General features: G+C 37.1%; 3 protein-coding genes, 1 long non-coding RNA gene and 1 pseudogene across 5 annotated transcripts; 2 read left to right on the forward strand and 3 right to left on the reverse strand.

The window, feature by feature from the left end:
- Positions 1 to 12,568: 12,568 nt before the first annotated feature.
- LOC113306604 lies at positions 12,569 to 13,279 on the reverse strand. Its single transcript, XM_026555531.1, has 2 exons — positions 12,928 to 13,279; positions 12,569 to 12,791 (listed from the first exon to the last, which is right to left on the reverse strand). The coding sequence occupies exons 1-2, from the start codon at positions 13,149 to 13,151 to the stop codon at positions 12,671 to 12,673; spliced, it is 345 nt and encodes a 114-aa protein (XP_026411316.1). The 5' UTR covers positions 13,152 to 13,279; the 3' UTR covers positions 12,569 to 12,670.
- A 7,245-nt stretch (positions 13,280 to 20,524) lies between these two features.
- LOC113305465 (LRR repeats and ubiquitin-like domain-containing protein At2g30105) lies at positions 20,525 to 21,459 on the forward strand. The gene is made up of 5 exons (XM_026554500.1): positions 20,525 to 20,607; positions 20,761 to 20,863; positions 20,976 to 21,059; positions 21,139 to 21,258; positions 21,349 to 21,459. The coding sequence occupies exons 1-5, from the start codon at positions 20,525 to 20,527 to the stop codon at positions 21,457 to 21,459; spliced, it is 501 nt and encodes a 166-aa protein (XP_026410285.1).
- A 9,210-nt stretch (positions 21,460 to 30,669) lies between these two features.
- Positions 30,670 to 34,742, forward strand: LOC113306732. Of its 2 annotated transcripts, XR_003338805.1 has the most exons (6): positions 30,670 to 32,512; positions 32,725 to 32,947; positions 33,766 to 33,867; positions 34,010 to 34,113; positions 34,262 to 34,399; positions 34,513 to 34,742. It is a non-coding gene; the product is annotated as an uncharacterized LOC113306732 (long non-coding RNA). The 2 variants fall into 2 exon arrangements; XR_003338804.1 differs by having other exon boundaries at positions 30,671 to 32,512; positions 34,262 to 34,742.
- A 402-nt stretch (positions 34,743 to 35,144) lies between these two features.
- On the reverse strand, positions 35,145 to 38,124 carry LOC113306731 (glutathione reductase, chloroplastic-like). The gene is made up of 10 exons (XM_026555643.1): positions 37,723 to 38,124; positions 37,396 to 37,621; positions 37,011 to 37,289; positions 36,745 to 36,921; positions 36,597 to 36,650; positions 36,342 to 36,490; positions 36,087 to 36,150; positions 35,834 to 36,004; positions 35,591 to 35,728; positions 35,145 to 35,424 (listed from the first exon to the last, which is right to left on the reverse strand). Exons 1-10 carry the CDS (start codon positions 38,073 to 38,075, stop codon positions 35,383 to 35,385), a joined length of 1,653 nt encoding a protein of 550 aa, XP_026411428.1. The 5' UTR covers positions 38,076 to 38,124; the 3' UTR covers positions 35,145 to 35,382.
- A 376-nt stretch (positions 38,125 to 38,500) lies between these two features.
- On the reverse strand, positions 38,501 to 45,758 carry LOC113306733 (annotated as a pseudogene).
- Positions 45,759 to 72,089: the final 26,331 nt, after the last annotated feature.

A 72,089-nucleotide genomic window follows, 5' to 3' on the forward strand; every position in this document is an offset into this window, starting at 1 on the left:
AACCCCCTCTTTCTTTTCTTTCGGAGTCACATATTCATCTCCTTGATTTCTTACTGAAGCGAGTAATAATTATGATACTAAAGAGATATTAGGAATCTTTTTTGATGGCTAGATTTAGGGTTTTTAAATCCATCTTCAACATCCTGATCAGTGTTAGAAATTTCTCCCTATTATGATCCATTTCATTTTCCATTTTTTCATCTGAACCATGAATCTTTTTCGATGATCCCATTTTATCTTCCATTTCTTCATCTGAACCATTAATATTTTTTGATAATCTCTATAAGACTCCATTGATTTATTGGATGATGTTCTATTTGTGTTGAATGCTTGATAAATTCCAACGGTTTTACATTCACTTATCTAGCGTAATTAGGATTTCGATTTTCAACATCGGTTTCTGATTCATTATTCTCCCAGGAAAAAATTTGTTTACATTTTCGATCTGCAGAACCCAACCTATATACTTTTCTATAGGGATAGTATTTCTTGCCGAAGAATAGCTAAAGTTGTTGGTGATTTCATGTACACCTTTATAGATTGAGGAAATAAAATTTTGTTTATTTTGCCGAACTTCGATACCGGAGCAACTAGGGTTTAAATATTTTTTCAAATTTTGATTTGCACCCCCAAAAGTTGGGTCCCACACTATGTTAATGTTCTCTCCATCCAAATGAGTAGACTGGAGATAACTTTTTTCACTAAAAAAATTTCACTTGTAATATATAAAACAAACAATAAATGATATGTATATATATGTCACATTTTTCAATCGATTTTTTTTTTAACACATCACATTTTATAACTAATAATAAAGCATATGATAAATTCATTAAATAAAATAATATAAATATCTTGTCAATTTTTCCATATCTTATCTGATTAACAGTCAACCTCTTGCAAATATAATTTGATTAAAATTTTTCACAGTAAATTTTATTACAAGGGATTATTACAATTATAATCGTTAGTAATTATTTTAGAACAAATGTAGATGTTAGCAAATTATATTGAACGAAGTTGTGAGTATATTTATTATACAAGTATCCTAATATGCCCTACCTAATCAAAACTTATGTTTGCGTACTACTGGTTTGTTATTTAGAAAAAATAAAAATTGATAGTCTTGATTATAATGTGAAATTAAGTTATTGAACTTTAATTAAAATTAAAAGAGATTGTTATATCTATAAATCATAAAAACAAAAATAAAAGATATTATTTATCAACATATTAACAAGTGAGACGGTAATATAAGAATGAAAAAGACAAATACTCAAAGTTGTATAATGGGATAGTAGTAGGGTTTTAAGGATTTTCTTCATTTCAGAGAAGAGGAAAACCTTCCCTGTCGCACCATCCAACTGCAATGGATAGGGATGAAGTGATTCAAGGGTTAGTTGATTGTGCTGCATACAAAAACACTCTGCATGAGAGGGAAAGGACTAGAAAGTCGGATGGTGCATAGTAGTTCTTAGTAAGTTTTTAGGAAGAAAACGTAAAATGCTTTATGTATTTGACTTCTTTTTTTATGATAGTAATGTATTATCTATTATTCAAAAAAAGATAAAATAATGGGATGGTGGTTTAGTCACATGTAGCTGTTAAAATATTACAAACTATTTGTATAATCCGGTAAATTTTTTGGAAATGAGATGGACAATGTTTGTTTTACGAAATATTTCTAATTTTTGTTTCATAGTATTCTTATGTGACCATTTGTGAGGATCCAAATTGCATGCATGACATCAATACTTGGAATTATCAGTTAAATTTACGACATTTGCTCGTTGTTTCTTTTGTGCATGTTATGAATATATATGCCACAATCTTGAAAGATGAAAGATTTTTAGCTGATAAATTTTTTCTTGCTCTTCTAAGAAAGACTTATAAGAAATGACCGGTTGGATTTGTTTGTATCCAAATCCCTGATGAGGATGGTATTGTCATCCCAACATTCTTCCAATTTCAACCCCCATAACCAATGTAGAATTACATCTTGAAATTTTTGCTTTGGCAGTACAAGCCCATACAACACGTCTACTTGGTGAAGAAATTTTATTGTATCCCATCTAACATGATAATTTCTAGGATCTATAAGTATCTCCTTCGGTCCTGGATCAAGTTTAAAATTAGTTACAAAATCATACTGGATCAAAAAAATAAAGTGCCACGTGTCTCATTAAATCTGAAGTAAATTAAACACTTCGTCAACACTCATTTTGAAGTCCGTTAAAAAGTTATTTTTAAACTAGTTAGGATCTTGATTGGTACTTGAACCTAGAATATATGAATTTTTTCTTTTTCCTGGACCTAAAGTTGCTCTTATCTTTTCATTAGAATCAATCGTAGTATTATATTTGAACCGATAAATGGTCGAGAGTATTTAATCTCAATGGTTTACATCAAATGCCGAAAAAAATAAATCTCGTCAGATTAGGGTATACTAAAACCTGTGTTTACAACAAAACGAGGGCAAAATTATTTCAGCCATGTCAATAAATTTTGACATGTATACGCGTATTAATACTGTAGATATGGCTGTATACTTAGGCACCTTAATTTTAGGAATAAAATGTTAGCTTTCAATATCTAGAAAATTTGACTAGAGTATTTGTTGTGAAAGTTGTCTATGTAAATATATACATTGATTAATTTAATGAACACATTGTTAGTTTTTTGTATTAGGAAACATAGGGAACTTAATTTTTAGGAACAAAATATGAGTTTCAAATCTTTCTACCAATCTTCCCCACATACATATATACATATGTATATGTATGCATGTATTTTATTAAGTTTAACACGTTATATATTTATGGTAAACTACTTACCACAGTTGTTCATACCGTGTCCCTGTATTGGACACAAGATACCAACACCGTGTTTGTGTCGTTATAACACAGACTAAAACCAATTGCGCGCTATAGAAATTTAAGTCACTGGCGGACTTATGAGGGGGATAAACTGGGCTTTAACCCTCCCCCTCATAGGTCCAATGTTTTTTTAGTATATAATAATTGTAATTTTATTTGTATCCAAAAAGAAGTTCACTTTCCATCCACAATCGACTCTTTTTTGCTCTTAATTCGATTGGAAACAATTACAGTGGTATTCATAATATATGAAATGCTCATCAATAAGGTAAGGTCTCGAAGGTTGATAGAAATTCATAAGTTTTATGAGTTCTTAAACGATATCTGACTGCGAAGAAGAAGTTATTATCGATTAATGAGTGAGGTATCTTTTAATTTTAAGGGCTTAATTTATTCAACGTACTGCAAAGAGAATTGGTTCTCTTTATTTTGCTATGTTAATCTCAAGTCAAGTTTTTCATCTAATGATGACTATTGATTGCTTGATTCCAAAGCTACCTTAGCTTGAATCCAAAGAAACCTTGATCTTGAAAATCTATATAAGGAGAAACTCAAACAACTGGGATCTTTGAATCCCTCACACTATTCGTGTGTATGCTAGTTGTAAACTAGAGTCGTCCCCTCCTTCAAACCCTTATAGGATTTAGCGACTAAAAAAAATTCACATAGGGATTCGTGAAGCTAGGTCCAATTATGTTTATCTTGATAATTCGTGTATCATGATATTGTTTTGATTGTCGATCTTGCTCCAACAAACAATATAGAATATAAATATCAAATGTTTTCGTCTCAGATTTTGTGATTCCACAAATTTATGCTTGTGAGGTGAATGATAATCTAGGCGGGAGTCATAAGACCATATTTTGAGGTTTTCTAGACTTTATCTATTGCAATCGATTTCCTGCCTCACCTTGATATTTAATTAGAACGGAAATCATATACAATATAAATTTTTTAAAGTGATACTCGATAATACAATATTCTCTTTAAAATAATAAAATTTCCTAGTCCCAACTCGGGCCCTTAGTGCTAAAATAATAAATTCGATAAAATTATAAAATAATATATTTCAAAAGTTTCTCTTAAGCATTAATAGGTCCCAAATAATATCTAAAACAATAATGCTACTATAAAAATAAAAAATAAATTTCATACATGCATGTTAAATTTTCTCCAAATATGATTAAATATTGATTATATTTTCTTAAAAATTCAAATCAAGTTGTATTTCATCCCTAATAGTTCGTTATGCACTCAAAAGATCCGGAGTCACGTTGTTGTATTGCAAGAAGAAGTGCTGAAGTGTGATTCATACTTGGAGTGGTTGTATTCTTATTGCAATTAGCCAATAATATAATATCTCAACAAAATTAATTGATATTATATTTACGATCTACAATTATTACTCAACCTCCAAACTAGTAATTATTCTATATAATAATAATATATTATTTAACTACAAAATAATAATTTATTATCATATCGATAATATAATATTTCTTTAAAATAATAAATTTTCTTGGTCCCAAGCCTATTATTTTATAGAAGTTACACTTTATAGGCTTACCGAGGGACGAAAATTGGTTTAAAGTCTTCAATTAAGTTGAAGCAACTCTTAGGGTGTAAAGGACGTCAGCTAAGGGAATCAATTGCACGAAGTCCTACTAGGATTCGAGAGGTGTAAGGAGCGCGACTGTAACTTAATTGTTGTGACAGTTTAATTCGGTCTCAAATATATTCAAGTCCGAAGTTTTTATGGTAGGCTAGTGTCTGTAGCGGCTTAATACAGTTTGGTGTTCAAGTCTGGACTTGGTCTCAGATATTCTCTGCATTTGCGATTTCCTCGTTAACAAAATTTTTGGTGTTTGTGTTATTTGTTTTCCGCATTATATTGTTTATATTTATAATTGAAATATCACAGATTGTACGCTAAAATCAATTCAAGTAGATAAGTCCATCGAAATTGTTGGATACGACTTGATCAACTCTTTGATATTGATATTTGGAATCGTCCAAGTAGTCTCACGGTATAATCGGTTTCACCAACTAGTCTCTGTAATAGTCTGATTATGAGAGAAAGAGATATAAACTCTTCATATCTTTACTGATTGAGATTCATTAAGTTGAACTCTCGGAATTATATTTGAGTTTAGTCCGTACAGGTTGCCTAAAAAAACGTTAGTGGTGTATTTTGGTACCCACACGTTTTCATACTTCATATATGTTGGCATAGATTTTGATATTTGAGCACTTCCCGTCCTTGGTGAAAGCCAATTCCAAAATCGAAATCAAGGATGATATTATAAATGACCAACCTAAAGGACGCAAGTACAAATTTACAAGTTCTCGACATACGAGTTGCCTTGGACAATATGACTACAACTGAGGTAATCTTCGTTCCTATCGAGTAGAGAGAAAATAGCACATATTTGTAAGGTTGGATGAAGTGGAATTCTACAAAGGTCCCTTAAAAAAGAGCACACACTTGTAAGGTTGGATGAAATGGAAATTTACTACGGTCATTTGTTTTACCCAAATGGATATTCAATGTAGGATCCTTCTAGAATAATGTGACAACTTGGGTATCTTCAAGAGGAACTCAATCCCGATGATGAAATATTTTATAAAATGGACAAGGCCGAGTCCTGTAGTCCCAAAAAAGTATTAAGGTATTTTACACTCCACACCCAGAAAATTCTCATTGGGACGAGAGGCATGGTCGTAGAGTTGATATATGTCTTTTGGAACTTGTGACCGACGGCTATGAAGTTCATGATAATTACATGACGTGGTACTCTTATTTTGCTAATCCTTACGACTCGTTGTTTTAAGATTTATGTAGATTATATGAATTTATTGATCATTTGGTTTTTAACTAGAAACAGAAGGAAAACTTAAAGACCCTTGTGAAGATGATGTATTGTGCAAAATATAAAGGAGATCCTTTGCGATTGAAGTACAAACTAAGTACATTAAGATCGCTAGAAATGTTGATATTAAATATTTTACTAATTTTCCATCGATCAAGTACTGAACTTAAGAGGCCTCATAGTCGTGGAAGTGGGTCTCAGGGAAGTCAACGAGGCGATGGTGCTAAACAAGGTCTCGGTCGGTCGTGATGGTGGTCGTAAATGAGAAGATGCTGTATTTTTCTTTTTAGACAATTATATTAAGGTTCTTTCTATTTAGGTAAATATTTATGTACTCTTTCTTGTAATAGAAACACTTACTTTGTTAAATTTATAGTTGTTGAATGAACATTTTACTTAGTTAAATTATGTGAACTCTTTTGTTGTTTCAATCGAAAAGTCGCCAAACTTTTAAGACTTGTAGAATAACGACATAACCATCGTTGACATCTTTATTAGGTGCAAAATGATGATCCTACAACACAAATTGTATATTTACCATGGTTGTCATAGTACTAAAAATACGACCATGACGACCCTGGATTAGTTGTTATTTTATCAAAATTTCGATCATGAAGACAAAAATTGCTTGAACTTGTCCCTTTTCCTGGATAAAAGCATCCTATAAGTCGTCATGTTAATAACATTACGATCATGACGACCATGATGTAGTCGTGATTTTATCAAAACGACTAGCATGACAGTGGTCCTAACATAAAGACCATGGCAACTTTGTCGAAGTCGGCATTTTATGAAACTTTAACCATAATGACTAAAGGTGCCTAAATTTGAGCTTATGCTGGATGAAAACATTATATTAGTCGAAACGATATGTCGACTAATTAACTATAGTCGTCACTGTAAGGAAAACTAAACCATGATGATGAGTTCAAAATTCAGAATTTTGTGCAAGTACAACTGCACAGATTTACTCTCCCAACGGATTTTTTTTGGCACTATCCTATAAATATACTTTTTTTCTCCACCAAACTATATGCACCTAGTTTCAAATACTCTATAAAGCTCGTTTCATCATCTATTTCTTCAGCATTTACTTCATTCCCCCTACATACAAGCATGGCACCATTTGATTCAGCTGAAATTTGGCCATTATCAAAACATCGTACAATGAAACAAGATATGAAGGTGTCTAAGACGAAAGGGTTGAACCAGAATTTTTTTGGGGGAGGATATATATATAAATACAGTATGTGCGAGATGGAAATGCAAAGAGAAGATCTCTGCAAAAAATTCAGCATAGGTACCAACTTATCAAAGGGATAGTTGATATTGTACAGGTATCCAATAACGTACGTTTAATCGCACTCATTTAAGATTGACGGTCCAACAATTTGTAAGTATAAAAAATGTTTATTTTACATAAGCTAAGTTGTTCGATCTTCCATTAAAACGACACTAACAAAGTAAGTTTATGTTTATGTTTTTGTAGGAGGAAGTCGTAAAAAGGAACTTGGAGGAAAATGGAGAATAATTCATATTTGATGAAAGTTATCAACTCATTAATTCCGAAATTTCGGAGTTTTCCTTGGACTATATGCATGGTTTCGTTAAGGCGGATGAAGATCGTGACTTTTAGTAATTTTTGAGTATATTTTGTTAGTATATTTCTATGTAAACCCTTACGAGATTGTAACTCGCCCTCTAGAGTCTCCTAGGGGTTAAAACGTTGGGTGCACATGCTAAGTGCATCGGTGATTCCTACGAAGGTCAGTTAGACCTTAGAATTTGAATAAATATTGTTAGAGCATAACTCGGTTGAACTTACCAAGCGCTGGTATGTCAAGTTTGGTTTTCATATTTTAATATCAAAATTCATCTAAAGTTGCTTGATTAAATACTAGAGTCAACTTCGTTTAGGTTAGACTACAAAGTCTAGGAATGTTGAGACATACAAGTATTACTTCGAAGACCTGAAGAATGTGAAGAAGTAACGAACTACAACGACAACATCATCCTTCCACTTGAGGTTAGTAATATTTACTTGAACTGTTTCATTCCTAACGTATCTTTCAAGTCGTGCTATATTGAAAACATAACTACGAAGCTGTATATATTATATATAATACTCTAGTATTAAGGAATTAGACTACGAAGTATAACACTTATCTTTTGAACTTCGTAGATATGACATCGACATAATATTGTATATAGTGTTATGATTATGTGAATGGGTTATGGTAAAGATTTCATCCTAGGAAACAATTTTTTACATTTCCTTAAAGGAAGTATATTCATGAACTTGTTTCTTGAATCGGAAGGGAAATCAATATGCTTATTGGTCCGTCTATTCACTGTATATCTTTGGATGACCAATATGTGTAAGATGGTAGAACCGATCTTAACTCAGGTTATGTATCTTGGTATAACTAATCACAATACCTAGACTTATGATTTGGTATGATCGATCCTGGTAATTGGTGTAATCGATCCTAAGTAATCCCCCTGAGATGGTATGATCGATCCTTGTAATTGGTGTGAACGATCATAAGTGTTGCGTGACCGATCCTTATAATTGGTATAACCGGTCCTGGTAAATGGTATGACCGATCACAAGTAAATATCATGTGTATATGGAACTGGCCCTTGTAACTGGTGTAAACGATCCTAGTGACTGGTGTGACCAATCACAAGTAGGTACCATATTTAGGTATAACCGATCCCAATGATTTGTATACCCGATCTGAACCCATGTATGTGATTTGGTATGACCAATCACATAGTAGTCTTGGTATACAGGCAAACCAATTATAAACTTGTTTGGAAATGTGGTATAACCAATTCCAAGAAAGCAAATCCATGTAAATATGAAATAAGGATTTACAGTAAAAAGATGTCAACATACTTTGAACACGATCAATTATTGTTCAAACATATTCCTTGGTACTCAAGGTGGTCCCGTGCCGAAATAAATTAAGAATCTTTTAATTAAGGTTTTTGGTTTTATGTGCTTTAATTACCAGCAATTAATGCATATCTCTAGAAAATAATATTAGTAATGTGTATTTACCAATTATAGATTTTCTATTAAGAGATTTCAGAAATATTGGAAAAGCATTTTTTGGAATTATGACAACCGAATTTTGACATTCATTGCATATCTTGAGAACATTTTTGGTTTTGGGAATTCCTTGGTGCCGAAACATCCTTAGTATATAAATACATAAGTTTGCATTTCTAGCAAACTATCCTAAGAGCCAGGCAAGCTTCATTTCTTGTTGTTTTTGGTGGAGCCGTCTATTCGGAGAGGAAAGTATCCTAATTAGGTGAAATCTCTTACGACCGCTCGTTTAAAGACTTTTGTGGGATCAAGAAGCTCTACGAGTACCGTTAGTGGGAAATTAGATAATTGCATTGTTATTAGTTTTTTATTTGATTTGATTGACTAACGGTTGTTGAAACTTTGATTGGACCTATTTTTTTTATGCTTGATAATATTCTCTTTTGATATAAGATTCACTCAGAATAAATCAAAGTATCGACGGGATTTTTAGAACTGTTATTAGATCTAAAGACATCTTGTGATAATCCATTGTTAACAGACTTCGTTCTGTGTGTGATTGATCACAAAATATTCAAGTAGTGTTGTGCAGGTATTTGAAGATAAAAGAAGATTTGAAGACGAATAAGATTTCTTATTAGTTTTCCTATCTTGTGAATTTTGTGCACAAACCTTGATCGGATGGGATACAACTAGAATCAGTTTATCTGCATTCTCTATATTTCTATTTGAGATCTATATTGATTGAGTGTGAATCTCTACTTGACTATTTCGGTAGTTAAAGTGAGATTGATCTTACCAGACAAATGATTTTTTATTAGATTAAACGGAAGATCCTTTTTCAACGACTCATCTATATCTTGTAGCAAGATTGATTAGAGTGGTTACCAAACAGATTCTTTTTTGTTGTTTGGAATATGATCTAAAGGACTTGATATTCACGTGTGTGACTCTAGATATTGAAGGCGCAGGAATACTTAGGGAATTAAGTATCTAGGGGTAGTATTCTTGGTATCAACTATATGAAGGTGGTATTAGATATAGCGGCTTAATTCTGATAATATTCAAATCTGGACTAGGTCCCGTGGTTTTCTACATTTGGAATGTTCTCGCTAACAAAATCTTGTTGTGCCATTTACTTTACTTTTCCACACTATAATTGTTTATGATAATTAAAGTAAATTGCACTTTGCGTTAACTCCGAAATACTTGATAGTGGTCCTATAGAGTTTGGTTATTACCGAATCTATTATCAAGTAACACACTTTGTTGTAGTATTGTTTCGATCTTGTATGCATAGGCAATCACACAAGTTATCTTGTTGTTGTATTGTCTCGATCTCGTGTCCATAGACAATCACATGAACTGTGAACCGAATTATTGTATTGTCTTGACTCTGTCCATAGACGATCATGTTTGGTAGAGGAGTTATAGGTTAATAAATAAAAGATTGTGGTGTATTTGGGTACCCTCATCTTTTCAAATATACTAACCATTACTACATAAAAAAAAGTAGATTACATATTTTGAGTTTCACTTTTGTTGAGTACATAAATGGTCGTTATGTTTCAACACTACAAAACCTACCGACTACTCCATAATTGTCAGGGTTTACAGTTTGCATAATAACGATTCTAACAAAACAAATAATACATATACCAAGATCTCCATTATGAAAAATCCAAACCTTGGCGACCCTGGATTAATCAGCATGTTACCAATATATTAACATGACGACTTGTGAGGCATTTATCACACCATTCTCTGTACGAAGAATCTTAAATAGTCGTCATGGTATAAATTTCCACAGCATGACAACGGTTGAAAACAGTTAGTCGGTACGGTTTGAATAAATACAACATGACGATATTTGATGTCACTATTAAAAGTCGTTATTTTTTTATTATACGATCACAACCGAGTAAGCCCGATCGATATGTTTTGTTCAGCCGATCATGAAGACTTTGCATGGACTAGACTCTAAATCTCTGAATTTCTTACGTCATTTGAAGAATTAAACCAACAAAACTGTATTCAATTCCCTTTTGGAGAAGTGTCTGACTAAAGTAATTCATTTTTGTTGAAAAAACAAGTTTAATCTAACAAAAACGATGATCAAAATGTTTACTTCATTAGTTTAATCGAATAATGTTTACTTAACTAATTCAATCGATTAGTGCTAGTTAATTAGGGGTTGTTTTGTCATTAAGAAGGATATATGGCTAAGGGGTTTGGGGTTCTACTTCCTAATGACCATATTTTGTTTTATGACCTACCCTCAATAAGATTTAGCATACCCCAATCCGTAAAGTACAAAAAATGGTAAAGTACAAAAAATGGTCGCCTTGAGGACGTGCCCCATTTTTCCAGATTTTAGGAAAATGTCCCATTGTGTCAAATTTCCTTTGTCCAAGGTTGTTAAGAGCTTCTCCAATGGAATGTATGTAAAGTTGAATGTCTAAATCTACTTAGTGGGAGTGTTCACAACTGTCTTGCAACAAGTGTTGAAGGCTGGCTCGAGTTAACAAATAAACTTGCAAATATGCATAGTCATTGACGGTTGCCATAATGACAGACGGTTATCCAATGCGTATGCAGCTATTGTTCACGGCTTTTGGCCATTGTAACTACTGTTAAATAGTGTAAAGGCATTGAAAATTCAGTATGCTTACGTAAGAGTTTTTTTATTAAGGTAAAGTCTTGATTCAATATAAATAAGCATGTGTAAGTCTCTAAGTGGACAAGTTTTGTTTAGCTTCTCCTTTGACGGGTTAATTGTGTCGTGCTCTATATGTTCTTGGTAGGTTGATTTGTGCTGGTATTGTATAGCAATGTTTGGATGTTGGGTTTTCTTACTTGAGAAGAAAAGAAAAGAGAAAAAAATGTTAAAAACTTCGGTTGCAAAGCGTGAGTAGAGTTGTTGGGTTTTCTTACTTGAATTGCTAAGTAAGAGGCTGGGGTAATCGTGGGCGAAACTTAATTCAGTAACCATGTATTTGAGAAGAAAACAAAAGAGAAAAAAAGGTTAAAGACTTCGGTTGCAAAGCTTGAGTAGACTTGTTGGTTTTTCTTACTTGAATTGCTAAGTGTATGAGGCTGGAGTAATCGTGGGTGAAGCTTAATTCACTAACCAGGTTACTGCCATGTTATACTCGCGCGAAAAATTTGCAAGGTGCGTCTACGAGTGCGACAATAAGCTCAACGAAGGAATTAGGACAAGAGTCGGACCTGTTTACCCAGTTAGAAGATGTAGCCGTGCTGAACCATTCCAGAACTTTTTGAGAGAAAACTGGGTTGTCGGCAATGATGAAGAATCTTCATCGATTTTGGAAGCGAATAGTAATGAGGTAATTCATTATTTCTAGAAGAATTTATTTAACTGTTATAGTCTTCATTGCAGACAACAATTGAGATTGTATATAAAGATACTGCACAACTAATCAACTTCATGCACCGGTTGTGGCTTTCAGTCTCAGTCTTTCCCTACACAAATTTTTTTAAGGATAAAAAAAGGATGCTGATTATACAATTCAAAGCATCATAAAGCTTTATAAACTAGAAGCACCAAAATTAGAACCAAAACGAGAAGCACGAACACCACCACTATCAGCACCAATTGTAAATAGGCCATAATCGTAATTAACATCGCCACTACTATTTTCTGATGGAATCTCAGCTCTTCCTCTAAAACGACTGAGTCTGGGAAGAACAAACAGTGGCTCGAGAAATCAAAGGTGTTTTTCAAAGAGAAGAAGAACAAAACATACATAGGAGAACGAAATTTTATTAATGTGACAATCTAAAGTAAGATCATTACATATAACGAAACCACCATTCAGATCAAATTAGAGAAACATAAGCAACAATTAATCAGAATTGAAACCATGGGAAGAGACAACTTTAGATCTCTTTGGTAATGGTATGAGTCTGGTCCCCGTGCGCACTTTGAACCGTCCATGTCGACCAAGATAGAACTTGAGAATTTCCCTAACAAATAACAAAAATAAGTGCTAATTAGTTGATTAATATATACCAGGCAGACAATAATCTAGAATTAAAAACATTAAAATCCCCAAATTCTAAACCCTAATATATATTTTTCTGAAATCAAAAGTAAACTAACCTTTTTTCTCCTGGAGTTAGAGGAGTCGATCCATTCTGAAACCGAGTCCAATCAAATCGATTTGAGAGCCTGTAGTTGACATCAAGTTTAAGTTTATTGGGCAATTCGGAACGAAGCGATTCCATCTCGAAGACGTCATGAACAGGTACATGATCATGTTCATCGACCTCTGTTGAAGCCATAGCAGGAATTTTAGTGGAGATATCAGAACTTACGTCGTTCATATCGAATGCTCTTTAAAACAAAACTGATTTGATTTTTTTTCTCAAAGAAAGAAGATTTATTTTATACAGGTATTGTCGTATTGAAGTAATAGGTTTCAGGTCGATATAGAGAAAGTACCGTCCAAGTTCGGGAAGTTTCTTACTTATGGTAAGATATTACGGACACCTCATGTAACGCACCGCAATTGAAAATCAAGCTTCTTAGGCTTAGTTTGGTATTGGGGAAGCTAGCTTTTGTAGAAGCATTTTTCTACTGTGTTGTGCTGTGATAAAAAAACAGTTTGATGTTTGGTAAAATATTAACTAAAATTAAAACTGATTAAAAGAGTAATCAAAGTGTGTTTGGTAAAATATCAAATTCAACCATTGTTGTTGTAGCAAATGACAAAAATAGACATATATCTTTGAAAATAGTTTTATTCGATTTTATTGGATTTAAAAATAATTAATTTTTTTTACTATTCAATATAAATATATATAATATTAAATTTACTAATTGTTACTACTATTACGATTGTTAAAAAAACATTATTTTACATAACCACTTTTTAATATATACTAGCTTTTATACCCGTGCGTTGCACGGTCTAGATGTTTTGTAGAGGAAAAATATATATTAGTGCTACTGAATTTTTAGGGATTGAAAATTTAACACATAAAACAAAATAAATAGGTAATAAAAATATTCAATTACTAAAAATGATTAGATAAAAAATATCTAAGCAGAATATAAATTAAGTTGCTAACAAAAAGTAAGCATGATATAAACTTATAATTACATAACCAAGTGGTAAGAAACAAATACCTTGAAGGGTAAACTTTTCATAAACTCAAGTTAAGAAAAAATAACTTTCAAAATCTCCATTATATAAGTAATGCAGAAACATAGTCGGATAACATCCATTGTTTAACTATAGTATTGAAGGTCAAGACTCAAGAGACGTAAGGACACTTAATTGATCCCAGTTACCGTTCCATCAAAATCGAGAAGAGTAAAAAGAGAAGAATTTATTATAATCACATTTACATAAGTTTGTTTGAGATCAAACATTTTTGTTGAGACTTTTAGCTTGAATAAATACATTTGTTGCCTTGAAGTCTTTGAAAATTCTAGGTCGCTTGAGATATCGGATTTCCTCTTCATTATCATATTTGCAGATCCCTTGGATGTAACAAAAACATAAGTAAAATGTCTGTACACAACATCACTGCTTTTTAATCCAATTATAAGCAAACAAACAAAATTAGAGGCAATCACTACTAAATAAATAACTCGCGTTACGTACTTGGACCGAAATAGTACAATACCCAGCTTAGCATAGCAATATCTGAATCCCTTTCCGCGTGGTGCTCTTCAATATCTGCTCTCTCTAGGATCATATTTAGCTATTTTTAGTTTCTTAGTGCGAATATGCCACCACCAAAGACTCTTTCTTTTATACTTGGGAAGCTCTACTTTTACATTCCCAAGCTCAAGTTCTATGTAGTTACATCTCTGCATATAAAAAATAAGAACAAAATTATTGTTTGCTATTAGAAGCGTGCAAAGGTAACAATTGCATTCCAAATAAGCTTCTACCTCCTTTGGTTGGATTTTTTAGAACTCCTTGGTGATCCCCCAAAGCTCAAAGGTAACAATTGCATTCCAAGTTTGATGATCCCCCAAACTTGGTTACAACTCCTTCCACAGACTCAAAAGGTGCTGCTGCAATATCAATCACTGCTCTTTATGTATTAACACCACAACGACTTACATTGGAAAGATCGACAAGTTCTAGTTTTCATGCGCTTTGTGATGAATTAGACAGTATATTCTTTTCTCTTCTACTCAATCGCCTAAATTCTTATAGTTGTTCCAAGTTTCTATATCTAAAATCAACATGGGATAAAATTCAAAATGAATGATTTAGAGCCGGATTAGAGATCAAAATTCTATGAATAATCTGAAAAATTCAAGAAATTAGAACAAACAAATAACCTCATTATCTATTATTGGCATTTCATACAACAATTACAAATCCTTCTTAATTTCGCTTATAAGCCTCTGAAAAAATTTAAATTTCCCAACAACAAAACTAATTATTAAACCAAAAGCAAGCTCAAGATTAACAAAGAGAAACTAAAATCTGTCAGTCAGTTATTGATAAGCCAAATGAGTGAGTAAAATTAAGAAATCAAAACAGAATAGAGAAGAAGAAACAAACCATAATACCCGTTGGTCAGTAATTCATAAGCCCGAATATGCAAAACCCAAATAGGGAAAAAAATTAACAATCAAAATATACTGAGAAAAAGAACAAACCCTAACTCATACTTGTATGGAACTGATAAGCCTTTAACCGAAAAATCAAATATCTCCATCCCGTCCATGTATTATGCATCAAGACATTATCCTAGTAATCGGAGAAACAAATCATAATGCCCGTTGGTCAGTAATTCATAAGCCAAAAACTGCAAAACTCAAACAGGGAAAGAATTGACAATCAAAATATACTAAGAAAAGGAACAAACCCTAACTCATACTTGTATAGAACCGATAAGCCTTTAATCGAAAAATCAAATATCTCCATCACATCCATGTATTATACATCAAGACACTATCCTAGTAATCGGAAAAGCTTGATCATGAAATTTACAAATTGAACTTGTAATATTTCAAACACATAATTCATTGCATGGTTTGTTTTACATTACCAAATAAAGTAAGCAAACTCAAACTCACTTTTGCTTCAAGTTACTAAAAACATTAATTGTTTACAGACCGTAGTACATGATAGGATTTCATTAGCATCAACCCCATTTCCCCCTTCATGGATAATCTGTTTTCATGTACAATACATTAAGAAAAATCAATAATAAATTTGAATATACAGGAGTCACAATTCAAAACCTTTGTTTTTTTTTTGAATTGGTTATTTGCTAAGCAAATCAATAAAATCTAAAAACACCAAAACTTCAAATCTTAAATTTATTTACACATACCTATTTCGAATCCCTTTGCGAAAACCCTAAATATTCTGATTGTTTCTAAACAATTTTTATGGTTTTCTGATTGGTCTGATGGTTTCACAATACTATCAGGACTTGTTTTCTTATTCTATTATTAGGGATTTCTGGTGGATTTGGATTTGCATTGTTATCAAGCATGTGACGGATGAAAACGATCTACTTCGCCAGATATGGAGATCGATTTTGAAGAATCTAATTTGGGCATATTACTTCCCTTTTGTGGAAGCATCTGATATTAATGGTCAAAAAACAAAATGGTTTGAAACCATTATTCCAACAGGTTGCAGAAGTTTCATACGATTTTCTTATCTCGTTTCTTTAAGTTTCGATTGTAAATCTTGTGTTGTCTGTATTGTCTTGTTTATTGATGTAATTGATCAATGTAATCCTTCAAACCTCAATTTGAATGAGGTAGTCATAAATAAAATTTAGGGGTGTTTGAGAGCTCCTGTTTCCGTCAAAAAAAAAAATCTCCGGTGGGGTCAGGAGCTCTAGGAAGAGAGCTTGATTCAGCTTTTAACCACATCAAAGAAAATTCACCTGAAATCATATTATTAATATAATTTTCAAACGAAAAATCAAACTAAAATTAATTAAACAGTTATTTAATATTTATTTTTATTTTTATCATTGATAAATGAAATGAAATGGTAAATAAAATAGTTTGAAAATAAAAAATAATAATTTAAAGACAAAAATATAAGAAATAAAAAATTGAGTATATATAATTTAAGGATAGCTTTTATCACTTATAAAATAAAATAGGGATAAAAAAGATAAATTAAACATTAAATAATATTAATGCTACTGGAGATAGTTTATAAGATCAAATGTGTCATGATTATTAAGACTTTATTAACCGGATATAACAATTAAAAGATTCGACATAAGATTACGAGATTTTATCTAAAAAGGCAAAGAACGATAGTGGCGATGAATCTCAAAATCACAATTGGACCTATCAAGTCTATCGAACTTTTCCATGTGGCTGAAGTGGACTTAGCATCTCATTTTCTATTAGGACAATTGTGGCCGCAGAAGCACGGAATCGTATCATCAATGCTAACACATAGTTTGGAGTTCACACAAATAATTAAAAGAAGAAAATATGTGAAAGCAAGCGAAAAATCGAAGTGTTGTGTGTGTAGAGGTGTAGAGAACTTCTCTATTTATAGGCTTCAATTTTCTTGCAATCTTCTTAGGAATAGGATCCCTTTTCTATTATAAGTCTTCTTTCCAAGTCCAAATCTTTCTCAAATTCTTTCATCTTCTCTTTCCAAATTCAAGCTTAATTCTTCACCCATTTACAAGTTTAGGTCTTCAAGCCCATGAGAAACATTCTTTCACAAGATTCTATGCAGAATTGGGTCACCGTGAAAATTCATGGGATCACCGGAATCCGGACAGAAACTACCTGCCTGTCGCTGGTTCATTCTTTCCGGCCACGGAATATTCCGTCACGACATCGTTGAATATAAATGTCAAACTAACGGTCACCAAAGTTAAGGGGTCAAGAGATGAGGTGTGTGTCAGCCGAGTTAGCTTTCTGACTCGATCTTACTGGATCTTACTCAGCTAAGTCAAATCCTAAGTCACTGGGTTAACTCATCAGGATAAAAATCCGACAGGGTTCTGTTTGTGTTTTTGGATAACCTCCGACTAATTTTAGGCATTTATATCCTGCACATCCTAACATACATCTAATCAATCATTTATTCCCGCAATTTATCAGCACAACAATATTTCTATTAGCCCGCAACTGCACCATCCACAGCATCCTGCAACCTCCATTGCTCATTCTTCACAAACCTTTTCTGAAACTGATAATTTCTCATCCATCTCTTTTATCACAGAATCAATTCGAACCCCATCACAATTTCATACCCACAATTATGTCAGCAAAACATAGAAACCCCTCTCATTGCAATCTTGATCTTCAAAATTGTGTTGCAACTCTCAATTCTTCCATTTCTCCATCTCAACAAGCAGCTTCCGCTGCTTTTATTTCTCTCTCTTTCAGGTGAATGAGAAAAATAAGATGCATATCTTCTGAATTCTAGGGTTATATATGGGGACGGATGTTGTCACCCATTGAATTGGATAAGGGTCACTTAATGCATGGGTGCCTGGAGTAGGTTCTTGAGTGTCTTTAGCCCTTTTCTTTAAACATAATTGTTTACCCCTTAACATGTGGTCGGGGTCCCAATAACGATCGCCTATAATATGATGATTTTGCCCTTTCTGTGCAACTTGGAATATTTCTTCTTCTTTTTCTCTGTATGACTCCAAAGTACCTGTGGAACTTAAAACAAGCAAAAAAATACATAATTTACAAGAAAAATAGCATAAAAAGCATAAACAATATATAATAAATAGGGTATTTTCTACACCTATCAAATTCCCCACACTTAGACTTTGCTAGTCCTCCAACAAATCTAACTAAACTTAATAACATACAACTCCTCTTACGGTTACACTTAGCATGTATAACAAGCCTTTAAACCCCTAGGTATCCCTAGTGGATGAGTTATAGTCTCGTGAGGGTTTACGAGAGATATACCCACAAAACCTACTCAAAATTCAAAGCTTTCCAGCGTCCCAAGAATCCAAAAAGCTAGGAGGACATAAAGATTCTCAATCTAGTGTCAAGAAATTAGAAGTACAAGAGAAAATTCAAATGTAAAGTGCGATTATTCGAAGAAAGTGTGACCGGTTTACCTATACCATAATGAAAGAATTCGGGTTCAAGAGCGAGCAATAAGCATTTCGCATTGACTTCTGCCTCACCAAAAGGGTTTTGTGAAATTGTACTCAAAAGATGCACTTTATGGTTCTCACATTTGTGCGAGTAGGAATGAAGAGAGAAATCCTACGACACGTTTAATGGTGGGAAGGAAACCTTCCGAAATAATTTCTGGAGACCCCACAATTTTTTTTCCCTGATGAACTCTAAGAAAGGAAATCAACCATTATTGCGAGGATTGGATTATTCACTTACCTTCACATTCTATCGGCAATGATAATAACATCACTCTCACTACATCCAATAGAAACGTCTTCGGCTCGTCGTCTTCATCGTCTCACTACACCATTTTTGCCGAATAATAACTAAAATTCGTAACGGCCCATCAACCGTTACAAAATTGACAGTTACAAAAAGCCGTTACAACCTAATTGTAACAGGTTGAAGCCGTTATGAAATTTTTTTGTGATTCGTAACAAGTGTCAGCTGTTACGAATCGTAACAGGCTAATTATTTACGCATGCTGCTCACACGCTTGGTCACACTAGAGTCGGGTAACAGGTGTATTTGCGCGTGTGTCATTCAATCGTGTGCCATTTTTTTCCACCCAACATGGATTACGCTAGAGGATAATTTCACCCTTGAAGAAATGATTTTCCCCCATTCCCATCGAGTAAACCCCATTTCTCTTTTCCCATTCTCTCTCTTTTTTTCTCCCCCTTCTCATCGAGTAAACCCATCTCTTATCTTCCCCCTGGATATTCAGATGTGCACCACATCTGATTTTAAGTCTTCTCAATTGAAGATTTCAGTTCTTCAATCATCTTTTAATCATCATCATCGTCGTCATCATCAGTTTAGGGTTTCGATTTCAGTTTCTCATCATCAGTTTTAGGGTTTTCTCTATTCTGTTATCAAATCATCTGATCTTTGAAGAATTGATCTTCAATCATCTGTTACGCGAGTTTAGGTTTTTGATTTCACAGATCTCTGTAAATATTTATCATCTGTAGGATTTCAGTTTATTAATTAGATTTTAAGGTTTTAGTATTTCAATCGATTTTAGGGTTTCTTATTACTCGTTTGATTTGGTATTGAAATTCTTAGGGTTGGGTTTGATTCTCTGCAGACGAAGCCACATTTAATTAGGGTTTGATTTGAATCGTTGTAAACAGATTATAAACCTTCTCAATATGATGTACATAGTTATTATTTATGATTAGTCAATCTGAACTGAGAGCATATTAGATTTCTGATTCTGATTTACGATTTTAGTTGTGGTATATACTGTTCATTGCATAAATAAGGTTTAGTATTAAGTTTATGTCTCTTTAATAATTATACATGATAGGTAGGGTTCATTGCTTAAACAAGTTTCAAATTTTTTCATGTAACTCATCTTTAAGTGTATGAATCAAGTATCAATCTTTTTTGCACATGTATTCATAAATCCAGTCAGTTGCACTGATATGATAGTATAGGAATTTAGTTATATTTGTTTTGATGGTAGTTTGCAAATATGCGTGCTGTCAAAGAGTTGTTGCTAATGTCATTGTTTGGCTTTACAGATGCCAAGCTTTTGATTGGTATGAGATTCAGTAACACCACTGTCTAGGGTGATATGAAGCACTGGCCATTCAAGGTTCTATGCGGTCCAGCTGACAAGCCCATGATTGAGGTCTCATACAAGGATGAGGAGCAGCAGTTTGCTGCTGAGGAGATCTCTTAAATTGAAGGTCATACCTGAAAAAGTATGGGGTTGTGGGTCTTCCTTAAGAGTATTGGTTTTATTCGATTTGAAGGGGATAGTAATTTTATTATGTTTGTAATTTGTCGTGCTATATGTATCTTGTGCAGTTTAACTTCATTACCGTCTTTATTGGGTGGTTTGGTCTCTCTAACACAACTTCATGTTGCAAACAACAAGCTGATTAATTTTCCACGTCTGGAAATCTTGAAAGTAAATAACAACAGGTAATACTCACGGTTATAACCATTTTCACTTTGTGAATTTTACCGTAGTTAAAGTAATTGCTCTCTCTAAATTATTCATGTTATTGCCTTGGTGGCAGGATAAGCTCAGTTCTTGGTGCAGGTTGATCTCAAATCTCTTGGTAGACTTGCCTGACACAGTTGGGAGTTTATGGAATCTTGAGGTACTCCAATCTTCTTTTTTCCTACCATTGTCAATTATCTGAATCATATCATCATTTACTTAGTCCCATGTTTGTGTAGGCTCTGCATCTGAGTAATAATAGCCTCAAATCCCTTCCTACGATGCTATTCAAACTGTGCACCCAGCTCTCGACTCTTGATCTTCATAATACAGAAATCACAATTGATATTCTCAATCAGGTATTGACTTTTGATTCTATTTTTTTCTTATCTAAAACTTGTGCAAGAGGTGATAGTCTTATGTATCCAAGTATTATGTCACACAAGCAGTTTGAAGGGTGGGAAAGTTTTGATGAGCGTCATAGATCAAAGCATCAGAAGCAACTGGATTTTAGAGTTGGAAGTTCTGGTGTGTTTGATGAATGTGCTGATAAAGATTAATAAGGTACTCGATCTCTCAAGTCGCATATTGCCGCTGTTAAACCGTTGTTAACAGTGTTTTGTGTCTGCGGGTGAAGTACTACGTAGCTGCTTCTTTCTTGGTAGAGAAATCCTGTAAGAGCAATGGCCATTGGATTGAAGATACATAGTTGTTGTTGCGTTGGATTCCATCAGCTTTGTCTATCCTGCTCCTGACCAGGTCAAGGTTGACCGACAGTAATTTTTTTACTGTTGCAAAAAAAATTGTCACGACTTCAGCTTGTTACAACGTTCTGTTACTAAATAAATTCGTAACGGCTCTAGCATGTTACGACAGTGCCACGTAGTAACGGCTCTTTGCTGTTACAAGAGCCGTTACAAAAAAATCGTAAAGGATGCTGGGCCGTTACAAAAAATTTGTAGCACCCCTTTTCGTAACGGTCCTGAACAGTTAAAACCCCGATTCGTAACGCTCAATAACCGTTTCGAATCGGAAAAAATGGTGTAGTGTCTCGATCCTCGTCTTCGGTTTCAACTTTTGATGATAAACTCTTGAACTTCGTTGATTCTTGAAAATTTGTAACTCTTTTTCTTAAATCCTTGTCGCTTGAAGCTTCTTTACATATTTCTCCTTCCCCACGACTTATAAACAAAATAATAAATTGTTCTCTCGCTTTTCTTTTTCTTCGTTTTTTCACTTTTTCTTTTAGAAATTCATTTTCTCATTATCCAAGAATTTCTTCTTTTATTTTTTTATTTTTATTTTAAGTATTATTATAATAAGAAAAGTTATACCATTTAGAAGAAACTAGTTGGGAGCCTAACAAACTAGGCTGGGCTCCAACGCCTTGTTGAATAACTAAATCTATTCTAATAAAAATAAAATTACCAACATGAATATTAGCATCATTTCTAACCATGTAGTTCTTCAATCCATACAAAAACTCAATAGACTCAAAACCAAGTTCGCCTAAAGTAGTAAAAGCTAGGGTACCAAACTTAAAACCATTAGCTTTACAAACATCAAGGTACTTAATCCGCTTACGATCAACAGCCTAATACGAAGCAATTAAATGCCTCGGCGATTAAGTGTCCACATATCGGCATGCTCATCCAATTGCGATCGGATGGCCCCCATTAAGACGGCATTGATACCTAACAAATTGCTCATTGATACTACCCTCCCCATCGCACAACATTGTCTTGTAAAAGGCCGGATTCTCCTTTAGTTTGGACAACAACCTTTGCCTTATATGAGTGATTACACACCCATTATTTCGCTTGGCACCTTCGATGAAAGGCCCAAGTTGTTGATTGACAACATGAAAACCACAATTACCATCCGAAAGAACGTCGTCGGTGGATATAACATATTCTCTAATGTATAAAGGTAGCTCATTCAAATAGTCTTTATTTGGATCCTCAAGCTTCACGTCTAGGGAAGATGGTTGAATGGGGCACATTGGAGACTTAAGCTTCATGTCGCCGGTAGATGGTTGGCTTGGTTGCGATGGACATATCGGAGCCTTGTTATTTAAATCTCGCTCACTTGTGTCGCCTTTCTTCTCAATACTCCTACCCCGTTTCTTGTTTTTCTCCATGTACATTGCCGCCGTATATTCATGGCCACAAGGATCTCTAGTATTTGTGTTTTGCTCACTTTTCTTCTTACGTAACACCTTTGCATATTCTCGTAGTTGCTTTTTAGTTTCTTTTTTGCTTGGTCTACCTTTCGGTTTGCCTTTTGCCGGTTCATAGACATTCTCTTGCTTTTGTGGATATATGATTGTCCTCATGTCATCCCAAAAGATTTGTTTTTGGAGCTTGTTCATTCCACGATACATTTCTAGTACGGTTCTACCCATTTCATTATCACCAAACTCTTCTTCGACTTCTTCTTCCTTTGGAGGAGGGATGAAACTTAGATGCTTCCAAAATGGATCAGTGTCGCTTAAAGGTATTACGCCATGCTCGTAGTTGATTATCATATGGCTACAAGGGAGTCCCATAGACTTCTTCATGTTACATACACACACCTCATCCGCCTTGGTTTCCCACTTATCAATCAACTCGACTTCTATAATCAACAACTTCATACATTGCCGAGATACGTTGTAATGGATCCCCTTGAACAACGGGTGATCGGCATATTTTCCGTTCATTTTGAATATACGACTTTTTTGGAACTTCTCATTGATTATATGAATGTCGCGCTTGAAGTAATTTTCCATAGAATTTCACACGGTTACGAAGTTATCAACACATCCAAAGAGATTCTTCTTCAACCGGCGGTGAGCCGACTCTACTAAACTTGTTGCTTGATTTCCCAAGTATTTATATTGGTTGGTATAGGCATAAACAAACCTCTATTTGTGTGGTTCCAACCATTGGCGAAGAGCATACGATAAACACCGGGGTAATCGGGAGTATCCCAATGGGCGATAAACTCCGCAAGATTTAGATAATATTATTCCTCGGTAAGGGACCAACACAATGATTCCCATTCGTATTGTTTTTCAACTTTCTCTTTTGCATCCGCTCGTTCTTTTTCCGGTAGCATATTAATTTCTCCATATCCCATTTTCTTAGGTGGACAAATTATTGGCTTGCACCTATTCATCAAATTACACCATATATGGAATGTACAAAGCATATTATGTTCTAGTTGTAACACTTCCTCTATTGAATTCATCAATGTGACATCATTATCCGTCACTATAACCCCGAGGATATCATCACCTCGGAAGATTGCCTTAACTTGTTGTAGTGCCCAAATGTAAATAGGTTCTTGCTCATCTCTTAAGGAACAAAATGCCACCGTAAACAGTGACTTTGTCGAAGTACGCCCAACAATATTCAACAATGGCATCTCGTAATTGTTCGTCTTATAAGTGCAATCCATTATTAGAACTTGATGAAAGCATTGAGCCAATTGGACACTCGTCGGATGCGCAATAAAGAGTTGTGTTATCTCTCCTTGCGAATCCACATCCTTTTGAACCGCGTAGTTTTTCTCTTGGGACAAAAGAAACAATTGTTGAATTACTTGTCTATCTCTCCATTCATTCCTTTTAATTTTCTTAATTGCATTGTAAATGGTAGACAAAGATGAGTGGTTATCCTTGTTATCCTCCTTTAGTATTTGAAGCATTTGAAGCGGTGAAATATTCATTTTCCTCATTTTATCTACCTTGTCCATCTCTTTAGGAGTTAGCTTTGCCGCCATGAAGTTTCCTTCAAGATGCTCCGGACGAGGATGATTATGACAACCTTGCATAACCCTGTGGAGAACCCATCCACCCTTATCTTTGTTGTAATTAAATGCAAGTTTGAATGGGCATTTAATCTTCTTTGAGAAAGTTTTGTTCTTCCTATTTGTCTTTCCTTTATAAACATAACCCTTCCTCTTGTGGATTTTATCGGGATCACCGCTTCTCTCACAAACCATTTCAAAGCGAGTATTTCTTTTCTCTCCCATTCAATACTAATACGCACATGTATTTTTGTGCGTGTTGTCTAGCCCAACTCTTTGCATCTTCCGGATTTGTGAATACCAAGTCATTCATGTAGTGATGGGATGTGTCCTCGTATAAAATACCAACCGGGGAAGGTTGGTTTTCCATTGGTTCAATTGGATCACATGGAACCTACAAGTAATAGCACAACGTCAATAACAAAAAAAATTAACACTTAAAGTTCGGTAATCTAATTTTTTTTTTATCGAACCTACCGAACAACAAGTTCGGTTATGTAGTTTCCAGAAATATATTAGGGCCTTACCGAACTCTATATTTAGATTTTCTATGTAAAAGTTCAGCCATGAAACTGAAAAACTCGACTGAACCGAACCCATGAATTCGGTTAGGAAATCCGTGTACATATATTCTGCGACATTACCGAACAAAAAGTTCGGTAACAAAAGTATTTATATCGACTAAACCGAAATATACATTGTAAACTCTATAAAAATAGTTCGGTTACATGTTCTTGAAAAAGATAACCGAACTCTAAAAAACCACCATTAACATGTAGTTCGGTTACCTGAATGTGCTAATTTAGCAACCGAACTACACATTCAGAACGGTTCGGTTACCTCGCAAGCTAAATTTGGTAACCGAACCAGGTTGACCTAACCGAATTTTTTCCAGAAATTTTGAGTTTGGCCAAATTTTTTCACAATTCAAGCTACATTAACTAAATATGAGGCATACCTGAGTATCCATAGCTTCATCTTCAGGTTGTGGCTGATAAAATCCATCATTTGTTCGGTTAGGTTGAGTTTGGGGCAAAAAGCTTTCATTATCTAACTGATAACTCATTTCCGGATCATTAGAAGTATTGACAAATACGAGGTGAAGGGGGTTCTGATTCTGAGGATGAGGTATCATCAATGAATCACTCTAATCATAATTACTAAACTCAAAAAAAGATTTTTTGGGTTCACCCATCTTCTTCTTCTTCTTATCTCTCAATAATAATGTTATAACAAAACAATCCCACTAATAAATCACTAATCAGTTATTAATCATTACACTAACCCTAATCAATCATCACACTAACTAAGTTAATCAACAAGAGTAAAGTAAGTATTTAAAAAAAAAATCAGATAAGGGGTGGCTGAAAATTACTACCAATATCCATCCAAAAACTTAAGAGTAGTCCCCACCTTTTTTGAGTAATCCCCAAAAAATCATTCATTGAAATAGGTGACATTTAGACCTACAAGTACTAGGCCTGGAAGGGTAGGACAAGAAAGTCCAAAACCCGCATCTTTGGGTCTTAAAAAATGTTAATTTCTACATTTCTAATCCCTCTCTCCTCGTCTCTATTGCTCACTCTCTCTTTCTATTCTTAAAATCATAAAAATGATTTACCGAGCTATGGTCATCCATCCATGAGCGCAACGTCGATCTTTGTACCCTCTTGTTCATTTTCAACTCAAGTATCTTTATACAAATCTCTCTATTTCTGAGTTAGATATCAGTTTATATGGTTAAATCTGTTTTCTCCAACCTCGTAGGATTGTTTACACTGTAACATCAACTTTTGACATAAATTTGTCAATATAGTACTAGATTATTGCTGCTGCAGTGGGAGGCCGACCACGAAATACTGCTTCAGCAGTGGGAAATACAAGTGGATAAGAACGATAATAGATTTATGGAGTTGGATAATTCTTCGAACAAGGCAGAGCAGGACCACTCAATGCTTCTACCCCTGAAGAAGCGGAAGCACTAGGCCTGTTGCAGGGAGTAAAATGGGCAGTTGAAAAAGGCTTGTCCAACTTTTTGGTTGAAGGCCACTGCGAAAACCTCTTCGACTATTTGAATGGGAAGGAGTCTGAAATTGAATGGCAGAATCAAGCCATAATGGAGGAAGTCAATAATGAATTTAAACACTGTCAAAACTTTTTAGTTTTTTTTTTATGTCCGTAGAACTACAAACAATGCGGCAGATATCTTGGCCAAAGAAACAAAGTCTTTTAGACAGATCATGAATTGGAGGAATGTACCTTTCTCTTGTATTAATTGTGCTCTAGAAATAGATAAATCAAATGTTAGGATTGAAACTATCACACTTACATTCGATGGCTCTACTCATAACGATGTAAGGGTTACTGACTCCCGAATATAGTCTTATGAATGCATTTAACTTAAAGAAAAAAAAAATTACACCACAGGGTCCACAACCTTTCTCTGCCTGAATTTGATATGCAATGAGATACACTTTATTTTTGTCTCCACGAGTCTCAGAAAGTGGAGACACAGGTGTCAATTTTCCATAACATAGCCAAGGGTAAGCATGGTAATTCGCATAATTTTTGTATAAGAAAAATGAAACAAACCTAAACCTTAATCTTATCGTCCGCCTTTCTCTTCTTCGTCTCACTGTTGACATTCTTCAGATTTAAACGATTAATTGTCCAAGGTTAGGTAAAGATTAATTGTCTGTGAAGCTCACGACGTCACCAACTCTTTAAAATATTTTTTCTAATTTGGAAGAAATCGCAATTGAAAGTGATGCAGTTCTATTGATTTGTATTATCAAATTTGATGCAATTGAATTTATTTTTTTGGAAAACAGAGGATTTATAAATTGAGATTCACTCTTTTTCGTTCCATTTGATGGTAATTTTGCAGATTGGGTGTAGGAAGAATCACTGGTGTAGGTCAGATAACAGAAATTGATGTTAATTGGAAAAAAAAATTGATGAAGAAATTTGCTCTGTTCTTCATCTTTTTGTCTTTTCTTTTTGTTTGTTTGATCAATTTCTTAAATTCAAAATGATTCAGTGAATGATTTTATGAACTTTGAAATGGTAATGTGTTTGTATAAATGTATTAGAAAGAAATTGTCGACCAATTTGATTGATTATCTCAAACCGTTTCTTAATTTTATGAAATTGGAAAAACAAAAAAGTTAATTTTAATTTCTTGGGACATTTGTTGTGTCTGACATGGTGCATTTTTTTGATCGTATAGAAGGCCTCCTTAACAGTCGGCCGACTATGAAATTGGCATTTCAATCTACAAATCATCTTGTTCTACTGGTGAGGACTTAATAGAATATTAATACCCTGTAAAGAAATCTATGCCCGGTGAGCTTCTCAATGGTAGCACCCTGAAGCCTAGCAAAGGGAGCCTCTGCTCATGTGTCAGATTAGTGAGGGCTGATAAAAGAGAACCAGCCGGTGCAGTTGAAGAATTAGAGTCTGCGGACATAATGAAAGAAAAGAATTCTGAAGAAAAATTAAGAAATTAAATAGGTGAATTAGGTTCTAGATCTACCATGAGAGAACTCGGGGTTTGAGGTGGTTTCTCAATCGAACCACCACGAAAAATTCTTATATCTATGCAACAAGCAAGATCTTTTATGCAGGATACAACATTGACATATAGGGTACAGCAAGAGTACAGGACACAAAGATTATAAAAGATTTTGCTTGGGAAGCAAGAGTACATCAATTAGGAAACTTGCAATAATTAGAGTCTCTGAGGTGGACTCTGCACAAACATGTTATTCATAGCTCCAACATTTGCAATGTAGTTCAAACACATGACTTGCTTAATTGTTTCTACTATTCAAGTTGCTTTGGTGCTATTCTAGATTAGGGAATACGAACAAATAGGTCTATTCTTATTACTAAAGACGAACATATATCATAATGCTGGGGATACCGACAGAGTCCTATTGTTAGCTAGCACTACCAATTCAGGTGAAGTTTTATTTCTGTCATTTTATTCTTATGTAGGAGTTCACTTTAAATGGTATTATGATGTCAGTTTGCACTGATGCACTTTGGGGCTTCATATCTATCTTTTCCATAGTGACTATCACTTCACCTACGCCCCGTAGCTCCTGTGTCCATTTGTTGTATTCTCAATAGGAGCTTTCTTTTCTAAGGGCTTAATTACTACAAACAATCTATCAATCTATCATTTGTTATTTTGACGGTAGCTTCACAATTAACGTCTTAACTAGTGTTCTATATAAGCACAAAACCAGAGGGGTAAATCTGAGGAACAAGTTGGAACTACTTCTGATATCTTAGAGAGAATATGTGCTACTGGTGATATAGCTAAAGATGATACAGGTCAGTTATATTGCATCGCTAAGCCTGTTTGTCAAGGTTGTCTAGTTACTTCTAAAGATAATTCGAATTGTTTTTGTGGACTTATTTCACCACTTAATGGAGTTAGAAAGACATGCCTATGGCAGAAGATGTCAGATGTTTAGCTTAATCTTGGTCCAGATCCATTTAAGGATCTCCGTGCTTCGATTGATTGGCCTGCTGGTTTAAGTAATCTCAGTGCGACATGTTACAAATGGTATACTTCAGTGTTACATATAAATTCTTCGTTTAAGACTGGTATTTTTGTGGTGGAGCCGGAGGCGGTATCTTATGTTGGATCAACGAGCAAACCTGTTTGCTCAGTTGCATTCAAGCGAAATGGCTTTTATTGATTTGGTTTCGTTTATGAAAACGCTGGAGTTGGATAATGGGGTTCATCTGGATAGTCATGAGTTTCTTACTTTGCTTCTTTTGTTATTGGATCAATCCTTTAGCCGCTCTAAGATTTCTAGTGCAAGGACCATAGTACAAGATCTCTTCCGTGGAAGTAGTTCAAATGTTAACTCGGGAAGACTACATTACTTATTTCCTGTTGCATTAATTCATAAAGATGAAATGTTTAGTTTCTTTAAGCTACTAGCTACATGTTTTAAGGAACTCGCACTAACCTTCCGTCCACCAAAAGTTGCTGCTGCAAAAATGAGTTGATTACTGCATTCATCTAGCTAAGTTTAAGGATTCCTAGTTAACTATTAATGCCATAACCATTGTCTACAGCATAGGTTAAACTTTAAAGGGTTCCTAGTTATCGTTAGAAAAGACCAATATTCTTCTCGTTTAAATGCCTGGGCATGCTGCTCCATGGAGCAGTTGTATAACATGTCTCAAGAGGAAATTGCTTGTTATGACTTGCCTTACATGTGCCACACATATTCTCTCGCAGGTGCTCAAAATGTACACAAGATTCTGAAGCTCCTTCAAAGTGTATGTCGGGACAAACAGTATTTCTGCGGCTGCGAGTCATGTGTTACAGGAGTTGATGTTACCCAATGCATAACTGCACACCCTTCTAAACGTGCTTAATTTCCAGCAAAAGCACTGTGTTTTCCTTCCAAAAGTGCTTGTAAAATGTAAATTCAGATTTTTCTCTATTTGACAAATGAGTAATAATATATGGCGTGCTGTGTAAAAAAAAAAACAGAAAAAGAACAGGGGATAAATCAAGATGAACCCAGGATTCCCATTTAGTATCTTCATTTTGTGTACTGTGAGGAATGTAGAAACTGCATTTTGATATTACATATAACTGAGAAGCATATTAGATACTCTATCCACTCTAGCTAGTTTTTAGAGAGGATATAAGCAGCCTTATTTCTCTGAACACAATATAGTTTCCAAGAGCTAAAAATTGTAAAAAAAAACTCCCTAATAGTGATGCAACCTCCAATCAATGGAACCATTTTCCTTGTTGACAACATCTACAACTACTTTGGCATCAAGCTCAAAGTGCACTTTCTCCAGCCGTAGCTCCTTGGCCCATTGGTAGACAATCTGTTACACATACTTATCCTAATAATAACATTCCAAGAATCCAATACCATCAGTAGCGCATTAATAGAGATATGGCAAGGATTCGTCCAATCTTGTCCCCATAAACCCCTACGGTATCATTTTCACATAACTTCCTCTCTCGTACGAAATTCTCACACCAGAATAACACGAAGTTTCCAACCCCATCATCCACAAAATCTAGCTGGTAATTTTCCCCAGTGTCCAAATCCCTAACTGCGATAGTATGGCCATGACAACGATCATTCAATTGGACCCCCCACACCCAATGTGGAACAACCTCATCAAATAATCGTTTGGGAAGAACAAACCCATGTAGCAAGTCTACTGGGTGGAGAAATTTAATCGCCTCCCACTGAACATGATAGTCTTTGGGATTGAGTAGGAAATCCTTTAGTTCTGGGTCAATTGTTTGGGTGATCGTAAAATCATAATGAATGAAGAAAAACAAAGTGCGACGGGTTTCATCATAACCTAAACTAAATACACCGTTCACCCCAATCTGAATCCTGCTTTGTATTCCAGCCCAAAATATATGAAACTTCAGTTTTTGCCAATCCAAAGTCACTGTTATCTTCCTGTTGGAATCGATACTAGTATTGTATTTGAAGCGATGAATGCACACATCGATTTGAACGTGATCGACAGCACCTGACCTTAACCCGTATGGAAACTAATTCCTTGGTCCAAATCCTGCTCTGTCAACATCTTTTCAACTCGAAGCGATTCTGGTTCTAGATCAGCTTGGGGTACTTCTTCTTCTTGGGGTACTTCTTCTTCTTCTTCTTCTTGGGTTAAAAAAGGCGGTAACGGATCCATACGAACCCCAGGTAGATATTTCAGGAATACAAATAACAAAAAAGAATTCATCTTTTTGAATTTCAAGAGGTATTAGGGTTTCCGAAGAGGTTAATGGAAGAGATTAGGTTTTCAAAATTTTCCGAGAAAGAAAATTCTGGTGCAGAAGAAAGTGGGTTTAGGATTCTTTAAGTAATTGAAAGATGGTTTGATTGTTAACGATGAATACAGAAAGGGGTTTTCGTTTCAAAGATTAATCAAAGAGTTTGGGTCTTCAAATTCTTCCGAGAAAGAAAATTTCTTCTGCAAATCAGGGTTTTTGAAGTTGGGAACTGAATGATGGGTTTATTGATAACAATGAATAGAACTGAAATTGAAAACAAAGATCATGATGAAACAGAGGTTTGGGTAACATAATCAGAGCTCATGGAGAAAGGGGTTTCGGAAACAGAAGCAGAGCTATTGGAGAAACAATTGGGAAGAAAAAGAATTCGAATTTATATACGTTGTGACGGAATTAAATGAGCAGAGACAAGAAAAGGAATGTAGCCGTTATATCTATGCTTTGTTTCCAACTTTCAATAAATGCGCGTTCTTTGCGGTTAGTGCCTTAGAACATGTGCAGCTAGTGTTTATAGGAATTAAAAGCTGTTGCTTGGTATACTGTATTAGACGTGATTGTGACAGCCTTGCTGCTGTGGGTCTTTCCTAATTATTATCATCCCTGTGCGATGGGTACTTCTAAACAAGACAGAAACTATTGAAGAGGAGATTTAAAAGTAAAGGGTAGCTTATAGTGTTCATGAATTCTTTTCTGCATACCCATATGAAAAACTGATTGTGCTTCTTAGATGTGGTGTATTGGGATTATGTGCATTCGACGAGAGCCTTACGAAGGCACTTCGGCTCGACTTTCATTACGGATGCTGGAAATCATGCCGATAGGGTTGGCACTGGACCAAGGATAGTTTCTATTATCTATTAGTTCAAGAGAAATGCTTATACTCGCAATGATGCTCGGTCTTGTTTCGGGTGCAACCTCTGGGAAGATGGATTCATTAAGGAAGTGGGGAAGAGTGAAGTCATGGATTGGAGAGCAGTCATATACTAATCCTTGGATGGAGTGACAAATTGGTAAGTCACCACTATGCTCAACAATTTAACGAGAAATGAGGTGGCATCAGTTCTTGTTCTTGAGATTTTTTGACTAACTGGGATTTCTAATCTTACCTTCCAATTGAACACCCTGGTATTACTAATTTCAAGGCAGATGAACATCAACTCCATTCAAATGTATGCTTCATCTCGATAATAACACAATGGTTCACATTTTGTTTGCTCTGTAGATATGGGAGGACATTTTAGGATTTGAAAATGCAAAGTTTTACATCAAAAGGTGTTCACAGTTGTACCCTTTATGCTTCAAAGATGTGCTAATTTCATTTCCAGATGCAGTAATTTGTGGAATTTAAGGTTGCTGCAAACGGCGGGGAGATTGTTCTTTATCTGGATGATGATTATGTTCAAGCTGAGGATGATGATATCTGTAGCCCGGATCCCATACCAGAGGTTCTTTTTCCTTCCGCCTATAATCTGAAGTAGTAATTTATTTGTTACCATAAGTATCTTTTAGATCAGGCATGAAAAGGCTCAAAATCTTGTTTCGCGTGATATGCACCTGTAGAACATGGTCCGACATGTTTAAGTTTCACTTTCTCATTTGAATTGGTTAGTCCTCCCGCAGCATGGGTTTGTGGAACTGAATCAACTTATTATATAGCATTAGCTGCACACATAAGTTATTAGCTGATATGATTGTGTGGCAGCTACTCCACCACAGCAGGAGGTCGTGTGACTCTGAAAGGAGCCAAACATTTTTTTCTTTTATTTGCATATAGTCTGGTATTGTCGCATTTCACAGCTTCTGACTAACTTTAAATACCTTGAAAGGTGAGGCTACCAACATAGTTGAAGTCTGCAGTATGGTTGTTAACTCTGGAACGGTATTCTGCAGCCTAGCAGAAAGAATCTGTAGGAGGAGAGCTGCATCCTAATATTAGATACAGTTGTTCAGGCCGTGGACCCTATGGTACAATGTGGTTGAACTAGACAGGATTGAGCTGGGGTGAACTTAGAAAGGCTTGTCTCTTCAATCGCAAGGAAAAACTGCTTAGTGAACTGATAATATGATTTTGCTATAGAGAATTATACTTTCACAGATAGAGCTGCTAGCTCAGCTGTGCTTGGCTTGGCGTTACTTCCATATTGGAATTTGTGGTCTCATTCCTACTGACATGTTTCCTCACTTAATAAGCATCAACTGTTTGCTTCTCTATTCTATGCTTTCTTGACTTGATACTAATTGCCTGTCTCGTCATCTGGTCCAGATGCTGCAGGTACGCAGCGGATATTTCCCCAGTGTTTTTATCTCTCTAAAATATCCAGAGAAGTTACTATTCAGTGGTTAGCGTCGTGACATCATGATCATGGTAATTTTCTATCTGTTTAGCTCTTAAATTCCGTCAGGTTCATGTTGTAAAAATGTATACGGTTCTGTTCTCGGTTAGTTTTTTCACGAAATGACCAATTTATGTTTTTATAAAGTTTTGATATACTCCATTTTACTTTCAGGTGAGGCATTGTTGGCTCAAGGTTCAGAATTAGTGAGTTTTCAGTTGAAGAAAGAGAGAGGAAACACACTGATTCTGGACTAGCGAACCTAAGTCTTGTCCTAGGTATGGTAATTGTTGTCATTCGGCGACTTCTAGAGAGTCTTCCTCTATAGACATTTGGAGGTTGAGAAATTTCTTAATTTTTATCTTAATTAAGAATCTGATGAAGTAGTCGTGTTGTGATGGAGCTTCTCGTCTCGTGGCAATCCAGGGCCTGCAGGTACTGCCAATATTTTGAGAGGACATAGTGGAATTTGAGAGTTCAGGCAATGGGCTTGGGTATTACAAGTAACCATATTGCAGAGACCTTGGTAGAGTGGTGGCAGGATTAGAATCTGGCAATTGACTGGTATGTTTTCTGAAGTAAGGTGGCTTCGGCTTCACAAAATATTGTTGGCTTGTTGCAGCTAAATGGAGTAGACTTAAAAGCAATTCCATTCTGTGGTTGTTGGCTTGTTGCAGCTAAATGCAGTAGACTTAAACATTATGAGGAAATCAGTTATGAACATCCAGACAAGGAGGTTAGTTTTGCAGAGGATAGACTGCAAGAGAGTCGCCTGCGAGATTTGAAAAGCCTGACTTTGTATACTGAGTAGATGAGCAGGGAGTCAGATACTGTAAATTTGTATATTTGTCACCTTTTTGTTAATTTTGTGGAGTCCTATGCTTCAGTTATCAATTCTTTGTAGCTATTCTCTGAGGCTAATTACATCATGATACATAAAAAAAAAAAAAAAAAAAAAAAAGGAGGCTCATAACCGGTTCCAACAATGAGGCAAAACCTCAAGAAAATTCCAACGAGGATTGGGTAACTTCTGTTTCCACTCTAATGAATCATTCATGTACCGCTGAAGTAATTATCAAATCTGGCCCAATTGAGAGTCTGCACCTTTACCTTGTTGGTAATACCATCTAAAGAGCCAGTGATTGAACCACTTGGGCATTTCACAACTTTTTGAGAGAAAACAAGATGTTATCATCATCATTTCTGGAGTTGAATAGTAGATAAAGGAGGTAATTCATTATTTCTAGAGGACTCAACTGTTTTAATCTTAATTTTACTTCTAGCATTATGAGGACCAAGAAATTATGGATAGCACCAATCTGCTACATCAGAAAATAGTACCACCAGGCACCGACGCTGCAATTCTTCTTTAATATAATCATCAATAAACGAATTTCCAGTAACTGAAAATCGATTTAAGGACACCATTTTACAGTTCCTATTAAGATGATGATTACATACAACAAGAAAACAGCAAAAAGGAAAAAAAAAACATTGCAGACAAAAATTGAAATTGTATATCATGATACTGCACAACTAATTCAACTTCATGCACCAGCTGTGGCTTTAACCTCAGTCTCAGCCTTTCCCTACACACAAAATATTTAAGAATAAGAAACAAAAGATGCTGATTGACCAATTCAAGGGATTTTTTTCCCCCATGACTTTCTAACTTTTCTAACAGAATGGAAGCTGAATTACTAAAGAGTTCTTCTGATGCATTTAACCAAAACTAACAGCATATTAACTTTCAACCTCGGATTGGGTGCTCTGACGAATCTTTCTAGTTGGAGTTCTCATGGTAACGAACTCCTCTGCTGCTGAAGGGTGAATTCCTATTGTAGAATCAAAGTCAGCCTTGGTTAATCCAGCTTTAATAGCTACAGCGAACCCCTGAAAGTGCAAATTTGCAATATATTACATAATATCATTATAAGCTGCATGAAAGCAAAAATAAGAATACAAAAAGTAAATTATGCTGAAGAAACGAACAGAAACCTGAGTGATTTCGGGTGAATCGTCCCCACACATGTGTAAGCCTATAACTTTGTCTGTCTTTGCACAAACTATAAGCTTCATGAAGGCTCGATCTGGCAACCCAGAAAGAGTGGCCTTCAAGGGCCTGAAATTGGATGTATAGACGTCAATATCTCCGTATTCTTGAATAGCCTGCAAGAAAAATAAAATGTCAGTGTTGCAAACGATCATGCACATGTTCTACAGATGCAGATGTGGTAGATCATTCAGGTACCTGTTCTTCTGAAAGACCAACTTGTCCAATAGGCGGCTGCGAGAACACAGCTGATGGCACAGCACTGTTATTAGGCAGCAATAAGTTAGTCCTCCATATTAAGACAAGATAGCATTGTATAAAATCTTGACACAGATGTAATAGCTTCTTTGTGAACTATGTAAAATTCGTTATTGATACTATTCAACATTTTTTGTTGTTGTTGATCATATGATACTATTCAACAATTAGTCCATGAAATTATATAACTCATACCTATAGTCTGGTTTGGAGCGTTCTTTCCCAAAGACTGATTTTGCAAACGCTCCTCCCTCCATCAGTGCGACTGGAGTCAAATTTATCCTGTCAGTAACATCTCCTACAGCCCAAATTGAAGGAACTGATGTTTGCGAGTATTCGTCAACCTAGAAAAATCATAAGCAATTACACAAAACCGCTAACGAATCAAGGTAAGCACAGCAGTCCCAAGACAGATGAAATAGCTAAAGCCAAAAGCCTAAAAGATCATACCTCAATCGCCCCATTCTTTGACATCTTTACACCGACCTCTTCAAGTCCCAAATTCTGGTAAAACAAGTTTAAGGAAAGATATTATGAATGTTACCTCTGAAAATATTATGAATGTATATATATATTTATCCATAATAGAATGCCAAACCTTTGTGTTTGGTCTACGGCCTGTTGCAAACATAACATGTGAGAAACCGTCGAAGGTTCCTTTGTTAGTTTTGACAGTCAATGAGCCATCTGGTGACTTTATGATCTCTTGAGGCGATTCCTCGGTATGGAACTCGATTCCTCTCAGAGACATCTGCTCAGCAACAAAATCTCTGACCTGCATGATAAAATAATTTAAAGATGAAATAGATTTCCTAGTCCATTCAGACAATGAATCCAGAAAATTAACATTTCGCCAAAGCGCACCTCCTCATCAAAGCCTCTTAAGACCTGCTTTTGCCTAATAAACACATGAACATCACTTTTCAACCCATTGAAAATTCCAGCAAACTCCACAGCAATGTAACCTCCACCAACAATCGCAATCTTTGTTGGTTTAGTGGGCAAGTCAAGAGCAGCATCAGAATCAATAGCATACTCCTTCCCAGGTATATCAGGAATAAAAGGCCTTCCTCCAACTGATATAAGAATGTGCCTTGCTTTATACAGCTTCCCATCCACATCAACAGTGTGAGGATCCACAATCTGCAAACACCATAAACTCATAATTACATACATACATTCAAACATCACAACAACATCTGGTCATTAACTTCATACACTAAATTCAAACTCGGTCAGATCACCTAACCTTTCCACGGCCTTCGATTAATGAGACATTAGCATTTTTCAATATATTCTTGTAGATTCCAGTAAGACGTTGCAGTTCAGCATTCTTATTAGCCATCAATATTCCCCAATCATGAACTGGATCCGATTCATATTTCCATCCAAACCCGCAACTATCATCAAAATCATGTGAATATTTGGAGGCGTAGACGAGCAATTTCTTTGGTACACACCCACGAAGTACACACCTATAATAGAACATCAAATTCAATCAAATCCCTAGCTACTAAATGAAATTGGATACTACTATATTTGTCTAATTTTGACTAATGAATGAAATTTGACTTACGTTCCACCAACGCCACCAGCAGTATCAGAAGAGATAGTGTTAAAAGGGAGTTCACAAACAGCAACAGAAGCACCAAAATTAGAAGCGAAACGAGAAGCACGAACACCACCACTACCAGCACCGACTGTAAATAGGTCATAATCGTAATTTACACCACCGTTTTCTGATGGAGTCTCAGCTCTTACACTAAAACGACGCTCTCTGTAAGTATTAGGAATGAATTTTAGGGTTTGGTATTGAGTAGAGGAATGGAATGATCTACGCGGAAGAAAGATTGGTACTCTTCTGCAGAGATTTATTAGAGTTTTTGAGGAAAAAGTTGTGGCTCTTGGAGCTCCTAATGAGGACGCCATTGTTGCTGTTATCCCTCCCCTCTCTCTGCAATCTCTCTCTTCTTTATAAAATCCTAAACCCTTCTTTATATCTACTCTTACTTGCCTCCACGTGTCATACTCCTTAGTTTTTTAAAGTACAACCTGTTGAAGAATCGCCGAACCTAGCTAGCATCTCCTATATCGACATTTTCTCCACAGCTGGCCCAAGGAAATTCCGACGGCTCGGGATCGCAAACTCATGTCGACTAACCGGGGACCCACGGTTCTGTCACTGGCGTAATTGCTCAGGTCAGCCGTATTTTTGTTGTCAGGCTGGTCTTATACTCGATTTTCAACTAACAAGAGTCAAGACCGCCCTATAGTAAGAGTTGTACAGTCGTAGGCTGCTAGTACCACAACCTGAGCTTAAATTAGACGGAATCCTAATTTTTACAGATCAAAACGACAGAAAAAGTATTTGACCAGTTTCTAATTTAGATCAATGCGAACGTTATTTATTCTGAATCATGTTTGAGACCGAGTCTCAGAAGCTAATAAAGAACTTTGAAAAGCTACCTACAATTATATGCTATCAGGTTAGATTAGTACAACAGGTGCTACTTGGTGCAAAAATGCTTCATTATTGATCACCACCAGAGATGACAACGAAAACATCATCCAGGGACCATTTTCGAGGTATTAGCTTCTGTTGAGGATTAATTACAGCACGGTCTGCTGTAGATAGTCGATAACCAACGACGATCTCTTGCCTTTGTTGTCCTCTACGCATTATATCGTAAAAGCACAACTCTTCCTGGTCGTAGAGATAGAATTCTGCTGGTCTTATACACATTTCACTTCCCTGTAACAAAATGTGGCAACATTCATTAGTTAATGATAATGAGAAAATCCTTTATTCATTCTTGAATTTGAGGAAACACTAGCTGAAATGAGCTCATTCCTGATAAGCTAGAAATATGAATATACCTCTTCAGCAAAGAGTTCCTCAAGAACCCGATTGATCTGTTTGTCTTCTGCCACCATAGCCAGTGCCATACTCACAAACTCATTGGATAACACATAATCACTAATTCTCGAAACCGAAACCAAGTTCCTTGTTCTAGAATCCAGAATCTCACTGATGATTATTGATTTATCTGAAGCTTGCTGCATTTCACGGATCCAAGAACTATGAGAGAATCCAACATGCCGAAGGGAAGTTGATTTTGCTTCCTGGTATGGTAACCTCTTGGACCGAAATAGTTCAACATGCACACAAGGCAGAATTTTTAGTAATAACTAAGAAACAAAAATAATGTTTCCAAGATACAGCACTAACAGTTTTTCAAAGGAAAAACAAAGATGTAGAATATAGAGAATACAACCAAGCAGTTATAATCCATTAGTTTTTATAAACCATCACTAATGGGTAAAACATGGTCCCCAGTGTTATTATATGAGAAATGTTTGAGTCCATAACAGGACATACTCCATATAACGTACTCATTCATTCCCAAACTAAACTAGGTTAACAGAACATACTCAATATGTATACACACTAGTACCTGAATATCTCGGATGAGGAGCAGAGTCGCAAGAGATCTGGAGTCAGAATGTACAATAGAATCCTCTAAAGACTCGTCTGCAAGAATTAAAATCTGTTTTTGCTTAGTGTTAGTTCAACTGTTGCATAAGGATATCAAAACAAAGATGCATATAATGACATGTAGAGTATGTCTACTTTAACGAATAAGAATTTAAATGACTCGTCTCTCACAAAAGAAAATTAACACATCATAAACTAGAGATGGGGATAAACATTCCAACAACAACGGTTTAAAGTACTTGAAAGGCCCTGGTTTTCAACAAGTTCGAGCTTAGGTGGTTGTTCTAACTCCTAATTCATGTACTAGTGAGCAGCACTACACAACTGATTAAGAAGTCCAGTATTTATTGTGTATATCAATACACAACTGTCAACCGATTAAGAAGTCCAGTATTGTGTATATTTCTCATTGATTGTGTACAAAAGATCATTGTTTAGCCATTTTAATGAAAATGTGATGCAACATGAAAATAACTTAATAATTAATGAAACAAAGGGCACCAACTGGTACCAAATTACCGGCCATGTACAAGTAACAGAGAAAGGAAAGGCAAAGTACATCTTTTAGAGGAGAGATTTTACACTTACAGAATCAAATGTCTCTAGAGGAAGACTCTCTAGATGTCGACGAATGACAGCATTCCCGTACCTATGGACAAGACTTAGGTTCGCTAACCCAGAAATATCAAGTCCACCATCAATGAGCTTCCTCTCTCTTTCTTCAATTGGAACCTCATTAAACATCCATAATTCTGAACCTTGAGCCAACAACGCCTCTAAAACCTAATAAATGAACATAAATCACCAAAAAAATTTATAAGACATAAATTGTTAAATCGGAAAAAAGCTAACAGAAAACAGAACCAGATACATTTTCACGACATGAATCTGACGGAATTAAGAGCTAAATAAATACAAAATTACCATGATCATATCATGGATGTCACGACGCCAACCACAGAACAGTATCTTCTCTGGATATTTTGGAGGGGTAAAAATCTTAGGGAAATATCCACAACGTACCTGCAGCATGCGGAAGAGAGAGACAAGATGGGCAATCAGTATCGTCACAGACATCATAGAATAGATCAGTAAACAGTTGATGAGCATTAAGTGAAAGCAGACTACAGAACTCCATTTTCTCCTTTTTGGCCTCAAGATATATAGTCTCAATTCACAGTTCCCCCCTTCATATTATTGAACAATTTCACTTTTATACATATGATCAGACTACATCCACCATTAGTAACTGGCCCAACAATAGACCCTCAAGTATAATGAGATGCCAACTGAGCTACTGCCAGTACGCTAGGAAATCTGCCAGTGGGAATGAGACCACAGATTCCAATATGGAGGTGACACCAATCAGAGCTGAGCTAGCAGCTTTATCTGTGAAAAGTTTAGTTCTATAGAAAGATAACATTGTCAATTTACCAAGCAGATTTTCCTTGTGATTGAGTGACACGCCTATCTAGGTAGGGACTATGTTTCTATTATTCCACCCTACCTCAATCCCATCTATTTCAACCACACTGTCCCACGAGGTCAATACCCAGAACTATGCATCTACTATTAGGATGCAGTTTTCCTCCTACAGCTTCTTTGTGCTCGAGTGCAGAATCTTGTTCTAGTTAACAAGCACATCTTTTTTTTCTTCTTTTATGCATATGTAGGTATGATGATTCTCGTGAATGACTTCTTAAGATATCAATTATCAAACGTGTTGGGGACTTTGCCTTTCGAGGTACTTAGTTAATAACAGGCAGTGAAATTCAATGCGATCTTTTGCCACACTTTGTGAAAATAAAAAGAGAAACTGTTTTAGCTCTGTTTCAGAGTCTCATGCCTCTTGTTGTGGACTAGCCATGCAATCGTATCAGTTCCACAAAAAACATGGTACAGGAGGATTAATCAATGCAGATGAGATATTGAAACTTAAAATGCAATAACATGCAAAAATATGTCAGACAATGTCCTACAGGTGCCTATCACGCGAAACAAGTTTTGGAGCCTCTTCATGAGTGATCTAAAAGACATTTATGATAACTTCAGAATACAGGTAAAAGAATAATAACCTCTGGTATGGGACCTGGGCTATACGTGTCATCATCCTCAGCTATAACAAGGATTTCGTCACCTTCTTTAAGAACATAATCATCATCTGGATTAAGAACAATCTTCCCGCCATTCGCAGCAACCTTAACTCCACAAGGTACTGCATCTGGAAATGAAATTAGCACATCTTCAAAGCATAAACCGTCCAACTGTGGCCACCTTTTGATGTAAAACTCCGCATTCTCAAATCCTAAAATGTCCTCCCATATCTGCAAAGCAAACAAATTCTCGCTAAAACCATGTATCATTATCGAGAAGAAGCATACATTTGAATGATGTTGATGTATTCAACTGCCATAAATTCAGTATCAGTGTGTTCAGTTGGAAGGTACCATCAGAAGCTCCTGTTTGCTAAAAACCTCAACAATAAGAGCTGGTGACCACCTCATTTCCCATACATTGTTAAGTATGTAAAAGAGGAGAAGGAACCACACAATTTACTGAAACTAAATAGTCGGCAAAAAGCATTACTGTACGCTATTATTATATTGGCAAATAAGTAGGACATGTTTATCCAGTAGACTTCTGCACTATTTGCAAAACAAAATGCGACAAATAATGAGAAGATCGGAAGAGAAAGTGTGGCTCGAATTTTCCCAGAAATAGTGCGTTCAGACAAACCTAGTGTGGCTGGAATCCGTTTGTGACACAGATCACTTCAGCTATCATAATAATAGCTGTTTCTGTTGAGAAGGACACTGAACTTAGGACTACGGACTACTCTATGAACAAAATTAAGATCCAGTCAGATAAATATGAAGGGATAAATGAAAGGGGCCTCTCAATTTGATGCAGGTAATTTTCTGGATCAATGTGGTTCCCTTTTTCCTCAGTAAGTGTATAATGTTCACCAAAGAATAGTGATTTGAAAATAATAGAAATTAATATCATACGTATCTTCTTCACAACTAAGTCGTTGACACTAGTCTTTTTGACTGACCTGTGCAAGTCCAGGTTGCAGAGCACATTGAATCATCAATCGCCCAATCACATCGTGAGCAACTACTGTTTCGATGACATCTCCTCCAACAAGCTTCACCAACGGTTGATTGTCTAGATCGCTCATCACTACAACAACATGACCAGATAAACCCTCTTTCACTCCGCTGAGGCTCAGCACAACTCGCAAAGCACGTGCATCGCTCTGATCAGAGAATACAATTAACAATTCTCAGCAATAAGGTTGGTGTAGCTATTGAAGGTGACATATGCAATTTCATTGATAACCGCCAAATACTGACATAGGATGAGCGAACCTGGTCTGCATTTTCATCTGATGCCAAAACTATTATTGCATGTGCCTTCGAAACTGAAACCTACAATAAGCAAATGAAATACCATATGAATCGTAAATACTTAACCAAAATAAGTGGTGGAAAAAATAATATATAAAACTGTAACTTATAAAGTTACACAGCTGTAAGCTAGTTCACCTTTTTTAAATCAGCCAACATAAGAGGACTCCCACTTCTGCAGATGACAGAGGTACCCATAAAATCAAACTCCAACTTTGCTATACCCATAAAATAAGGCCAATGCGCTTATTTGCTATTGCCAACTGCTTCAGAAGTGACCCCTGTTCAGTTAAAAATAGAAATACTTTTCAGACCATCTCCTAAATTCACCAGAGCTTTTGTATATAAACTGGGAAAAACTCATGACCTCAAGGTTGTTAGAGCTTATCCTTCCTCTTCAATCAGCGAATTAGAAGCTGGAAGGTATCCCTAGAGCATGAAGGCTAAGATGAACTGAATTAAGAAAGAAATGGATAACTAAAAAAGTATGAATTCTAAATATGTAAAGGAAGGTACTAACTGCCATAAGATCACTCGAAAAATAACTACTACAACAACAATATAGGCTAGAAAAAGGATGTGAGTGAACAGGCAGAAAGGTTTAAGGAAGAAATTTAGGATATTCTGAGGAAAACATAGATTATGTCAACATCTACAACATTTGCCAGATGTACCAGTAATAGGCTTCAACAAGGTAAATGGAAGGCCCGGAAATGGAAACAGATAGAACACCAGTTGAGAAATTTACACCAAATCCATCATCAAAATTAACAAATGATAGATGTTTGTACTAAATAGTCCCTTAGATGCAAAGGCTCCAGACGAAATACATGCTTCTACAATATATTGACACAAGGTTACAGGTGTAGATAATTTGTTAGTCACAATGAGAAAGGTGACTACAAAGCCCCGCGGTATACTAATGTCTATTTCAATCTGACGTCAATGAACCCACTATACTGAACTCTGATATAATATTATAAGCTAGTAAGCTAAATATTATGATACATTTAAAGCGTCAAACATAAATTAAAGTCCATAGTGGTGACTTACCAATTTGTCACTCCATCCAAGGATTAGTATATGGCTGCTCTCTATGACTTCACTCTTCCCCTTCCGTAAAGAATCCACCTTCTCAGAGATTGCATCAGAAACAAGACCGAGCATCATTGCAAATATAAGCATTCCTCCAGAACTTATAGAAACAGAAACTATCCTTGGTCCAGTGCCAACCCTATCTGCATGATTTCCCGCATCCGCAATGAAAGTCCATGTAAGCCAAAGTGCCTCTGCAAGGCTCCCGTCGCTGACAGCATATAATGCCAACCCACCACATCCAATGAGAAGTATAGTTGCGAAAAGAAGCGCAATCAGTTTCGCATATGGGTACACGGAAAAGAATACATCAACTCTATAGGCTACCCTTTTCTTCAAGGGAACCTCCTCTTCATTATTTTCTGTTCTTTTTAGAAGTATCTTTACGTAGGGAAGATAATCAAGAAATACATACAACAACAAGGGTGTTACAAGGACGATTAACACTGTATACCAAGCAACAGTTCTACTGTTAGCATTATCAAAATACATATATGAAATACGATCATCTTCAAACTCCAAAAATTTGCGGTTGTCTTTAACATCAACATCATTTCCTCTATACAGTCTATGAAGGTTAATAATCTCTCCCTGCAACAACAACAACAACATTGATCCAATTACAACAAATGCTTCCAGCTAAACAAGTAGCCCTATATTGTTTCTAAGTATAAAACTTTGCAAAGAACCTACAATAAATTCATCGAAGAGCTTCATACCTGGAGCTGTTCACTTATCATTCGCAGGTAAGCCGAGTATAATACAGATAACACACATATGATCATAAGCTGCAATAAAACACATAACAAGCTCAGAAGAAGTGAAGTTTCAATTTCAATTTAAAGGGAACTAAGTAAAAAAACAAACTAACCAGAATTTTGATTGAAACCCCTATGCGTTTCAGAATCCATTTGAGAGAAAGCCGAGCTGTTGATGAGTGATAGCTAGAGTTCGAAAACCTAACTGTTTTTCTCAATTTTCTCTCTTCTTCCAATTTCTGATCTGAAACAGTTAAATCTGAAGAAGACGAAGAAGAACGAATGGATTTCCCTTTATTAGTAGAATCAATAGTTACAGTAGCAGCTCGATTTTGGACTCGGATAGTAGATAAAGGAGGTAATTCATTATTTCTACTACAAGATTTCACTGTTTTGATCTTAATTTTACTTCTAGCACTATGAGGACCTAGAAAAGATGGATAATACCAATCTCTATCATACTACCAACACTACGATTCTTCTCTAACAAATCATCATCAATAATTGAATTCCCAGTTACTGAAAACCGATTGGCAGACGGAAGCGGAGAAGTTGAGATACGATGTATTGGAGAGATTTAGAAGTTGATAACGATGATGAAGAGAAATTACTAGTTGAAGTTCGAAATTCATCAGAAATAGTTCTTGATTTCTTCAGTAATGGTCTTCTTTCAGATTTAACAGGAGTGTTAGGGTTTGAATCGACATCATTGTTAGACATTATGAACTCAATTCCATTAGGATTCTAGGGTTTTGATTGAATCATCTTCATTGAGCTCAGATTGGGAATTTTAGGGATTTTTTTGATTTTTGAATTGTTTTTTTGAGTGGGGAAGAGAGAAGAGAAGAGAAAATGGGAGAAAGGGAAAGAAAGGAGTCGAATAGTAGTGTACTGTTGCAGTGGTATTTTGTGTAAATTAAGCGATCCAAGAAATGCTTTTCAGACAATTACACGTGAGTTAATAGGTGACACGTTGGATTCTAGTGTTTGGTGCTGTTGACTTTTTTTTTTGTTCACCTTCTAGCGCATTTAAGTGTACAGTTTGAGCCTTCTGTTTGTTCTCTATGAAACATGATGCTGCTGCCAAAAGAAAGGACTAGCAATTTCGGCACCTGTAATGCGGATCAGGATGCACTTTACTTGGCATGTGCAACTTTGTAAGTTGTATCTTAATGCCTCTTCTTTCATCAGGAAACCCCAGCATTGTTCGCGGGGCTAAAAGAAGTCGATGCACTTCCACGTTCAGCTAGATCGGCATTTAACTCGCAGTTTTTGTGCTGTTTTTTATAATCAACCGGATAGACAGTTTCATTTTAAAATTTGGAGAGAAATGGAAATTAAGATGGCTGGTACTGAAATCATTAAGTTTTGTTGTTTAATTTGATGCGAAAATGGAATCTTACTATACAAAAGAGGACGGATGATCTAAGTTTAATGTCATACGAAACTTGCAACTTTACTTAGGCCGGTTTCTATGTGCATGGCAAAGCCCAAATTTACCATTTTTGTACTCATCGTGGGTATGACAAAGTGGTAAACAAACTCGGCTTGCCACTTAGCCAGGCGAGGTTTAGTCTCTATCGAGCGGTTTATACTAAGCCGCTAGCGGTAAAAATTCAACCGCCTGGTGCAGACTGCATCGCTCAGTGTATCTGATCCAACGGCCATAAATCCATCCCCTATAAATATTCAATTTCAACTTATTTTCAACTCACACATTCTCTACTCTTCTCACTTTTTACATTTATGATTATCTAACGCAAATTTCATCATCCAACTCCAATCTTCCCTACAATTCACTATTATTGTGTAATTTTTTGAATATGGATTCTCAATTGAACAAGCGTGACAAAATTAGGGGTGCAAAATTTACCATATCCGAAGATGAATGCATTTCCAGAAATTATGTATTTTTTGAACAAGATGTTAGAGCATTGCTCGGTCGAACTCATAAGTCTTGCTATCTCAAGCTTGTTGTCAAATTCAGTTGTCAAAACTATTTCTTGATTTCTAGTCTACAATTAGTTAACCTGGCTAATTTGGGGCCCATTTGCATTATTTTGGGCCTACTACTAAAGGACAAAAAGGGTCATTAGAAGTTAAAAGAGGACACCCCTAATCCAACTATCTTACATAATGGATAATTTATCCCTGATTAATTAGTTTTGATCGGGTGATTAATTGATGTTTAATCAAATTAAACTAGAAATTAACTAATCTTGATTCTTCATCAAAACATGAAAGAATTTTTTTTTTTTAAAAAACTCGCCCAGAATCGGTGGATGTTCATGCTCACATAAATAATACTTAGAACATAGTCCGATTGTAAATTCAAGAGTTTTTCTGTAAATTTTTTTCGCCAGAATCGGTTTATGTTAATGCCCACATAAATTGATTGTTAATCTGTGCATTCTTCGACTATTTTGCTCATAACTTCTTCGTCCGATGTCGAAATGATCTCATTCTTTTTGCGTTCAATTCAAAATTGCATGCTCTATAATATAAAGATAAAAATTTCAAGATTTGTGCAAAATTTCAAACATGGTTAATGAATCGGTTGATGTGTGCATTAAAATAAACCGATTGTGGTTGATATTCATCACATCAACTCAGAATCGGTTTATGTAGGTGTACCATATATACCGATTTTGGGGAACATTAATAACAATCGGTTTATGTGGACCCTTAAATAATCCGATTGTGGGCATACCAGTTAAGAAATCAAAGGTTGTACAATCGGGTTATGTGGACGTACATGTAGTCTGATTCTGATAAAAAAAAATATACTGAAAAAACGGTTATCTCTTTCGTACAAGAATCGGGCTATGTTGACATTAACGTAGACCGATTCTGGTTCAATTTTCTCGAACCAGAAAACACATGCAGCACAATCGGTGTTTGTGACCAAGAACATCAACCGTTTCTAAACACAATCGGTTCACAAGTACATTAATATCATCCGATTCTGGCAAACCCGAAAGATTTTGATTTCAAAAAAATGAATTTTGAGTGATTGCATGTTGCTAAAACCTAATTTAGGGGATTGGGTTGCTAGAAAAGTACTTGATTCTTGCCATTTCATCTACTTCTATGGCACTCAAAAATGGTTCGTCTTAGGGGTGAAGAAGAGAAGAAGAATCAGTTGATTTTTATTTTATGAATTTAATTTTTAGTTTTATGATTTTGATTTTAGTTTTTAGTTTTATGATTAGGATTTGATGGAGATATTTTTAATATTAGTATTTGATAGAGGGAAATTGGTAGTTTCATCTCTTAATAACATTTTTTTTCTTGTAGTAGCAGGCCCAAAATAAATGGGATATCCCCAAATTATCTAGGTTAGTTAAGTATCGAATTAGGATAGAAGTGTAGTTGATAAATGAACATCACGGCAGTCATCATTACATTCTACCGTTTGAAACAGAAGATCAACCGAAGCTTTTGGAGAACTTCTTCACCAAAAGGTAAGTGAAGACTGAACCATCTAATTCTCAAGAATTTCGAGTCATGTTTATCTTGGTAATTATTTCTCGAAATATATATGACTAAGCTTAATGGACATTTGTTCATACTTGATGAATTTTGGTTAAGGACAACTTATATATTTTTCGTAACCTAAATTATGATTCGAGATTATCATTCCAAAATAGCCTGGAATAGTGATATGTGTCTGAAAAGACGAGGGTACCCAAATATATCTCAATCTAAAACTTTTGCTACCTATAAGTCATTTCTCCGAAAGTGATTGTATATGGACTGAGTCAAGACAATACAACTTGAAAAGGCGGAGGTCTAACAACACCACCCTATATTTCTCTTAGCAATCTGTATGGACTAACTCCGAAATACTTTCTAGAGAATCAACTAGACAGTCAGAATCAATCCAGGTAAAAGTATCTCAAGGAGTTAATATCTCTCTCTTGTTTTGATTTACTCAAGCTAATAGAAATCAACGAGTCTTTAATCAAACACAAGAATAACTTGGATGGCACCAAAGACCAATATCCATGGATCAATCAATGACAATCAACAACCAAAGTTTGGATTACTCTAATTGATAATCTAACGCACAACCTATATTATTTCAATTATAAAGATAAAACAATATAATGCGGAAATAAAAATAACACAGACACCATAAATTTTGTTAACGAGGAAACCGCAAATGCAGAAACCTCGGGACCTAGTCCAGATTGAACACACACTGTATTAAACCGCTACAGACACTAGCCTACTCCAAGCTAACTTCGGACTGGACTGTAGTTGAATCCCAATCAGTCTCTCACTAATCCAAGGTACAGTTGTACTCCCTACGCCTCTGATCCCATCAGGATACTGCGCACTTGATTCGCTTAGCTGATCTCACCCACAACTAAGAGTTGCTACGACCCAAAATCGCAGGCTTTAACAATAAACAAATATGTCTCACACAGACAAGTCTATCAAAGGATCAAACCGTCTCCCACAGATAAACCCTAAAGGTTTTGTTCTGTGTTTTGATAATAATCAAGGTGAACAGGAACCTATTGATAATCCGGTCTTATATTCCCGAAGAACAGCCTATAGTTATCAATCACCTCACAACAATCTTAATCGTATGGTAGAGAAACAAGATGTTGCGCAATCACAAACAATGAGACGAAGATGTTTGTGATTACTTTTTATATCTTGCCTATCGGAGATATCAATCTCAAGCCAATCAATCTGATTGTACTCGTACGATAGAAGATGCAAGATCAGATCACACAACTACGATAAAAGTGGTATCAGTCTGGCTTTACAATCCCAATGAAGTCTTTAATTCGTTAACCTGGTTTTAGAAGAAGAAAACCAAAGGTTAAAGGAGAAACGACTCTAGCACGCAAACTAATATCACACGTAAGGTGCGGGGATTAGTTTTGCACAATACTAGATGTCTCCTTTATATAGTATTTCAAATCAAGGTTTGTAATTAGGTTACCTTGGTAACAAAGCAATCAATATCCATCGTTAGATGAAAAACTGATTTAGATTCAAGATAATATTTATCAACCGTTAGATCGAAAACTTAGCTTGTTATACACACTTGAAAATGCACGCTTTTAGGTTTGTTAACCGTACCCAAACGTATGCACTTGTTGGTTCAACAATAGTTAACCAAATATTATCCATATGAGCATTTCATATCAACCATGTTCTTCTTCACCATAACTAGTTCAAATGAACTAGTTAGAGAGTGTTCAATTGCAAGGTAATCTTATGTACTACACAAGACACAATTAAAGCAAAGATGATTTGATTCACTCGAATCGGTTCATGAACTTTTATAGCCACGGTTTGCAAACTGCATTCCTTAGTCTTTTTAAGTTTAAGTTCAGAAATCATCTTCAGATATACAACCTTCTCAAGTTCGCAGATTAGGTTCGCGGACTTAAGTTACCGGGCAGAGTTTACAAACTCCAGCAGAAATTCTCGGGTTTGAGAACTTCGCCGGTTCGCATACTGGGTTTGCGGACTTATCTTCACGCAAGTAGTTTGTCAACTCCAGCAGAAATTCTCGGGTTTGAGAACTTCGGCAGTTTGCGGACTTATCTTCACGCAAGTAGTTTGTCAACTCCAGCAGAAATTCTCGGGTTTGAGAACTTCGGCAGTTCGCGGACTGAGTTCGCGGACTTGGCTCACGCCATTCTTCCGGTTCTCTTGATCAATAAAGTTCGCAAACTTTGGTTCAAGGAATATGACTTATACATAAATGTGTTTCCACAACAATGCTTATGTCCACCATTGGTTATGTAATCTAAACTCTCATTTCAATCATTGAAACATTCTTAGAGGATGTTATACAGTTGTTACACCATTTCTCGTCAAAGCAATTTTCAAGATGATTGAAACATATCATGAATTTCGTCACATGGTAAAGATAAACTTGATCGAAGCGAAAAGCTTACAAACACATATTTTGAGATATAGATAGGCGAGGTATACTCGGCTCGAAATACCAAATGTGTATAATACAAGTCTATATATATATATAGCATACGACTTCTTGTCTCAAAGAGTATGAGATAGAGTAGATAGACTTTTGAGTGACAGATAAGTTCAAGTCTCCACATACCTTTTTGTCGAGAAGTTCCACCGGTTCCTTGAGTAGTCTTCTACTTGTAAGATGAATCGCCATGAAGTCCTTGAGCTCAACTACACTTTTTATCCTAGTCCGAGACTTAGCTATAATAGACTATAAATCAAGACTTATAGTTTTGATCACTAACATTGACAAACATGCTTGAGATAGAAACGCATGCGAGTTCGACTGAGCAATGCTCTAACACAACTAATCCGTTCATACTTCGTGTGATCGTCTATGGATACGAGATCGAGACAATACAACAACGAAGTACGCTTACTTGATAAAAAGGTTCGGACTTAACCAAACACAATAGGATTACTTATCAAGTAAATAGGAATTAACGTTTGTATAATTTACTTTAAATTATAATAAAGATAATTATAATTGCGGAAAATAAAAGTAAATGACATAGCAAGATTTTGTTAAAGAGGAAACCGCAAATGCAGAAAAACCCCGGGACCTTGTCCAGAATTGAATACTCTCAGGATTAAGCTGATTTACAAAATAAACCAACTTCGTATAGTTGAGACAAAGCAACTAAACCTATAGTTCACCTAGTTCCATCTGTATTCCCACGCCTCCAACTTATGAATAAGTCACGTACTTGGAACAATTCCTTTGGTTCGTAATCCAAAAAGTAAAGGAACAACAAATATGTTTGGTAGCAACTCTCTTCAACCAAGTGATGTGAGTTCGACAAAGGCTCTTATGTTTATCTCAATAATCTCCTTCGTCAGGTTCTAAGATCTATCTTATTCTCAACTACCGAATTAATTGTTAAGATTTTGCAATCAATACTTTTAATTACAAAGAATAATATTGATGCCGATCTACACAACTAATCAATCTAATCTATCACAAGGATAAACCGGTTATAGTTGGATCCTCTATACCGAAACAAGTATGTGCACACCAAAGATTATGAACCCCAAATCAGAAATCTTCAATATCTTCTTTGTATTCAAATCTTCTTAGATCTTCAATAAACACCTGCACACAATAACTTGAATCTATTTTGATCAATCACGCACAGAACGGAGTCTGTTAACAATGGATTATCACAAGACGTCTTTAGATCTACAAACAATCTAAAGATCCCTGTCGAAAATTCGATCTAGTTTGAGTGAATCTTATATTAGAAAAGAAGATTCTCAAGCATAAACAAACTAGGTGCAATCAAAGTTCAACCACCGTTAGTCAATCAAATCAATCGAAAACAAAAGATAAACTATAATTATCTAGTTTCCCACTAATGGTACTAATAGAGCTTCTCAATCCCAAAGAAGACTTTAAACTGAGCGGTCGTAAGATATTTCGCCTAATTAGGTTACTCTCCTCTCCGAATAGGCGGCTTCACCAGTAACAACACAACCGAGGAAGTTTGCTATCACGAAGGATTAGTTTGATAGAAATGCAAACTTCAAGTATTTATAGACAAAGAAGTTTGGACACCAAGGAATTTCCAAAACCGCAAATATTTTCAAGATATTCACTAAAGCTCAGATTCGATTTCCATAATTCCTGGAAATGCTATGTCCAAAATATTGACCGAAAATCTTTAACTAGTAAATGCGCATTACTAATTTCCATTTTCCTAAAATAAATTAACAACCTTAATTAAAATATTCTTAAATTATATATGTTTCAATTTCTTCCTTTAGCTATTAAGGAATAACTTTGAACAATTAAAGATTAACATTTACTGTACATGTTCAAAGTATGTCGACATCCTTACTTTGTAAGTCCTCTTTCATACTTACAATCTTGAAACCGATTTGCCATACTTCCATACAAGTTTAGAATTGGTTCATCTGACTTTCAAGAACTATGTGATTGATCAAGAACACTCAATCATAAATCATGGGTTTAACGGTTCTACCAAAACAAGTTTCGGTTCTACCTCCATGTGATTAATGTGCATAGTCACATAAGCTTTCCAAAATTCGGTTGAGTAGGTACTAGGATTGGTTCCCCACATATATATGGTATCTAACTTGTACTTGTTGCACATGTCCATAGGATCGGTTTCCCCTTTGCCTAAAAACGTGTTGCATATGTCCATAGGATCGGTTCCCCTTTTCTGCTATAAACTTTCTGCACCTCATACAAGGTTCGATTCCCCTTTGTGATGTGTTGCACCTCTTACAAGGATCGGTTCCCCTTTACCCAGAGTTGGTCATACACAAATCACAAACTCGATCATACCGTCTCAGGTGATTACTTAAGATCGGTTTCACTAATAAAAGTCATACCAATACAAAAGTCAGGCCTTTGTGAATAGTTTTACCAAGAACACAAACAATACATGAGCGGTTATACTAATCACACATATTGGTTGTTCAAAAGATATGCAATGAATAACAATACCGATAATGCCTGGCGATTTCATTTTCGATTCACAAAATAAGTTCATGAATTTACTTCCTTAAAACACATGTAAAACATTGTTTCCTAGGATGAAATACTCACCTCATACCCATACATAATCACAATAGCATTTAAACGATTATGTCGATGACTTATCTACAAAATTTAATGGTTAAGCAATAAACCTCGTATTGTATTCCTTAATACCATGTATATCTAGAGTTTAATCATGCTTCGCAGCTTTTTTCTTCAATATACACGACTTGAAAGATCGTTAGGGAATGAAACGGTTCAAGTCAAATATCACTAACCTCAAGTGGAAGGATGATGTTGTCGTTGTAGCTCCTTGCTTCTTCACTTCTTCAAGTCTTCGCAATACTTTTAATGTCTCATATCCTAATACTTTCAAGCTAACCTATACGAAGTTGACTCTAGTGCATAATCAAGCGACTCTTTAAATGAGTTTTGATTCACTAAAATATGATAACCAAACTTGACATACCAACGCTTGGTGGCTTAAACCGAGCTATGCTCTAACAATCTCACCCTTTGTCAATTTTAGTGACAAAACTCTTACATCATATGGTGTTTTGGGGTACAAATTGATTCTGCTGTTTTTGGTAAATTTAGGTGTGTTGATGAGAAACGAATTCAAACCTTAAACAAATGTACTGCACGGGAGTACTTTTGAGTTCGAGAGATCAATCTGTAAGAATATGTCCTAAACCAAGAAGTGGTCGTTCCAGATTCAATTCGGTCACAAGGTGAAGGAGAAAGGTTGATCTTAGGGAGGGAAAGCGAAGAAGGTGTTTGAGATTAGAATGTTGAATTATGAAGGTGGTTTTTTTATGACTTGTATCAGAAAATGGTTTATGGCTACTTGTGTTGATAACACTTCTGTTGTTGAAATAGGTTGAAAACCTATTTATATAAGTCATTGAGCGCAAACTGATCTCATAGGAAGTGGAGGAAGTTAAGTAATAGAGAAGTGGAGTTGTGCGGAAGGTGATAATCATCGTGTTTCCGTTATGAGGGAAGATTGATCCCGTTTTCACCCACTACTCTCATTACTATTAACCGTCCGTCTTTCCTGACACTTTCTCATAATAGGCGCGTTGCAAGCTGCACGCTGTAAACCGCCAGACCAATACCCCAGTGAGCATCCCCCATTTTGTGAGATCTTTGATGTCTCGAGTAAGTGGGTCGAGTCGTGAGACTCGTCATTGAAAGCAGCACACAATGCTTTTAGGTCAAATAATAAATTATTTGTGAAACCAATATTTATAAAACATTTCTTATAATCGATGTGTATGAAGCATCACTCTTAAACAAGCAGCTGAAAATAATCGATGTGCAAGAAGCATCGTTGTTTTAGAGCTCGATCGAATCAGTCACGAATTGAGCGTTTTAAAAGAAGTGGCACGACCGGCCACCTTTAGATGATCGTTCGAGAACCCTATGGGTGAACTACCACTTGGTCGATCACTCCTTGTGGAGGAGGGGTGGCCGGTGATCACGGCGTCACCCTGTTGGCCACCTAGAATTCGATCTAAACCGTCCGACCAGGCTAGCGAAGTTGGACGGACGAGATGATTTGCGGCAGTTGTATTCTGCCATTGATTGTATTTTAGGGTTTGAAGCCGTGCGGACACCCTACCATTAGGCCAAACAATTTGTGGTGTTTTCCACTGATTTGGACAGGCCGATTAGGTACACACGCAGATGGGTTAATGGTGAGTTTGCAAGCATCTCGTTGGCCTCCTGAAATTAGATCTAGGTCGTCCGACCAGGCTGGCGAAGATGGACGGCGGTGATCGATTTGCGGCAGTTGTGTAATGCCGCTTATTCAATTTAGGGTTTTATAAGCGCGCGATCGCCCTACTTTGGGAAAGTGGTTCGACGTGCTTTTGGATCACCGCATGTAATTCGATCAGCTGGGGATGGAGATGAGCCGTCGGCGATCATGCTGGCACCTCTTTGATCGTCTGAAATTGGATCTAAGCCATTCAATGTGGTTGGCGAAGATAGATGGTCGTGATCAATTTGCGATAGTAGCATACTTCCGTAAACCAAAATTAAGGTTTTTGAAATAACGTGTTCGGCCTAGTTTGGGCAAATGATTTAACGCCCTATAGACTTGCTGCGGGCAAGTCGATCGACCAAGGGAGATGTTGGTCCGCCAATGGGCATGCTGGTGCCTCTTTGATCATTCCAAGGAAGATCTTAGTCGTCCAATTAGGCTGGCTAAGTTGGACGGTCATGATATTTTCTTTGAGACCGTATTTGCCGGTCTTAGCTCGTTTGAGCTTAAATTCAAGTAGCGCGAACACCCATGTTTGGGTTAACGTTTGAAGTGCTTGTGAATGAACAAAATAAGACTCGATCGACTAGGGTACTAGTGGGCCCACCGGTCGTTAATACGGTGATTTCCTAGTTCCACCAGGAGTAGTCTAGGCTTGCTAAATCGCGCGGCCAAATGTGGCCGTGATCGTTTCTTAAGACTGATATGGACAGTCTAGATTTCCCTTAAGGAATTTAAACGCGTTCGATCGCGCTAACTTTTAATTAAAAGGCGTGTAAACACGCTAATCTATTTGTCAGAGGGTAGTGTAGCATATGTGAATGTTTTCATGCAGGTATCAATATTGACACTTCAGGAGATTCATGCTAATCCGTTGCGAGTGAACATTAATCGTCATGTCATCCCAATATTGAGAGTTTGGCTGGGAACATAACATAGGAAAATACTAGTCAGGCCATGCATTAATGAATAATGCAATAGGTTAAAGTTTACATAATATCTGGGATTGTTGCTTCGTGCACCATTCTGGATAAATTTCATAAATATGTCGAATTGCTCAATACATACGTAAGTGAAAAGGTATATGCACTCATCACTTTCAAATGAATTTTTTCCCTTTGCAGGATGACAGCGTATTTAAATATATGGTTTCACGAATTTAGCCCTAAACCGAAAACCACCATCAACATTAAGTCTCATGCTTAGCACGTAATAGTGACTCTATTGCGGGGTAAGCACTAGATGGTGTCAGTTAAAGAAATTCACTAGAAGTTTGGAGTACATTACCAGGACAGGGGCTAGTTCTTCCCTTGAGTACGATACGTCTCCTCTTAGCACACGTCAGTTGTTTTTCAGATGGATAAGCATCTACTTGATCATTATCCCACATCTAAAGCCTTTATACACGGCGCGTATAGACTCCTTTTCTTCCCGGTATCTTGCTGATTTGTGGAATATAAAGAAGACGCTGGAGCCTTTCTCCCAACACAGAATTGCTTTTTTTTCTTCATTCCAGGTATTGCTCCATGTTCATCATGCAATTTTATTTTTGATTGACGATGATGATGATTTTTTTTATATACCAGTTGTTGATATAATCACAACGCTTTTTTTTTTCTTGCAGTACATAATGGGAACTGTTGGTGATAATTACTCTTTTACTTCTCCAGAAAAGAGCTTTGAAGTCGACAAACCCGAGGCTGACGCGTTCGAGGAGGTGATGGCCAAAATAGATTCTCCATTTCGCGAAGCTGGTCGTGCCATACAAGGTATGTCTCTTCTGCAGTTACGCATCGTTCGAGAGCGTATTCAGGCCTTTTTGGCTTCAGTCAACATGGAGGAGAAATGGAGGCACGACGAAGCGTCTCAGTTGATAAGTGCGAGAGCTGAAAGGTTTGCAGCTCGAATAAAGAGGCGACGGATCGATCACAATCGGCCTCTCTGTGAAAATATGCATGATTACCTGGTCCATAACGGCATCATAATCCTTGATTATGATGTGGACGAACCCGATCATCCAAAGGTTGTTAGCATGATCTCCAAGGAGAGCGCTGAAGTGGGTTCTGGAGAGAACGCTGAAACAATTGCTAAAAGGGATGTCGGTGCAGCTTCCGAAGAAGAGGTCGAAGTAGCTTCTGCAGAGGATATCAAAACGATTGCTGGGGAAAACGCTGAAGTGGTTGCTGGGGAGGATATCGAAGAAGCTTCCAAGGAAGATATTGAAGCGTCTTCTAGGAGGAATATTGAAGCAGCTGCTGAGAGAGGTGTTGAAGCGGCTTCTAATGAAGACTCCAGTGAAGGCGCCACTAATCCTTGCGTTAATGCTGATAACTAGATTTCTCATTTTATCTTTTTTTAGCCTCTTTTCGTAGCTTGTAGACATTTTGGTATTCAGTGGATTTTCCTGTTTATATGATTGGATCCTGAACCCTATCAAATAGTAGTTCTTATATTCATGTTATCTTGCCATGCTAGTTGTGGCGCTCTCCAGTAGGGTTACAATAGAATCTCCCCATTCCATCGAGTTGTGCGGCTGAAAGGGAACGTGACACATATAAGTGATGATGTGTTCTTATGTGCCCGAGCGCCACCTCAACGATAATTGCACACAACCCTAATAATGATAGCTCGAAGTAGGCAATGATGGAAATTAAGGATCGACCACGAACTTGTTAACTTCCAATCGGTAGCGCGTTGCAATCCATGCAGTGATTGAGGGGATGCTTCATCGTTGAAGCAGGTTGCACTTCAGGTTACAAAAGGCGGTTTCCTTAAAAAAATCACTTACTGATCGACAACTTCCTTGCCCTTTTATTTCTTCACGTATTCTCTTTTTCGGTGTTTTGAAGGACTTGAGATGTTTTGTTTAGGGATTTGTCTTTTCTGGTTTGAATCGATGGGTAATGATGAAAGTTCTGGTTCGCTCGAGACTTTATTTCATGATTCAGGAGGAGAGATTTCTAAAAGGAAATGATGCTTCGATTAACTGATAAATTGAAACCCTAACTATGAATGCAAGTAGTGCAATTATTTTGGAGGAATTACAAATATTACGTGAAAAGGGAAATTACTGGGGAAAACATTAAAGGAAACGTCGGAGTGAAGGGCGGCGTGTCATCTTAGGCATTGAAGGGTTTGAGCCAGCGGGTGTGTATTACTACACCTTCTAGCTTGTTTGCATTGATGAGCTTGCAATAGCCTCCCACAATAACCTCTGCCACTAGGTGAGGCCTGTCTTTCTCTCCTGCGGAATCAGACGGGGCAGGCTGAGCGGTAAATTTCACTACCAGATCTCCATCTTGGAATGGATTCAGACGTTGCGCAATTACTTTCCCAGATTCCTTATCTTTAACTGTGGCAGTTTATAAGCTCTTGATGAAACACTTGAAAGGACCAGCATCCCATTCACATCTGCTAGTGACAGATGGGTTGATAGTCGATCGAGTCCCCAAGCCTTGGCGGAAGGAGGAGTGACCGGTTGAAAAAGGGGAGGAGTGACTGGTTGCAAAAAGGGTTGTTCAATAAGACTTACTTGAGTTCGGATTCTTCGAATGTACGACGATGGGCTCTCCCAGGTAGCTGCATCACATTGGAAAGTTGTTGATACGACAACAAATAATATTCGGGGTTGGACGGCTTGTTGGAAATACTTTCAGGTATAGACACGGGAAAAGGATATACTCCTAGGTTTGCTTTGTTTCCATGCACCCACGAACGGCCCAGAATCATATCATAATACGGGCATTCTTTAACAATATGAAATTTGGCGTGTGTTGGAACATCACCCACCTTGATTTCGATATTAATGCACCCATAGGCGGCTCTGGATTCTCCTTCCGAGTTTTTGATTATGGTTGGGTAGTGAGCCGCTTTCTGCTTCGAAATCTTTGCATCTCTCAAAGTCTTGATAGTGACAATATTGAAGTCAGAGGATGCGTCGATCAGTGTGTTGTCAAACTCGACATCCTTCAAGCGAGCGGTGGTTAGGAGTCCCTAGTTTCATCTATCAGTCACGCTTCCCAGGAAATATTGGGGTTTGGGAGCAGCTTCCCTGACTGGAAATAGACGCTTGCCTGATACGACACGGTTGAGGACACCGAACATATCTTGACGCTGCGCCTTGGAGAAATACAAAATTTCACATAAATGCTACATCATAGAATGCACAGTTTTTTGGATGGAATCCCCAGAAATCATGCAGCTCCTGACAGGTAGAGGGTCTCTGTGAACTCTTTCATTTCCTAATTGAAGTTCTCATGCATCCACCTTCTCTCTGAAAATGCGCTTCAATTTGTTGCACTCACTGGTCGGATGGTTGACAAACCTATGGTAGCGACAGTATTTGAGATTTTCCATCTCTTCTTCGGCTGGCGGTCGTCTGGGAGGAGGTAGTTTGATGGCATCATCTTGTATCCATGCTTCCAGGAGTTCTATGACTTCGTTTATTGGAAATGGGAAGTCCAGAGCAGCATCCCCAGTTTCTTGCATAGGAGTCTTGGCCGCGGCTTTCCGGGATGGAGTCGTCTGTGCTGGTGATGCACGCTTGGGTTGTTGATCCTTTTCCGTCCTTGAGCTACTACACTTACAGAAGGACCAGTGTTATATTGCTTGTTGATGAGGCATTTGTTTCCTCGAGTTTCGCGTACATCTTCACCCTTGGATGGTCTGGCTCTTTCTAACAGCGCTGGTGAGGTTGTAGCCGACCGCTTAGCAGTTTCATGGAGTTCAGAGAGCGTCTGTAAACGCAGTTTTTCCAGTAAAACACGATAGATATGAACCATAACGTTGATGCATGACTCCACCAACTGATGCTCGGTCACATTTGGGTCGTGACAATCTAAAGCTTGAATCCTGAATCTCTTGACGTAATCATTTGGATGCTCATTGTTTCGTTGCAACATTCTCCCCAAGTATGAAAAGGTGATTTGCTCGGATACGAAGAAATACTTCTTGTAAAAATCAGTTACCATCTCACACCAGTTGGATATGATGTTCAGTACAATGTTGTTGTACCAGGTGTACGCCCTTCCGGTAAGTGACTTTGAAAACTCTTTCAGGCGGAGGACATGATTGTATTCGTGTTCTCCTAATGACTCCAAAAAATGAGAGATATGTTCACGAGCATTACCAGCTCCGTCATAAAGGGAATATTGAGGAGAAGAGTATCCTCTCGGGAGAGGGACTCTTTGCATATCATGAGGATACGAAGGTTGGTGCTGATGCATGTCCACCGGGTTTTCCTTGCCTCGATTTTGGAGGAGACGTTCCAGGTCTTCACGTGTAATGAAGTTGGACGGCTGATTCCTTTCCCTTGAGCGCTCAAGAGCAACATGAACTTCTTCATCTATGAAGGCATGCCTTATCGAAGCGCTTGCGCCAGGAGTATTGAAAGTACTTCTAATTGGATCCATGGGTTGACGTGGCTCTTGTGGTAGTCGCTCCGTTAGCGTCTTGAGGAAAGTGAGTACCTCCTTCTGAGTTGTAGCCATGTTTTTCTGAGCCTTAGAAAGAACCTCTTGTCTTTCCATCAAATCAACAATGGTAACAGGGGGTTGTCTTCCTCTGGATCCTCCAGTCTCCCGTCTTGATGGTGGAGTGACAATAGCTCTAGTAACGACCGGGGGCGTTACGCTCGAAGAAACATTGGGGGTGGCAGAAGCGGCTCTGGATCTGGTGATTAGAGGTGTCACGCCTAAGGGTATGTTTCCTGCGTCGCTGGTGTTGGTGGTTAAGTACGTAATACCACGAGATGCATTGATCGTACTGGTAGGCGGTATATTGGTGTCACCGGCAGGAATGTTGACACCAGGGGTGTTTTCAGCGCCAGTAACATCGGGATTTGTCCCTGATCCAGACCTAAGATCCACCATCTTGAATTTGAGAAAATTGAAATGAAATTGGAAATTGATCTTGCAACCGAGAAATTAATCTCCCACTGTGGTCGCCAGTTGTTTTGGGGTAAAAACTGATTCGGATGTTTTTGGTTAATTTGGGTGTGTTGAGAGAAACGAATTCAAACCCTAAACAAATGTACTGCATAGGAGTAATTTTGAGTTCGAGAGATCAATCTGTAAGATTCTGGCCTAAACCAAGAAATGTTCGTTCCAGATTCAATTCGGTCACAAGGTGAAGGAGAATGGTTGATCTTGGGGAGGGAAAGTGAAGAAGGTATTTGAGATCAAAATGTTGAATTATGAAGGTGTGGGTGTTTTATGACTTGTATCAGAAAATGGTTTCTGGCTACTTGCGTTGATAACATTTCTGTTGTTAAAATAGGTTGAAAACCTATTTATATAAGTCATTGAACGCACCATGATCTCATAGGAAGTGGAGGAAGTTAAGTAATGGAGAAGTGGAGTTATGCGGAAGGTGAAAATCATCGAGTTTCCGTTATGAGAGAAGATTGATCACGTTTTCACCCGCTACTCTCATTACTATTAATCGTCCATCTTTCATGACACTTTCTCATAATGGGCGTGTTGCACGCTGCACGCTGTAAATCGCCATACCAATACCCCAGTGAGTATCCCCCACTTTGTGAGATGTTTGATGTCTCGAGTAAGTGGGTCGAGTCGTGGGACTCGTTGCTGAAAGCAGCACATAGTGATTTTAGGTCAAATAATAAATTATTTGTGAAACCAATATTTATAAAACATTTTTTATAATCGATGTGTTATAAGCATCGTTCTTAAACAAGCATTTAAAAACAATCGATATGCAAGAAGCATCGTTGTTTTAGAGCTCGATCGAATCAGTCACGAATTGAGCGTATTAAAAGAAGTGGCACGACCGGCCACCTTGGGGTGATAGTTCGAGAACCCTATGGGTGAACTACCACTTGGTCGATCACTCCTTGTGGAGGAGGAGTGGTCGGTGATCACGATGTCACCCTGTTGGCCACCTAGAATCCTATCTAAATCTTCCGATAAGGCTAGCGAAGTTGGATGGACGAGATGATTTGCGGCAGTTGTATGCTTCCATTGATGTATTTTAGGGTTTGAAGCCGTGCGGCCACCCTACCATTAGGCCAAAAGATTTGTGGTGTTCGCTAATGATTTGGACAGGCCGATTAGGTCCACGCGCCGATGGGTTGATGGTGAGTGTGCAAGCATCTCTTTGGCCTCCTGAAATTAGATCTAGGCCGTCCGACCAGGCTAGCGAAGATGGACGGCCGTGATCGATTTTCGGTAGTTGTGTAACGCCGCTTATTCAACTTAGGGTTTTATAAGCGCGCTATCGCCCTACTTTGGGAAAGCGGTTCGACGTGCTTCTGGATCACCGCATGTAATTCGATCATCTGGGGATGGAGATGAGCCGCCAGCGATCATGTTGGCGCCTCTTTGATCGTCTGAAATTGGATCTAAGCCATTCAATGTGGCTGGCGAAGATAGATGGTCGTGATCAATTTGCGATAGTAGCATACTGCCGCAAACCAAAATTAGGGTTTTTGAAATAACGTGTTCGACCTAGTTTGGGCAAAAGATTTAATGCCCTATAGACTTGCTGAGGGCAAGTCGATCGACCAAGGGAGATGTTGGGCCGCCAATGGGCATGATGGCGCCTCTTTGATCATTCCAAGGAAGATCTTAGTCCTCCAAATAGGCTGGCTAAGTTGGACGGTCATGATGTTTTTTTGAGACCGTATTGTCGGTCTTAGCTCGTTTGAGCTTATTTTCAATTAGCGCGAACACCCATGTTTGGGTTAACATTTGAAGCGCTTGTGAATGAACAAAATAGGACTCGATCGACTACGCCACTAGTGGGCCCGCCGGTGGTAAATACGGTGATTGCCTAGTTCCACCAGGAGTATTCTAGGCTTGCTAAATCGCGCGTCCAAATCGTGTGGCCTTGATCGTTTCTTAAGACTGATACGGATAGTCAAGATTTCCCTTAAGAAATTTAAATGCGTTCGATCGCGCTAACTTTTAATTAAAAGGCATGTAAACACGCTAATCTCTTTGTCAGAGGGTGGTGTAGCCCATGTGAGTGTTTTCATGCAGGTCTCAATACTGACACTTCGGGAGATTCATGCTACTCCGCTGCGAGTGAACATTAATCATCATGTCATGCCAATATTGAGAGTTCGGCTGGGAACATAGCATAAGAAAATACAAGGCAGGCCATGCATTAGTGAATAATGTAATAGGTTAAAGTTTACAGAATATCTGGGATTGTTGCTTCATGCACCATTCTGGATAAATTTCGTAAATATGTTGAATTGCTCAATACATACGTAAGTGAAAAGGTTTATGCACTCATCACTTTCAAATGAATTTTGTCCCTTTGCAGGATGACAGCGTAATAAAATATAGGGTTTCACGATTTTAACTCTAAACCGAAAACCACCATCAACATATGGATAAACAAATTACAAGAATTCATTACACATACGCTTGATTCCCGAATTCAACGGCACAATAACCTGTATACACTCAATCCTTTAAATGCCGCTGTTGACATTATAATAACAAAGCTAATACTCCCCCTAAAGGTAAGATAGGTATATTTTCAATCCGCGCTTTGTTATTCACTTGGTAATGATATGTTACACCCTCTTAGTCTATGCTTTCACTCTTTCGTTAGATAAACGTTTAAGCACCAATGTCCTTTCCCTTAGTGATACCAATCAATATAAATCAATGCTAGTATCACTTGTTTACTCCATATATTTCTCCCCCTTTTTGTCACAAAATGACAAAGAAACGAAAAAATAAAGGACAAACCGAAAGGATCTTACAAATCTCACAAGACTTGCAACCTATAGAGTTAAGCACGAGGGTTCTACACACCATTTTTAATAACCAATATCAAAACCGAAACTACAAAGTAATTTTATTTTGATATGTTATCAAGGAAACAATTGTCCGAAACATTTTTCCCTAATAGTTTAGCAAACAAAAAATCAACTAAGCACCTTAGTTCCTTTGCTAAACTGATTGTACAAATACAATCACTTTATTCGATAAGACCAAATTAAAGATAACTCTATTTTTCTCATCAGGTTCTAATTGTCCATATAACTTAGACCTTTAACTTTTAAACAAGACAAGTACTAGGTTAGTTAACTAGCATTCCTTGTTAAGGCATTCGATTAGACTTGAATAACTGAAACCTCCACTTTGATAAGTCTAACTAAGATCAGAATTAAATTAGTTTCTCTTATCCGGAATCGAATTGGACTAAAAAATTCATCCCGTAAACCTTTTCTTTCGTTAAGCCATAAATAATTCATACAAACCAAATAAATCAACTTGCATAATTATTCACCTCAACCGGAAGCAATTGAAACAACATAGACATTAAAGCACCGCAATTGCACCGAAATTTTGTAAGCCTAAACAATTGATACCACACAATAAAGCAAGATAACAATAGTTATTCTGAACCGGAAACAATTGAATCACACACACAAATAATGGAATAAAACATCGATTGTACCGAAATTTTGTTAAGCAAAAGCAATAAATATATGAAATAAAATCAGGCTTTTCTTAAATAGTAAAACGATTAACTAACAAACTCGTTACCTCAAATTTCGCATCCTCTTCTCCAATAGTTTGCATCTTCATCCAGGGAGAATTTATATCGAAATATCATTATGTTGTCATCCTTATGCAAAACAAAAGAATAACAACAACCAACCTTTACCAGAGAAAGGTTGAAAATCGGTTTTAACAATTGCAAGAAAAAGTTGAAAACCGCCTAAACACATATGCTTTTATGCTAAACCAAAACCAATTCAACATATTGTGAATTTTTCACATATTGTTTCTATCAGAACCCCTCATGATCCTTTGATAAAGCCTACCAACATGGGTTAGAACTTAATCCTGCTAAATCAAAAATCACCCAAACCATAAGGGTTCACAACATTATGCGATCGAATATCAAGGTTAGAAAACCGAAATCAAACATCTCATAAACATACATAGCAATAATATAAAGCATTCAAGCACATACTACGTAAATAAAAACTATCACAAGAAAAATTATAAATCAAATAATTTTATTCATAATATACCTAATACAATCATTGAAAGAAATCAAAAATTGATGTCTATTTTTCTCTTTCTCAGTTCTTGTGAAGATTGCTTTCAAAAACTGGATTCAAATTCTTCTGAGCACTTCCCTTTTCAGTAGATGATTTGTTCATCTCAAACAGTTGAGAATGAAGATTAGCTAGTACTTCTTTTGAATCCTTTATCATCAGCTCATGATATCTGTTGTCTTAGAGAATCTTGAGAGTTATGATGAAGAGAACCATCATGAGTTTCAGTCAAAACTGATGCACAGAGTGCTAAATCATCAAGAAATGAGATAGTCTTCTTTCAGACAGGAAGAAGATATATAAGATGGAGAAAATCAAGGAATAATTTGGTTTATGGAAGCCGAAACTATTTTTCCAAAAATAAAAGATATCTATTAGTTTTTACAAAAGAATGGATATGAACATCTTTCCCAGATTTATGCTTCCTCACAATCAGAATTTTTGGGTAATAAGTGAGGATGCATATTTCAACACAATCAGTGTGTGTTGAGGTGAGAATTATTCTCACCATAATTGACGAAGACATCCTTAGGATGACTTATAAACACAATAAACTGTGTTTCCTTTTGTTTTTCCTTTCTCTTGTAATTGCAAGAGTTCGCAGTTTCCCTTTTAGATCTCATAAACTTACCTGTCTTTTTTATCCCCTTGCGAAGTGTTTTGATAAGTTTATTTCCAAGGACGATTGCAGTGTGATTAATCCTTTCACATGAAGAACTTATCAAGTTATCAGAAAAACTAGTTTCCGATTCTCTCGGTTTTTAACCCAATTTTTCTTGTTTAAATTTTACCATACATGTTTTATCTGAAAGGAATTTGAAAAGGTTTTGAAGTACCAGGCTTAACCTTTTGTTTTCCTTAATTTCCAACTCAAGTTTTTCTAGGAGTTGATTAGACTCACAGAATTTATCATTGTTAGAGTTGGCTAAAAGTGCATTACACTCAGATATTTCTTCATTGGATTCTTCCTGTGGAGTATCATCAAGAGTGGAGAAAAATTCCTTGTTGCACTTTTGAGTTCTTCTGCTGGGATAATGTTTTGTCATATGTCTGATCTACGGCACTTGAAGCATTGTACTTCATCTTTACCCTTTTCATGGCAAAACGATAATGTATCAGGGGCACGTTTATCAATAGATAAAAGGTCCTTAATTCGCCGCACTAGAAGCACAATAGTTGAGTCAAGATCTTTTTCAACAGGCACTTTGTCCTCTTGGCAACGTTTCTCAGTTTGATTCTTTAGCAGAATTTCTCTATCAAATATCTTTAACTTTCCTACAAAAGAGCTTCGGGAAAGTACAAAAAGATCATCTCCTTATATTATGGCATGTTTCTTAGACTTGTATCTAGATGGTAACGATCTGAGAATTTTGCAAACTATTTCCTTTTCAGGTATGGCCTTTCCAAGGAAAAGGGATGCATTAACAATCTCAGAAAGTTTACAGTTAAACTCCTCGAAAAATCGTTATCATTCATTTTGAGATGTTCCCATTCAGATGAAAGGGAAAGAAGTTTATCTTCTTTTTCAGATTCATCTCCCTCGAATACACTCTCAATAAGTTTTTTATTCAACAAGTAATGTTTCCTGTTGAGGTTCTCAAACTCAAGGGTTTTTGAGTGAATACTTTCTTTGTAGTCTTTAGATAGATATCAGGAATTCTGATATCTATAGAAGAAGCCAGAAAATACTTCTTAGTTTCCTATTTTCTCTGCTAAGAGGAGCAAGAAGTCTAATCACAACTGAGGAAGGCAGTCTTTTTGTGGAGACAGCTCCTAGTAGTGAGGAAAATTCAGACATATCAACTTCAACATCTTGATCAATTTCTGAGTCACCATCTTCAGAAATCTCATCAAGTTTTTTATCAAGGCATGTTTGCCAATCACATGAATCTACGTTATAGAGATCAGGTTGTTCAGTAGATTTACAGAACCCATCATTTTGAAATGATGATCTTTCATCTTGGTTTATGTTAACTGATCCAGACATGGATTCAATTTATTATAGGTTGGATCGCACCAAACACAGATTGTTAGATCTTGTCCTGTTTGCCTGCTCTGATCCCAATTGAAAAGACGAGGGTACCCAAATATACCTTTGTTTATGGGTGAAAACTATTTCTGTTGGTTTTGGTAATTTTGGGCGTGTGGATGAGAAATGAATCTAAACCCTAAACAAATGCACTTCACGGGAGTGCTTTCTGATTTGAGAGATCAATCTATACAACTCCGGCCTAAACCAAGAAACGGCCGTTCCAGACTTGCTTCGGTCACAAAGTGAAGGAGATGGGGTTGATCTTAGGGAGGGAAGCGAGGAAGGTGTTGAGATTGTGGAGGTGTTGGTTGTGTATGACTTATATCAGAATATCGAACTGGCTTGCAAAAATGTAAGCAATCAGCTCTGGGTGTTTGAATACGTTGTATCAATACTTGATTTCTGTCTGTCTTGGAAATAGGGAGGAGAACCTATTTATACAAGTTATTGAGCACAACCCTCGTCTCTCGTAGGAAGTGGAGTGATGGAATAGTGGGGTCGTGTTAGTGTCACAGGATCAGTCTTTGCCCACTTCTCCCATCATCGCTAACCGTCCATACCTCCTGACACTTTATTGTGATGGCGCGCTACACACTGCACGCTGTAGACCGCCAGACCAATACCCCAGTAAGTATCCCCTAGTTTGTGACATGCTTGATGTCTCGAATGAGTGGATCGTAGGACCCACTAGAAGTAGCATATGGTGCTAAGTTAAATAACTAAGTTATTTAAGAAATCGATATTTATAAAATATCATGTGTATTCCATGCATGTAACGCATCGAATATGATCAATATGTATGAAGCATCGTTGTTTTAAATCTTAATCGAACCAGTCGCGGATTAAGCGTCTTAAAACATCATCACGTCCAGCCATCTTCGAGTGATCGTTTGGAGGCCGCATGAGCGAGCCATCTCATGGACGATCACTCTATGTGTAAGAGTGACAGACGGTGATCACAGGGATGCTTCATTGGTCGTCTAGCTTTTAACCTAGGTTGTCCGACCAAGCTAGCAAATTTTGACGGACGAGATGGTTTATGACCCTTATTTACGACCGTTGATGGATTTTTTTAGGGTTTTAGGAGGTGTGCAAGCATCACTCCTATGCTTGACCGAATCCAATCTTGGGCATAAGTTTTGGTGGGGCCGACCAGGCATGCGTGTAGACGGCCTGCCGATGTATACGCCCATACCTATTTGTCTCATGAAGTTGCGATCTAGGCCACTCAATTTGACCGGCAAAAGTGAGTGGTCGTGATCGATTTATGGCAGAAATCCATTGCCCCAAAGGATTTGGATGCCGCCCAGCATGCCACTTTCGGGCGCGCGTTTCAAGGTCGTCGAGTCCTAGTCTGCCTAGGACGACCAGCTCCATGCAAAGGTGGGGCCATGGTGATCATGTTGACATGCTTGAGACCTTTTAAGTCTATATCTACACCCTCCATCTAAGCTTGCGAAGATGGATGGTCGTAATCGAAATGCGACAGTTATGCAGCGACGCAAACCCTAATTAGGGTTTTAAAACAGCCACACACACACGACTTCCACCAAACGGTTTGGCAAGTCAAGCTCCCTTTTTGGAGGGACCGATTGTGTGAGGCCCACATTGAGCCGACGGTGAACGTGTGTGTACTTCTCTAATGGTCTTAGGCGTAATCTAAGCCATCCAAACATGCTGGTGAAGTTGGATGGTTGTGATCAGTTTAAGACATTAGTGGAATTTTCGTGACGCTTGCAAAGCATCACACCATCCATGTTTCGGGCATGCGATCGTGGCTGCATGACCACGCCGTGAGCAAACTGATCAGGTAGGGATAGAGTGGGCTCGCCAATTTGCTTGTTAGCGCCTCCTCCATCTTTCATGGCGCGATCTAATCCGTCCAATCAGGCTGGTGAAGTTGGACGGTCACGATCGTTATGAGACTGTTTTAAGCAGTTCTGCTCGTTCGAACTTCTTCCAAAAGAAGCGCGGCCACCCTATTAAGGCTGGCATTTTCAGCATGCCGGGAAGTAAAACGTCATGTTCGACCGTCCAGGGCATAAATAGGCTCGCTGGTGGTCATCAAGGTGGTAGCATGCTCCTGCTGAGGATCGTCTAAGCTGGTTAAATCATGCGGTCAACCTGCGTGGCCCTGATCATTTCTGAGACGGATACGGTCAGTCTAGATTAAATATGCTCAATCGGGCTAATATAAGCACACCAAGACATGTTGCGTATACGGGTATTTCGTGCATGCCTCATCATTGATATTTGGAGATTCGTGTTACTCTGCTGAGAGTAAACACTCAGTCGTCATGCCACACCAATAATGAGAGTCCTGCTGAGAACAACACAGGAAATACAAGGTAACTCATGCATTAATTAATAATGCTATAAATACAAAGAATATTTGTGATTGTTTCTACATGCACCATTCTGAGTGAATTTTGTATATTTATTGAATTGCTTCAAATAAACAAAACGAGAGGATCTCTGCGCTCATCGTTTTTCAAATGGTCTTACCCTTTGCAGGATGTCGGCACACTAAATCTAGTTTTACAATTTTAGCCCTGAACTAAAATCCACCATCAACATTAAGTCCCCTGCCTAGCACATAATGGTTGCATTATTGTGGGGTAGGCATGAGATGGTGACAAATAAAGATAAAACTTATGAGACAAAGTTTGATGTTACCAGGAGAGATAGGTCGGCCTGTCTTTGGAACATGTCATGTTCAAGAGGCATCCAAGTGAGCGTTCCCCTAGCACGATGTCGGTTTCCCCAGGTAGATTAGGCATGCGGTCGGTTTGGATCTCAAACTATTCATGACGATGTCATAATCCTCGACTCTGATGTGGACGATCCCTATCATGAAGAATATCCTTACAAGGATGCTGAAGCAATTTCTGAAAAAATATGTTGAAGCAGCTCCCAAAGAGAACGTTGATGTAGCTTCTGGAAAGCGTGTTGAAGCATCTTCTGAAGAGAACGTCGAAGCGGGTCCCGGAGAGAGCGTTGAAGCAGCTTCCTCTGGAGAGCGAGATGAAACGCCTTCTTCTGGAGAGAGAGCTGAAACCCTTATTCTGAAGAGAGCGTTGAAGCGGCTTCTGTTGGAGAGAGCTTTGAAGAAACTTATGTTGGAGAGAGCGTTGAAGCGTCTTCTTATTCAGTTTGATTTCCCCTTGCGAATTACATGCTTCTTGACCATCTCTCTTGTGTTGAAGAACTTTTTGACTGACGGCGAAGGAATTTCATGCTAAGCCTCAGTCCTCAAGCGTGGTTTACGTGTCTCTATCTTGTATGCCCGATGGGTCTACCATAATAAAGGTATCGTCATCCCGCCTTCGTACTAGTAATCATATTACTTCTCCATGGGTAAAAATATGCAGAAGTTTAGATTACCTTTGTACGTAGTGGTTGTTGATATGGTGAAGACCTGGATGATATCAATCGACGAGCAACAACGGTTCTTGGAAGCAACTGTGGTCAGAAGAGACTGGAAGGAAGAGGCGTGGTGGCAACTTACACGAACTTGGCACTCTTCATACAATGGTAGATATTGTCTCGTTGTTAAAGGGAGAAGCTGGAACCGATGGATTTCTTGATGTTTCTTCATGTAATAGAGAAGAGAGAGACAGTCCCCTGCCCACGAGTATCCACTGAGCTTTCGACTTGATAGATGTTGTCACGCTAGGTTCATGAGGCCATCTTTACGTCTGCTCTCTTGAGTAGATCCTCGTCTTTGGACATCTTGGAATCATAATGATAACGTGCTTGCATCTCTCTAAATTTACCATCTTTGAGATGGGAAGTGCTAAGCAGTCCCCAATCATACTCCTTTGCCATTATCATCTTTGGATCGTGTCTTTGAGGAGTAGGGAAGTCCCTCTTGAGTCTTAGGTGCAATCTACTTTGGTAACGCAACTACTTATTCTATGGGAGACGAAATTCTGAAAGCGTCTCTCATTGATGTAGTTATCGTCGATCCAGATATGGAATATCTTAGATGTTGTTTCATCATTGTGGCAGTCGTGCATATGGTACTGGAGTTGGAGTTGGCGATTTTGGACGCGCAGGATGTTGTATCTCTGCGGTTTTTCTCTTGGTGCTTCAACGAAACTGCTTACAGGAGGCTGAAGCTTGCATTGCCTATTGGTGAGATGTATGCTTCCACGAACATCATGAGGCTCTTCATTCATGGAAGTCTTGTTCTTTCTAGCAGGGAAGTTGTTGTCACAACTTGAGGTTTAGCATCTTCACGGAGTTCAGAGGATATCTGAAAGCGCAGGTTCTTCGACAAAGTACGATTGACAGGTACCATCCTATTGATGCACAATTACACTACTTTTTGTTCAGTCACATTTGGATCATGACCCTTCAGTGCCTGAATTTGGGACCTCTTGACATAATCATTTGGATGTTTACTGTTTCGCTGAAGCATTCCTCTTAAGTCTGATAGAGTGATTCACCCAAGCTGCAGATTCTTTCCCGACATGATGATGCGGACATCGCTATCTTCTTGAGGCTGCTCCCTTGAGTTGTCGGCTCCAGTAGATCTGAGATGTCCCAGGATCGCTCCCGTCCGGGCTGACATAATAGGAGAACTCTTTATGATGATTTCGAGATGACAATATTCGTTGAATCTTCCGAAACGCTTCCTGTTCTAGTGTGGTCCACACGAAGCTTGCTCATTTCTTCAGCAATGGAGTGAATGAAGCAATGAGCTGGGTCAAACCAGGTATAAAACGTCGAATGTAGTTCACCTTGCCCATGAAGCTTTGGATCTCCTTCACAGTCCGTGGCGGAGGCATCGTGAGGATAACTTGAGTCTTGGATGGGTCCACCTTG

The sequence above is a fragment of the Papaver somniferum genome, chromosome 8 (assembly GCF_003573695.1).
Source record: "Papaver somniferum cultivar HN1 chromosome 8, ASM357369v1, whole genome shotgun sequence".
In the NCBI taxonomy this organism is placed as follows: domain Eukaryota; kingdom Viridiplantae; phylum Streptophyta; class Magnoliopsida; order Ranunculales; family Papaveraceae; genus Papaver; species Papaver somniferum.

Coding starts and splice junctions, on each gene's coding strand:
- LOC113306604 (XM_026555531.1), bottom strand. CDS start 13,151: ATGAACGACGTAAGTTCTGATATCTCCACTAAAATTCCTGCTATGGCT. Junction 12,792..12,927: donor CTAACTCCAGGAGAAAAAAG/GTTAGTTTACTT, acceptor GTTATTTGTTAG/GGAAATTCTCAAGTTCTATC.
- LOC113305465 (XM_026554500.1), top strand. CDS start 20,525: ATGAAGCACTGGCCATTCAAGGTTCTATGCGGTCCAGCTGACAAGCCC. Junction 20,608..20,760: donor TACAAGGATGAGGAGCAGCA/GTTTGCTGCTGA, acceptor TATCTTGTGCAG/TTTAACTTCATTACCGTCTT. Junction 21,060..21,138: donor GGAGTTTATGGAATCTTGAG/GTACTCCAATCT, acceptor ATGTTTGTGTAG/GCTCTGCATCTGAGTAATAA.
- LOC113306731 (XM_026555643.1), bottom strand. CDS start 38,075: ATGGCGTCCTCATTAGGAGCTCCAAGAGCCACAACTTTTTCCTCAAAA. Junction 36,651..36,744: donor GCCGTAGACCAAACACAAAG/GTTTGGCATTCT, acceptor TTGTTTTACCAG/AATTTGGGACTTGAAGAGGT. Junction 35,729..35,833: donor ATTCACCCGAAATCACTCAG/GTTTCTGTTCGT, acceptor TTGCACTTTCAG/GGGTTCGCTGTAGCTATTAA.